The sequence below is a fragment of the Thalia democratica genome, chromosome 6, assembly GCF_965202585.1.
Source record: "Thalia democratica chromosome 6, ktThaDemo2.hap1.1, whole genome shotgun sequence".
In the NCBI taxonomy this organism is placed as follows: domain Eukaryota; kingdom Metazoa; phylum Chordata; class Thaliacea; order Salpida; family Salpidae; genus Thalia; species Thalia democratica.
In genome coordinates this window covers 66,219,081-66,276,035 of record NC_139170.1, presented here as the reverse complement: position 1 = coordinate 66,276,035, position 56,955 = coordinate 66,219,081, and the positions used below count along the sequence as shown (strand labels likewise).

At 24.2% G+C, this 56,955-nt stretch overlaps 1 protein-coding gene and 1 pseudogene across 1 annotated transcript; both read right to left on the bottom strand.

The window, feature by feature from the left end:
• Window positions 1-30,458: 30,458 nt before the first annotated feature.
• On the bottom strand, window positions 30,459-32,959 carry LOC145839369 (uncharacterized). Its single transcript, XM_082946947.1, has 3 exons — window positions 32,925-32,959; window positions 30,905-31,238; window positions 30,459-30,836 (listed from the first exon to the last, which is right to left on the bottom strand). The coding sequence occupies exons 1-3, from the start codon at window positions 32,957-32,959 to the stop codon at window positions 30,459-30,461; spliced, it is 747 nt and encodes a 248-aa protein (XP_082803073.1).
• A 14,187-nt stretch (window positions 32,960-47,146) lies between these two features.
• Window positions 47,147-54,167, bottom strand: LOC145839368 (uncharacterized; annotated as a pseudogene).
• Window positions 54,168-56,955: the final 2,788 nt, after the last annotated feature.

The following is a 56,955-nucleotide window of genomic DNA, read 5'->3' as shown; positions in this document are numbered from 1 at the left end:
ACTGACCATGTCAGTTCAGCTACTTATAATGACATTAATATAAATAATTATGACTAATAATAAGATAATTTAAAATTTTTTCTTAAAACTGATACTAAACTTAAATCATTACATGTTGTTTTAGGTTTCGAATTTAATTTGTTAGTAGTAATCTTAAAACTAATTATTTTCTAAAAGAAATGTTTCAGTTTGATAATCAAATTGAATTATACATGACCATAGCCTAAACAACCTGAAGGTATATAAACCTGAAGGTTTTACGGTAGTTTTGAAACTACCATTTATTGCAGATATGTGTGTGTTGAGAACAAAATTAAAGTCTTAAAAAAATCAACGTACAATGAAGAAATCTGAGAATTATATTTGTTTTGAAATCAGTAATAAAAGTGCAGTTAAAAGGCCTAATACCATAATTATATAAAAGTTGTATAGTATACAAGTAAAACTATTTCTATAAAATAATCTATATCGGACAAACTTCCAAATGATATAAAACTAGAATCAAATTTTTTTTACCCAAATGTGTGTTGTAATTTTAAAAGTAAAACCTCAAGTTAAGACAAATGCTACTAAAAAATGTTCAATAGCTGAAAAATAAACAGTTAATAAACATTAAGAGAAAAGTTTATAATACCTATATTCAAAATAATTGCATCTTGAAATATTTTTTTTGACCTTTTCAAGTTAGAAGTTTTTTAAAACTAAAAAAAAATATATATATTTAAACTTTTCTATTTTATTAAACTAACCATTTTGTTTCCTTTAACTTTATGTCGGTTTTATTTATTGATTACTTTAAATTTATACACATTTCATTTATCACTTAAATTACTTATTTATTCTTTTGTTTTTGAAGAAAAACTTTTAGATAGTTTTGTTTAGCTCATTACATAAATTACTGACGACAAGTAATAAAGTCTCGAAAAAAAAACTGTTACCTTACTTAAAGTCAGTTTTGTTGAAATTTCTATTTTTTTTATTTTGGAATATATTTATTAATTATGACTGAAAAAAAACTTTTGTTCTTTATCCAAACTTATATGTTTTGTGTATAAAGTTTGGCTAAAATTTAATAAACACTAACTATATTTCCTAACTAAAAGAGCTTAATGTTTTTTTTTTATACGTTTATACTGATTGGCTAATTATAACATTTTAATAAACACTATATTTACTTATTATAAAAAAACATTATCGTGGATATTTTAATCATTTAATAAATATTTTATTAAATATACTATAAAAGCAATCAAAAACCATTTTAAAACGTTTGATTAAAGGTATGAAAACATTTAGTAGAATTTTAATAAAAAATAGTTTAGTTAGAATATCTAAGCGTAGTTACCGAAAACAAAATTTATTGATCTACGCTAATAACTAACTTTTTTCTAAAACTAAGAAAAAAAAGTTATAAAAGAATAAAATTATAAATTGTATAAACATTTTGACTTAAGGAAAAAAGTTTTCTTGCTTTATTCAATTATAGCATTTCAATTCATTTTTTATTATTTAATTTTATAAGGTTTTATCGTTACAACATTCTAGCAAACTAAAAGAATTACTCTCTAAAATTAAATCGTAACTAGTGTTTTAAAAATACTTATATTTTAGTTTTATTTGTTTCTAAGATAAACTAAAGTCCTTAATAAATTTTAACTAATAATAATAGTATATAATTTTAAATAACTAAACGAACAATAAAAAATAAAACGAAATAAAACGTCACTAGTGTGTACGTACATTTACGTAGCTTTAAAATTATATATAAAGAAAAAAAAAATATATTAATTTATAATTTAATACGATAGATTATTTTTAGAATATGAAACTACGACATTGAACACATAAGATTTACACATAAATGTATCAATGTAAATATAAATATATATTTTTATACTCATTTATACATTACTTAACAAAAGTTTAAAGTTTTTTAATATTATTTAATTAGACGAAAAGCAAACCGCTTACATTCTAGATTTTAGACTTGTGATTGTTTTAAGATAGTCATAAACAATTGTTCTTTGAACTTTGCACTTCAGTATCGATTTCTGTTTTTTATTAACTCCTTATGATGAGTTCGTAAATGTCACACAAAAAGATTAACAAGTTTACAAAAATGTTTTATTAATTTTAAAAAACGAACATCAACACCAAAAAAAAGTACAATATATATAATTATTCTATTTAGGAGATTTTTAGCTTTGTAAATTTAAGTACTTCTATTCAACAAAAAATGTTAACAAAAAAGTATAAATAACAAAATTATAAAGTTTTTATATTTTTACATGGAATTGTTTAAATACAACTAGTTCATTAAACACTTAAAAAATAAACAAAGCTAGTGCAACGTAGGCTGATGCAAATCTGTAAACAGTAATATACAAAACAATACACTATAAACTGTATTTAAAGATTTTATAAAAAGCAAGCTATCTGCTAAGAACAACTAATTATAATTAGAATTGTATTCAGATATTGACTTAAGATAGTCATGAACAATACTTCTTTGTATTTTACACTTCAGTTCTGATTGTTGTTGTTTACTTAGTTCCTTATGATGAACACGTATATGACTATTTCGACTAGAGCAATCTGTAAACCATTTTCCACATTCTGCCCGACCGTAAGGCTTTTCTCCCAAGTGAATTCTAAAGTGAGTAACTAAATGTTCTTTTAGTGAGAATGTTTTCTTGCAAATATCACATTCGTGGTCTTTTAATTTTGTATGAGTCAACATATGACGTTTCAAATTACCTTTTAGTAAAAACTTCTTCTCACAAACTTCACACTGATGTTATTTTTTACCAGTATGAACTAACATGTGTGTTTTTACATGATCTTTTCTACTAAAGCTTTTGTCACAAACTTCATATTTGAAATTTTTATCTTTGGTGTGAGTAACCATGTGCCGTTTTAATACATGTTTATATGAAAATTCTTTCAAACAAACAAAACATTGGAATTCTTTCTTACCTTTATGTATCAACATATGAGTAGTTAAATGACCCTTTCGAATAAAACATTTGTCATAAACATCACACTGAAAACACATTTCTCCCGAATGAATTCTTTTGTGAACATTCAGACTGTATTTTGATGTAAAACTTTTGTTGCAAACATCACAAACAATACTTTTAAGATTATCCATGTTTAGAACAGACTTAATACCCAAAAACTGTGAATATATTTTAATAAAAATACAGTTTTAAAGCTTCAGTTCTTTTTTAAACGTCTTATTGTGCGTTCGGTGTATATTTAAATAAAAAAGTAATAAGTATTTTGGTAAGAAAATAAATAAGTTAAACAAAACATATAACTAAACTTAATTCATTATCGTAGTACTCATAATTTGTATGTATCAAAATAACTAAAGTTTACGATTAAAAGTTGTTAATTTTTTTTTTACATGAACTAAGTTTTATATATAATTTCCTAAATAAAACATAAAAAGGTATTTATAATTACCGTTTTTTTTCTTTTCATTATGAAGTAGCTAAATTAGAAAGTAACAAAATAGGGACTAATAAAAAATTTAAACAGTAATCCTTAGTTACATTAACGATAATAAAGAAGACAAATTCATAACCAACCATAAAAACTATTTAAATTATAAACTTTTTTTTTTAAATTTAAACCATCATAGAGAACAAATCAATCTTATAATAAATATTTAATCTATTTCTAACAATATTTATAATGGATTTATCAAACTGTGGAGTTTATTACTGTTAATTGAAGGACAAAAAAATCGCTTAAAACAAATTGTCCTGGGACCTGGTGTACGAAAAAACTCTTGGTTATCGAGTTATTCACCATATGGATACAGTTTAATGAATGTCCATAACATAATTTCATAAATTAGTCTTAATTACCTTGTTGTAACACATTTACTTTAATGTTAGATTAAGAAAGTTTTATTTTACAATGTATTTTATAATTTTAGCAAATTGTTTGTAAAATTGATATTTTTTATTATAAAAAACAAATTGTACAGTAATCTTCCTTTATTGTACCAACATATGTTTCTGTGTGTTAACGAATCAACACACTTCAACTTGGTTCTGAAAAAATACTTAATGTAATGAAAGAATAGAAGCATAGAATAAAGTAGGTGTATACATGTTTTCATTAAAATGAAATACTTTTTACTGATATTAGTTAATAATAGGTAAAATACTTAAAATTAAATCCGACTGTTATAAAACTGTATAATATTTGCAATTATTAAGTCTAAAATAACTAAAGTAAACTAAAATATAAACTAGTCATCTACCTGTACAATTTAGTTTAACTTTAACCTAAAACTTATGAGCATAAAAAACAGAATTAAGTTTAGAACTTATTCTCCAAAATTCAAAAACTAAAAGAAATCAAAGTTCTTCAAATTTGTTTTAAATAAGTAATACGACTGGTCCTGGACAAGAAGTATTCGTGGTGTGCGACTCCATAACCGATTTTTTTTTCTCACACCAGGTTCTAGGACCAAAAACTTTAATTTTTTTTTTGTTCAATAAATTCTAATGTTCTTCATAAGTTTTAACTGTTTTACTGTATTATTTTATACTTTCATTGATTCCAATTGTAAATTAATTTCAAAAAAAAAAGTATACAAATAAAATTGTATTTGTTGTGTACCATATAAATTTTAGACATACTTTGTTTGTAGAATAGCTAAATACATATTTCAGCATAATTTCCAAGCACCATTATGGACGAATGTTTAGTACGAATAAAAAATAATGATATTTACGCTTTATCTAAAAATCAAAAAGTATTTAAACTAAAAAAAATACAAATTGAGTGTATAGTTTTTGTAAGCTAGAAAAACTGACAACTTAATTTTTTAATAAAGGTTGAAATAGCTTAAACTTAGTAATAAAAAAGAGTTTTTGCTTAAAATAAGTTATTATTTTCTCTTAATCAATTAAGCGTTAGTAATTCGTTGATATTAATAATAACAGTAAACTTTGTTAAACTTTGAAAATATACTTTTAATAAAGTTTACCATTTCGATGAATGCTACTAGAAGTTGTATCAAGTAATTTGCTACAACTGGAGTTACTACATCTCAAAATTTAGTTTAACTTACATATTTAAAGTGTTAAATAATAATAATTTAGTTTTTTTAATTAAAAACAGTTTATTGAAACTATTTATGTTTACATGTTAATATAGCATTAAGTGAATGTACTCTTGTTTTATTGACACTACCAGTTTTTAAAATAGTTACGTATAAGAGTTCAGACTAGATATTAACCTGGACTAGGTTTGTCTTTTGACTAGTTTCCTGTGCGAGCCTTGAAAAAAATATAGTAAACGTTATAAAAGTATTGAATATTGTTACGTTTTTTGAATAAAGACTAAAAATTTTAAATATTCTTTTTAGGTTTTTGCTTTAATTAAACATTAGTTTATGTTTTTCTTTTTTGTTTTAGAAGGTTTTAATGGTAGATAAAAGTATATACTATAAAAAAAAATAATTATTCGGAAGCACACTTAATAAAGGGATCTTTTTTTTAAATTAGACAATTAAAGGTTTTTGAAAAACTATTTTTGAATGATTTCACACCTCCAAGGCATTTACTTAGCAAACTATTGACTGATTTGTATATTCTTTTTATTTTTCTTGCATTTAAAAAACCGTAGTTTTATAGTTTACTTTTTTTCATCAAGTGGTAAAATAATTGTTGTCGACTGCTATTCGTTTGTTTTCATAAATAAAATTTACTTTGGATATTTGGATTCTTTTTATGTTCTTGGTGATTTTAATATGCCAAATATAGATTGGAGGATTCCTAGCACAGATTTCAATAAACCCCATGAGTGTTTTCTTAATTTTTGTACAGACAATTGTTTAACCCAAGTAATTGAAAATCCAACCCATAAGAATGGTAACATTCTTGATCTCATAATTTGCAATCATTTTGGTCTAGATAGAATCATATCACACTCAACTAATTTTCCATTAACAAACACTTGTGACCATAACTTGCTTTCACTAAAAATTAAAATTGAAAATAAAATAGTACCTATTGCTAAAGAAGTCTCATATGACTATAAAAAAGCAGATTTTGAAAGCATCAATGATTTCCTGTCAAAAATTAATTGGACCTCATTATTTAAAAATTCAGAAAATCTCCAGCATTTCTACGATCAATTTATCAGCTCAATCCAAATCTCAATCAAACGTTTTGTTCCAATTTTTTCTAAAAATAACAAAAGTAAAAAATATCCATCTCATATTAAAAAGTTATTAAAAGAAAAAGCGAATCTATACAAAAAAAGTAAGACAAATAAATCACTTTTGATAAAATACAAAACCAAGTCTAAAGAATATCAATTAGCTGTTAAAAAATACAACTTAGAATATGAAAACAAATTCTGCAAAAACCCAAATTTAAAAAAGTTTTATAGCTACGTGAAATCTAAACTTAAGTTAAATAATTCCATACATCTCTTATATGATAATGATAAAAACAAAACAGTAACCTCAGATTTTGAAATAGCAACACTTTTTAACATAAATTTTCAAAAAGTTTTTAAAAAAGACGAGAGTTACCAGTCTTTTAAGCTACCCCAAAAGAATTGTAGTAAGATGCAAAATTTTTTCATAACCTATGAAGACATTATAAGTTCAATTAACCACTTAAAAGATAAAATCATAAGAACGCCAGAAAACATTCCACCCTATTATATCAAGCATGTTATCCAATCAATAATATTTCCACTTTCATTAATATTTAATTGCTCTCTAGAACTATCTGATGTTCCTAAACAATGGAAAACATCTTTTATTATTCCTGTGCACAAGAAAGGTAATATACACGATGCATTAAATTACAGACCAATATCTCTAACAAGTGGCTTTTCAAGAATTTATGAACATATTGTATCTGTAAAAATTCTTAATCACCTCTTTGATAACAAATTATTAACTAACAAACAGTTTGGTTTTGTTCCAAACCGCTCATCAACCATTCAACTGTTAACATGCTTACATTCTTGGTTAGTTCCTTATCTCAAAAATGAATTTACTAAAGTAGTTTATACGGATATTCAAAAAGCCTTTGATTCAGTATCACACAAAAGATTATTAAAAATTTTAAATCAGTATGGGCTACATGAAAGCTTAATTGATTGGTTTGATAACTTTTTAAATAATAGATCACAGAGAGTACTCATCAATAATACGCTTTCTGACTCTTTAACAATCTACAGTGGAGTACCACAAGGTGGTGTAGTTGGTCCCCTTCTCTTTTTAATTTATATTAATGATATTTGTTCAAACATTGATATTAAAAGTGAGTTAAGCTTATTTGCAGATGATGCCAAAATCTTTAGTCAGTCAAATACTTCATTACAACTATCTTTAGATAATATTTACATATGGTTAAAAACAAGAAAACTAAACTTAAATCCTAGCAAATGTAAAATTCTAACCATTAACAAAAAAGAATCTTCTCCAACTGACCTCTTAATCAATAACATTAAGTTACCAGAAATTAAAGTTTTTAAAGATTTAGGAATTTATATTTCCAAAGATTTGAAATGGAATGAACATATCAACTATTTATATAAGATTGCAAAAACTACATGTTATCAAATATTGAAAAGTTTTAAAACTAATTCTGCTTCAATTCTGACAAAACTATTTAAAACATACGTTCGCCCTAAACTTGAGTTTAGTACCCAAATTTGGTCACCCCATTTAAAAAAGGATATTAACAAAATTGAATCTGTGCAAAGGAGTTTTACCCGTCATATTTGTAATCGTTGCAACATATCTTACACGTCATATAATGATAGAATGATTAAATTTGGATTGAAATCACTGGAATATAGAAGATGGGAATTTGATTTATTAATTCTTTACAAAATTATCAATGGCAAATATAAAAGTTTTTTTAACCAGTTTTTTAATTTTTCCCAAAATAAATATCAACTAAGAGGAAATAATTTGAAAATAAAATGTAAACATGATTTTCAAAACAGTCAGTGGCAAGGCGCATTTTTTCACAGAGCAAAAGCTATGTGGAACAGACTACCTCAGGATATAGTATCTTGTGAGAGGGTAGAACAATTTCGTTTAAAGCTAAAAAGATTTGACTTAAATACGATAAATACCAGTAAAATTAACTAATTTTCCACTGTAACAAAAGGAAAAATATTCGTTTCCCTACGCCTCCCCCCTACAAACTATTAGTTTACTTATATATTTTGTACTTATGAATTATGTTTTATAAGCCATGATTTTAGACAAACTTCTTTACTGTGTGTACTAAGTAATATATAAATTTGAATTTTTTGAACTGAATTTTCAATTTAGTGTATTTGTTTATCATATTGTGTTTAACTTTGTGTTTCCATTTAAATTATGTTTGTATATATATATATGTGTATAATTTGTCTTAAAGTTTTGAATATAAGTTTATTTTCTTTTTCTCTTTTTGTGTGTCCTGTTTAAGTGGCTCAGGTTTTGACGCCTGAGTCCAACATTGCACAATAAACAATATAATAATAATAATAATAACTTGATTTTGCTGAGTAATTTTCAATTTAAACTTCATTCTCAAAATTTAGTGTAAGATTTTACATTGTCTATAATTAAAAGACTTAGGTTTTTATTTTTCTTATTCTATTTTATCTCGGTTTATATTCTGTTTTACTTTCATATTTACCTTTTGATTTAAACCTTTTAAGGTTTTCATGTGTCTAAAGTTGTAAGTGTAAACAACAAGTGTAAGTTCTATAGTGTAAACTATTATCAGTTTGTCACTCGAATTTAAATATTTATCTTTTATATCAAACTCTTAGAAAAACATTTAAGTAGTCAAGATTATAATTTGAACTGATAAATAATTTATCAATTAACTTGAAATAAAAAACAGCACTGAGTAGTTAGCTACAAATAATCAAACTAATTAATAAAGAGTTTCTTAACATATTTATATAAGTTAGTTACATTTTATTATGGTAAGTAATGAAGTTACCCATGTAACAAAATTTGACAATGGCACTAGTATTTATTTATTAAAGAATTTCCTTTGTTTTAACTTAAATTAGTCTCAATGTTGTAAAAAGTAAACATTATTAATAAATCTATTAGGCTTATTAATTTTAAACTGTAAAGTATTTTAAAAAAGGTTCTTAAATTAAGGACTTTGAGCTGAGGACTTTACAAACATTGATATAGTTAATCTTTGATAAGATTAGCCACATCAAAACATTTTAAACTAATAAATAACAAAAATTAAACAAAAAATGTGTAAAGTTTGTTTTTAATAATTTATTTTCTATCATTCATAGTTAAACTTAGTCGAAAAAAAAAAAATATGAAATAAAATTATATAAGTTTTATCTAAAATACATTACGATTAATGTTTCAAAGTTCAGTACCTTCAAGTAAAACGTTTAGACGAATTTATAAAACTAATTTCAAATATTTAAACTTTAACTACAGCAATTTTATGTAATCTAATTTTTAAATGGTTAAAAATTGTTTTAAGTTTTATGATGCATTTTACTTGACAGTGTTACTTTTCATGTTACTTTTAGCAAACTGCTAAAAGTAATAATAATTAGAGTTTTATTCAGATATATTCTTAAGGTTGCTATATAAACAATGCTTTTTTGTATTTTACACTTTAGTTCTGATTGTTGTTCTTTACTTAGTTCCTTATGATGAGTTCGTATATGCTGATTTCGACCAGAAAAAGCAGTAAACCATTTTCCACATTCTGCACAACCATAAGGTTTTTCTCCCAAATGTATTCTGAAGTGTCTTACTAAACTACTTTTAAAACTAAACTTTTTCGTGCATATATCACATTCGTAATCCTTAACATTTGTATGTGACAAAATATGACGTTTTAAATCGCCTTTTTTTAGAAACTTCTTATCACAAACTTTACATTGGAAATCTTTAATTCCAGTATGAATTTACATGTGTGTCTTTACATTACCTTTACTAGTGAAACTTTTGTCACATATATCACTTTTGAAAAGTTTATCTTTAGTGTGAGTAACTAATTGTTGTTTTAAGTTGTATTTTCGAGCAAAATTTTTATGACAAACATGACATTGAAATTCTTTTTTACCACTTTGTACAGACATGTGATTTGTTAAGCTACCTTTACTGATAAATCCATGGTCACAAACATCACATTTGTATGGTTTTTCTCCTGTATGTATTCTTTTGTGAACTCTCAAGTAGGATTTAGTTTTGAAAGTTTTCTTGCAAACCTCACAAGAAACACTTTAAAAAACCAAATTACTTTTTCTTCGACCAGAATCACCCATAGTTTAAATTTAAGTGCTGAAAGTTATAATTCTTAAACTTTTTTAAAAACACATTAATTTTACAAAAGTTAAACTGTTTTTTTACTTTTGTTCGTAGAAAAATTTAGCACTTATTTACCTTTTATTTAATGATTGTACTAAAATGAATATATTTGAAAATTTGACGTTTTAAAAATTTTGATTAAACCAAAGAATTAAAGTTTTACTTTAATCTTGATAAAAATGTTGGCTGTCACATACTAGATTGTATTTGGCAAACCGTAATTTATGTAGTATATTTTTAAATATGAAATAATAAACTAGACAGAAACCATTTTTTAATTGCTGAAAATTTTTCACTTTTAATTACTAAAGTTTAAACTAAAGTGCAAAATAGCTCAGACAGTTTATTTTTCTCCAACAAACGATAACTAAAAGTTGTTTTTTGTATATTGAGAGATAGTCGCGTTTAGTTAAGAAATTTATAAATTTTAGGTTAAGTTAGGGTAGAACAAAACACCACCTACAAAAGTTAAAAAAACATACTGCCTTAGTTAGTAACTTAAAAGATTTTGCTAAAACTTTATTCTCAAATAAAATAAATAAAGCCGAAAATTTTTTGTATATCATTATAAAACTAAAGATAATTAAATTATTCTAAAATTACTACAAATTAGTAAAAAGTAACCACCATGTGTCTTAGTTATTAACCTGTTTAACAGTTGGTTAAAAAACTTTATTAATTTTGTGCTTTATTTTCAAATAAGTTAAATGTATTCATCTTTCTAGCTAGGGACTTTTTTTTTAATTTTTGGTTATTTTTAGTTTTAAGATGATATACATAAATTTTTGGTTTATAGCAGAGCAACAAATTATTTAGACGTTGAAATTCGAATATTAGCTTTGCGGAAAATTGATTATTTAGGAAAAGAACTTATTTTTTATATTAAAGACAAGGCTGGTTTAGACAGGGCTGGTTTAGGCTGGTTTATAGTGCGACTCCTGTAAAATCTAAAAAAAATCAACGAAAACGATATTTAAACAGATATATTCACTTTTTTTAATAAATTTACTTGTACAGTCTTTACAAAATTTTAGATTTTATTTTGATGGCATTCAAAGTTTATAAGTATTAATAGCCTGTTTGTTAATGGAAATTTAAAGCAATGTATGCTTTACTCCTGAACTATACATTGTAGCTTTAATTCTTATTATTTAGTTGATATTAGTTGCTTTGTAATAAGAAAAAAAAACTTCATCTATAACAAACATTTATCTACATTTCTATAATTTAAAATTTAATTCTATTAAAACACATTTTAGCTCATATTTAAGTATACATTCTTTTAAATATTTGTTGTTTAGAATTTTCGCGGCTTTAAGTTTTTTGTTATTATTTTTGCATATATATATTTAAACATTATCTTAAAATTGACATAAAACTTGAATCAATTTATGTTATTTTAGCTTTCGCAATAAGTTTTTTGATATAAACACTAATCAGTTTTTATAGAAATATTTCAAATTTGATAGTAAAACTAAATTCTGCATAAAAGTAACCTAAACAAGCCTGAGTTATAAAGACCTGAAATTTTACCGATAGTTTTTAAACTACTAAATATTGGAGATATCATTATTTTAAAAAACAAAATAAAAGTATTATCAAAGTTAACGTAAAATAATGAACATCTGTGAATTATATTTGTTTAGAAACCAACAGTTTAAGTTTTAGAACGATAAAAAAAGTACAAAACATTTCGTTCTAGGACCTGGTGTACAAAAAACTCTTCCAGCTATCGATTTGTATACCAATAAGATGCATTTAATTGTCTTGTCAAGGATAATAAATATTTAGAGGGCAGTTAAAAGGTCCAATACCAGATTTAAACTAAAATTTTATAGATAAAATGTATATTGCTTCTGTGTAAGAAGCTAAATCGGACAAAGTTCTAGAGTCAAGACATTTAGGAACTAGGATTTATACTTAAATGTGTGTCAAGATTTTTAAATGAAATTTTCAAAACAGTTTCACAATTGATATTCTCAATAGCTGAACAATTAATAAATAATAAAATTGTGCAAACAATTATAACAAGAAAAAATTAAAGTTATTAATCTTTAATGTAATATTTTGATCATGTTAATTTAGAATTCATATCAACAAAAAAACAAGTTTTTAAATTTTTTTAATTCAAGTAAACTAACCTTAACGTTTGCCTTAATTGTATTTCAACTTTATTAAATGATCGCGTTATTTTATTATTTATCATAGTGATCACTTAATTATTTTCTTTTTTATTTGTTATCGAAGATATTTCAGTCAAGTAGTGAAAAACATTAATTTTCCACAATAAATTTCGAGATTGTTACTTTTTTATACCTAACTAAAAGTAACAATTGTTTAAAGTTTGTATTCTTAATCTAATATCAATTTATTAATAACAAATTGAATTATTTTTATTCTTGTTTCTAATAATATCGTTTTTCTATAAGTTTTATCTAGAAATTAATTAACACAAGCAATATTTCCTAACTTAGAGCTGAATGGTTTTTTTTAACATATGTATGTTTATTAGCTTATTATAACATTTCTCTAAAGACTTACTTCACTTATAACAAATAAATATTATCGTAGATATTTAAACCATTTAAAAAATATTTCATTAAAGTTCTATAAAAAGTAGTGCTACATTATTCTTAAACGCCTGACTAATTATAATAAATATGTTAAACAGAACTTTATCAAAAATTTTAATTGAAAGTGTTTAGATGTATAAACCGAAAAAAAAATACTAGATCTGTACTAATAGCTTACTTTGTTGTAAAACAAAGGAATTATATCATTATAAAAAAGTGTATACTTCTTAAACGTTTCGAGTTAAGAAAAATAGGTTACACAAAATAGGTTCTTTAATAATTATATATTTTATTAAGGTTACAATAACTTAGCAAATCAAGATAATAGTTAAAAAATTTTCTTTAAGTTTTAATAAAACTTGTTTCCGACTAAAAATAAACTTGTTTAAACCAACTGTTTTTATTAAACAACGTAATCCCACATAATTTCTCGAAAAACAAGTTAATTGAAAGCAAAAAATAGTTTAATATACGTTAAAATTATGATCTGTAGTTTCAAGTTGAATTAAAAAGTAAACAACAAAATTTTCAATTTATACTTTTTAGGGATTTTGAAATTAGTTTTTTTGTATTCAACTATGATATCCAACATATAAATTTTACATAAAGGTAAATCATTGAGAATAGAAGTATATTTTTTTTAAAAACAATTTACACATCTTTTAACAAATATTCAAAGTTTTCTAATATTATCTTTTCTTTAAAAAAAATGAATCCGCTTACATTTAAGATAATTATAATTGTGTTCGTCTATTGTCTTAAGGTAGTCATGAACAATACTCCTTTGTTTTTTGCATTAAGTTCTGATTGTTGTTCTTTACTTAGCTCCTTGTTAAAATTGCGTATATGCGTATTTCGAGCAGAACTAGCAGTTAACCATTTTCCAAATTCTGCACAGCCGTAAGATTTTTCTCCTCAATGATTTCTGAAGTGATCAACTAGTAATTCTTTCTGAGAAAACTTCTTGTTACAAAAATCACATTCATGATTTTTAAAATTTTTGTGAGTCAAAATATGACATTATAAATGATTTTTTTGGTAGAACTTCTTCTCATAAAATTCACATTGAAAATCTTTTTTACCTGTATGCACTAACATATGTGTCTTAATACTGCCTTTTTGAGTAAAACTTTTTTCACTTGTATCACATTGGAAAATTTTATCTTTACTGTGAGTAACTAAGTGCTTATTTAGGTTAAATTTCTTATAAAAATACTTTCCACAAACATCACACTGAAAATCTCTCTTACCAGTATGAACTAACATATGTTTTTTCACATAATTTTTTGAGCAAAACTTTTTTCACCGACTTCACATTTTCCGTGCAAAAAGTTTATCTTTAGTGTGAGTAACTAAGTGTTACTTTAGGTTAGATTTCTCAGAATAATACTTTCCACAAACATGACATTAAAACTCTTTTGTTCCACTATATACAAACATGTGTTTTGTTAAATTACTTTTGTGATTAAAACTTTTTTCACAAATTTCACATTTATATGGCTTTTAACCATTATGAATTGTTCTATCAACGTTTAGATACGATTTAGTTGTGAAGGTTTTCTTACATACATCACAAATAATACTTTTAACACTCATATGACTTTTGTTTGGACCAGAATCACCCATTGTTTAAAATTAAGTGCTAAAATTTATGTTTAATAGTGTGTAAAATAACATAGGTTGATGTCCTTAATTTAAATTAAAAAACGATTAATTGTTTAATGACAAGTTTAAATTAATATAATAGAATAAAAAAAAACTACTTCAGGTGAAAAATTTCATTTTAGTTTGCTGAACTTTACAATTTGAAATAAAAAACAATGTATTTTGTTAAAAGATGGTGCCAAATAAACAGTTATCTAATTTTAAAATAGAAACTAATTTACAATGTATAAAAACTTTTTTTGTAAAAACCTTTTTAATTTACTTGCTAAATTACCTGTTGAATAAAAGTTACGAGACTTGGTCAAAATCTAATAAAAAAGTTAAATATACAATAATATACAACAAAAGTTGTGCACATTAAATTTTATTTCAGATAAAATAAATATTTATTAAGTTTACTTTTTTGAAGTTAATTTAGTTTTAAATACTAAAAAAATATTTAATTGCAGAGATACAATTTAAATTTTAAAAATTACTTAAATTTTTTTTTTATAAGAGTAAAGCTGTTTTACTGGGAACGGGTCTAAATTGCACGAAGAAAAAACTGCTAGAGGTTACTCAGTTGCACGAGAGACTAAACTGCAGGAGAAAGAAATTTGCATGAAGCCATATTATCACGAAATACATTTTCGCACGGGAGTAGAAAAAATATAAAAAGAAAACTAAAAGATAGTTAAATAAAAAAATTTTAAGTAGAAAAAAAGTAACTGATTGGGGATAAGGGCTAGGGGTAACAGTAAAATTGAAAATAAAAATAATAAAAGGTAACAGTGATAGTAAAAAAGTTAAAATAAAGACTAAAATAAATTAAAATAACTACCGACCGAGGGTAAGGCTTAGGGGTAACAGTAATAGTAAAAAAAATATATTAATAATAAAAATTATACAATTAGTAAAAACAAAAAAAAATAAATTAACCCGTTTAAAAATGTCTCCGTGCAAAATTTTCTTCGTTCAAAAATGACCCTTTGTGCATAAGTATCTTCATAAAATTTTAACTTCGTTAAATTTTATTCCTTCGTGCAAAAGTGTTTTTAAGCAGAAGTATGTTCGTGCAATTTTGTTCCTAATAAAAATTTAACAGCTACCCGTTTTAGTAATAGTATTTTTATTCTAAAAAATTGTAGCACTTATTTACCTTCTATTTGATAGTTGTAGTAAGATACATATATTTAGAAACTTTACGTTTTTAAAGTTATAAAGTAATCAATATATAAAAAAATTGTTTTGTTCTGAATAAAAATTTTAAAATTAAATTCATAAATTTTTTTTTGTTAAAGTTTTTTGGATATCTGACGTTTAGAAACTATTGTTTGTTTCTTTAAGTAAATTTCTTTTCACAAACTTAACACCGATTTTTTTTACCGCTATAAACTAACATATGTGTTTGTTTTTAACTATTTTCAGTAAAGTTTTGTCACACAAATTACATTTCAATAACTTTTCATTAATTAACTAACTAAAAAAAATATTTCAGCAAAACTACTATCACAAACATAACACTGAAAATATTCTATACTAATATATTAAAGTAATAAATTAAAGTTTATAATCGTAAGTAATTAGATAACCCATATGACGAAATTTAACAAAACCATTTTTTTTTTGAAATAGCTTATTTAATGTTTTGCTAAAATTGGTCTCAGTATTGTAAAAAGTAAACATAATTAAGATTTTATTGCATTTAATAATTTTTCAAATTTAATTGCTTATTCTTAAAAAAAAAGATCTTTAAATTTTAACTAACTAAAACACAAAAAAAAAAACATTTATAAACAAAACAATTTATAAGACTGAATTTAAATATTGAGATTTTAACTATAGCATTGTAAATAAATTTAATACTGTAAATTTTGTTATAAATTCAGGTGTTTAGTTCTTTCTAATTTTTGCAATTTATTTAGTAACAAAGCGCATACAAAAAAGTTATTTAGAATTGTACTCAGAAATTTATTTAAGGTATTCATAAACAATACTTTTTTGTATTTTACACTTTAGTTCTGACTGCATTTTTTTACTAAGTTCCTTGTGATGATTACTTATATGATAATTTCGAGCAGAACAGGCTGTATACCATTTTCCACATTCTGCGCAACCATAAGGCTTTTCTCCTAGATGAATTCTAAAGTGCTTGACTAAATCTCCTTTCTGAGAAAACTTCTTCTTGCAAATATCGCATTCATGAGCTTTTTTTTTAGTATGAGTCAACATATGCTGTTTCAAATTACATTTTATTGTAAACTTCTTCTGACAGACTTCACACTCATGTTCTTTTATTCCAGTATGTACTAACATATGTTTGTTTACACTGCTTTTTTGTGCAAAACTTTTATCACACAAATAACGTTTGAAGTTCTTTTTATTTGTGTGAGTAACCATGTGCTGACTTAAGTTATTTTTACGAGCAAATTCTCTTAAACAAACAAAACATTTAAAGTCCTTCTTACCACTATGTACTAACATATGGGTTTTCAAATTACTTTTTTGAGTAAAACTTTTACCACAAGCATCACATTTGTAGGGCTTATTTTTTGTTTGAATTCTCATATGAAGGTTCAGATCTTGTTTACTTTTAAAAGTTATTTTGCAAACATCACAAACTATACGTTTTGCAAGCATAACACTTTTGTTTTTACCAGATTCATCCATAGCTATAAATAAATTAGCTGAAACTTTATTAACTTTACTAATATAAAAATTAAAATAAAAAAATTGAAAATAACTTATATTTAACTTTATTACTACGTATTGTTTTACTAAAGGCAGTAAATTACTGTAAATCATTTAATAAACAAAATATTTGCTTGGTTTAAAAGTTTTATTTAATGAACTTATTTATTTTTACTCGTGTTCAAATACTAAGCTTTGTGATTTTATTTTGAACGTAATATAGTTCATAAAGAAGTTTGTCTTACATTTTACATACTTTATTTTTACTAGTTTACTTACTTTCCCTGGAAAACACACGTAAATCATTTTGTAATACAATTTAGAAAATGTACAAATAAAAGTAATTAAGTCATTACAACCATGTTTTATTCTGCAATAGTATCGAATATTTAACATTATAAAAGATAGTTATTTATGATTGAAAAAAATAGCTTAGTGGGTATTTTAAAACATAAAATTATTCAAAAAAATATTTTGATATCAGTCAAACTTTCAATGAAATAAAATATACAAAGCATAATGTTTACACACCATTGTAAAAATTAAAATTTACTTTAGTGAAAAAAAATATGGTTTTTTATGTTATTTTTTTAACATTAATTTAATTGACGTTTTCTAACATTTTAAGCTTAAATAAAGGCGTAAAATAAAAATTAAAAATTACTACAAATATTCTAAACTACAAATATATTATTAACTTATTAATTAATAAAACTATTAAATTAAATATAATATTTTGATTAAAACATTACTTTCCTAATTGCTAATAAGATATTAATCACACATATTAGACTTATGTTACAGTTTAAATTAAGTAAAAAAAAAATTAATGGTTTCATGTAAACAAATTTTAACAATAAAATAGTTTAATCTACTTTTTACATAAAGCTGTTATAAAATTTCTTTAATAAAATTTTTCGCATTTACAGATACGTTATAAATCATACAAACAAAATTTCAAATTTTTTATATTTTTTTAATGTACTCAAAACCTTGGAATTCAAAAATCAATAGAAATTTTGTTTTTGTTGGTGAAGTGTTTACTATAAATGAAAAATATCTCAATAATTTGTTTCAAAGCAAAGTTTCCAGGTTTTAACCTAATTAAAGTCACACATACTTAAAATAAATACCTTGTGCATTCAGTATATAGTGTACATATTTAGAAAGTTTGGCAACTCTTATAATTAAGTCGATTAAAAAAGTAAAGTTAAATAAAGCTGTTCGTTTGTGCGTGTTGGTTTAGTTGTTATTCAATATATGAAATTTATTAAGTTTAAAGCGACGAAACATAAAAAATTGTTTATACTATGTTATTTGTTAGTGTAATTGTAAATGTCAACAATTTTATAGTCATCTTGCTTCAAACTGTAAAAAACTGTTCTTAATTTTTTTAAATAAAAAGTAAACATTTATCTATACGTCAAACACCATTAGTGTACGTTTTAACGTATCGCATTACCAATATTTACTAATCTAGTGTAAAAATAAATCTTATTAAAAGTTTCTTCTACTTATTGATATGTAATTTAAGTTTAGTTGATGCTGTTAAATTTACTTGTGCAAAGTCAATAAAATATGTATGTATCATAAGAGCATTATTACTAATATCATGTTTACTTTTCTTTAATTTTATTCTTTAACTAATATTCCAAGTTTCACTTGTTACATAAGGCAAAGTCTGATTTAAATAAAAGTGAGAAAGAGAATGAAGAGAATGAGAGAGCACTTTTCTTTTGTGACGCAAAGAGAATAAAAGAGAATGAGAGCGCATTTCTGTATGGAGCAACGATTCATTTTAATGTTTTAAGTCATGAGCTGACAGTCCAGACTGAGTTGTGTGTTGAACCGCCAGGAGCTGAAGAGACTGTTTACAAGAAAGACGTTTGAATATTGGTATTAAGTTATTTTAGAAAGTTTGAGTATATATAGTTATAATTGTACTTTTTAGATTTAAAGAATGTTATTTAAAGTAAGTTTAGTAATTCTCTTACTGTACATTTTTATAGCCCTTTTGATTTTACACAAATGATTTATTAAAAGCATTTTTTACAGTGGTTAAACATAAAGTATTTTTCACATAAGTAACATACTTTTATGGGTCTTGTATTTTTCAACACTTGGTTTTTCATTTAATATTAAGTAACTCTTAAAGTGTTATTTATTTTTTATAGTGGTTATTATACTGTATTTGAGTACACAAAACACATATTTAATAGTTCTTGTGACTTTTACAATTGGTTTTGTGTTCATTGAAGTTCGTTTAGTAGAGAAAACCACTCAATTGTTGTGCCTGGTTATTTATATCTAGTAATACTAAGTCTAGACTAAATTATTAAATCTGTCAAATTTTATTAGTAAAGTCACACTTAAATTAAGCCCCAAGCATGAATGTGCTAGGGTAAATAAACCTTTGGATGTTTGGTTACCAACCGCCACTGGTTTCATTTTTATTACTGGCTTACATCAATTTTCCACTATATTATTTATAGTAGTATTTATATCTAGCAATACTAAGTCTAGGGTGAAATAGTAAATATGTCAAATTCCAACAGTAAAGTCACACTTAAATTTACTTGTGCAAAGTCAATAAAATATGTATGTATCATAAAAGCATTATTACTAATATCATGTTAATTTTCTTTAATTTTATTCTTTAACTAATATTCCAAGTTTCACTTGTTACATAAGGCAAAGTCTGATTTAAATAAAAGTGAGAAAGAGAATGAAGAGAATGAGAGCGCACTTTTCTTTTGTGACGCAAAGAGAATAAAAGAGAATGAGAGCGCATTTCTGTATGGAGCAACGATTCATTTTAATGTTTTAAGTCATGAGCTGACAGTCCAGACTGAATGGTGTGTTGAACCGCCAGGAGCTGCAGAGACTGTTTACAAGAAAGACATTTAAATATTGGTATTTAGTTATTTTATTAAGTTTCAGTATATATAACTACAATTGTATTTTTTAGGTTTAAAGATTGTTATTTAAAGTAAGTTTAGTAATTCTTATACTGTACATTTTTATAGCTCTTTTGATTTTCAATAAGTTTTTTATTAAAAGCATTTAAACAGTTTTTAAATATAAAGCATTTCTTACATAAGAAACATACTTTTACAGGTCTTGTATTTTTCAACACTTGGTTTTTCATTTAATATTAAGTAACCCTTAAAGTATTATTGGTTTTTTATAGTGGTTAGTATACAGTATTTTAGTACACAGAACACATATTTAATAGTTCTTGTGACTTTTACAATTGGTTTTGTGTTCATTGAAGTTCGTTTAGTAGAGAAACCCACAAAATTGTTATGCCTGGTTATTTATATTTAGTAATACTAAGTCTAGAATAAAATAGTAAACATGTCAAATTCCAATAGTTAAGTGACACTTAAATTAAGCTCTAAACGTGAATGTTCTAGGGTAAATTAACCTTGGGATGTTGGGTCACCAAAGGATGTGGGGTAACAGTTTTCTTGCTTTATTTATAACGATTAGATTCATTGTTATTGATGCTTTAATAATTACTTAAGTTAATATAGTTACAATAAATCTCTAAAATTAGTTAAGAAATATTCTCTTAGATTAAAGTTGTAACTTTTTTTTCAAGCTTCTAATTTTTTACTTCTATAAATTACTAAAGTAAACTAAACTACTTATAAAACTTGTTTTTTTATTAAAATCATGTAAGCTTAAATAACTAAACTAACAAAATAAAAACTAAATTAAATTAAAATGCGTTATTTATGTTATAACTACTCCCGAAAAGTTTACGTAATATTGTAGTTGAATTCAATTTTAAAAAACAAAAATAATAATTTATAAATTTTATAGATCATCAAGATTTTTTTAAGAATGTATAACTAGGACATCGAACATATAAAATTATACATAAAATCAAATCTTTGTAGATAATTATACAGATATATTTTCTAAATACACATTTTTAGATCTATTTAAAAATGCTCAAAGTTTTCCAATATCATTTCATGAAATACACACCGCTACTATTTAGGATAAATAGAATTGTATTTGTCTATTGATTTAAGATAATCATAAACAATACTTTTTATTATTTAACACATCAATTCTTAGTTCCTTATGACAAGTACTTATATGCTCACATCGATTAGAACTTTGAGTAAACAATTTTCCACATTCTGCGCAACCATAAGGTTTTTCTCCCAAATATATTCTAAAATGTTTAACTAAACTTCATTTCTTAGAAAACTTTTTCTTGCAAATATCACATTGATGGGCTTGAACTTTAGTATGAATCAACATGTGATGTTTTAAACTACCTTTTTGTGCAAACTTATTTTCACAAACTTCACATTGAACATATTTTATTCCAGTATGAGCTAACATATGTGTCTTAACATTACTTTTTTGAGTAAAATATTTGTCACACATATCACATTTGTATGATTTTTCTTTTGTGTGACTTGTCAAATGTTTTGTCAAGTGAGCCTTCTGATAAAATTATTTTAAACAAACATGACATTGAAAATCTTTTTTACCACTATGTACTAACATATGTTGTACTACATTACCTTTTTGAGTAAAATTCTTATGACAAACATGACATTGAAAGTCTTTTTTACCACCGTGCACTAACATATGTCTTGTTAAATTACTCTTTTTAACAAAACGTTTCTCACAAACATTACATTGAAAGTCTTTTTTACCACTATGCACTAACATGTGCTTCGTTAAACTGCCTTTTTGAGTGAAATATTTCTCACAATTTTCACATTTATAAGGTTTTTCTCCTGTATGAACTCTTTTATGAATTGTCAATTGTGACTTAAACTTAAAAGTTTTCTTACAAACTTCACAATGAAAGCGAATTCTCATGACCTCCGCAAAATGAGTTTTATCTATTTCTATTGTGTAAACCAAAACTGTTAAATACTTATTTCAATATGTACCAATATGTATGAATATGAACGTTAATAAAAAATATGAAATATTTGTCGTTAATTTAGAAATATTCTTTATCATTAATATTAAATTTCAAACTGACCACTGTATGAAATTATATAAAAACTATAATAAAAATTTTGTGTTGCTCGATAGATATTTGGTATCATATTTAAGTTTAAAAAAATACTTTCTAACAATTTAATAATATGATTTTTAGAAAGTGTTTTATAAAAAACGAACAATTTTAGTTCTCATAAATTTTAAATTTTGCCAGATATTCGCATACGACTAGTTATATTTTATTTTTGAGTTAAAAGTAAATAGTATAATATACATTTTAGTTTTTATACTTTAGTTTAAGTTGATATTTGTAGTCTTAAGCCTTTTGAGCAAATTTATTTAACAAAAGTCTTGATCCAAAACTGTAGTTATCAGTTGACTTATTACGGTTGCAACAAAACCTGGAATAGTAAAAAGTTTGAATTTATAAACTTTTTAAAAAATTTAGGAAAAACATGTAATACAATAACAATGATCCTGAAAAAATTGTACAGGATCCAAGCTGATTGTTCACACTTATATTTATACAATTATTATAAATAAAATTTCAAACTATTGCTGCTTGAAAAATTAAAATTTAATGCATGTATGATTAAAACTAAAACTGTGACTTGAAAAAAACATTAGTTTACTTTGCCACTCTTCAAAGCAAAAAAGCCAGCCTTAGTGAGTAAAAAATAGCCTGATGTTTTAAAATAATAAAAATAATTAACTAAAAAAAAAAGCCTAAGTTTGACTGAGATTTAAAAAATCTTCAAACTGTAATGAATACGTGCATTATTCATTATTCAAAGTTGAGCTCGAAGAATATTTTGAGTTTGACACGCTTCATTGCACTAGCCAATGAGAATCATCTGACGTGTTTCAAACTATTTCTGATGCAACTAAATATCAGAAAATGACAGTCAGTGTATTTGTAAGCAGTTGGTGAGTTGGTGTGCGGCGAGAAGCAACAAGATATTTGAACTGATTTGTGAATTTTGATTGTTAGTATTGTTTTAAAGTGAATATTTCAACTGGTGTTTTATTGTTTGAACATTTAAGCCAGGTTTATATTTTAATAGTTTGTTAAACCTTTTAAAGTTTATTGTTTACTAAGAGTTTTATTAAATTTTTAGTTTATTGTTTTAAGTCTTTTGATAGATTAAAATAACTTCCAGTTTTTGTATATGCTTATATTTCTTGTTGTGTTTTATATAAAAGATTCATCACTCAAAACTGTCTTGTCTGATTTATATAAAGTAGCCTAAAGTAGCATTAAGTAGTATATAGTTATTATGTCCAACTATAATAAGATAAATGAGATGTATGAACAAAAAGGTCAGGTTGACTATCTGCCCACAGGAAGTCACCCTGACCCAACTGAGGCTTTAGATGTTGGGTCACCAACATCGTTAGCCCACAATGGCGTCCTCTTAAGTAGTGAAAACTACCAACCCTTTGACCAACAGTTAAATAAGTCAGAGTTTGAGAAAAATAAGATACAAACCACTTGTAATAAAATTGGGCCCTACAGAATTGAAAATGAAAGTAAGGTAAGCACCAATAGGCAGGAGCAGGCTTTAGATTATGAAAGTGCACTAGAAGTGGAAAACTTGGAGATAGAGAAACTCACAAAGCTAGTAGCCCAAGCTAAAATTTTAGAAAAGAAGGCCATCTTAAAAAAGGAATTAAATTCTATTTATAATAGATTACATGAAGGTCAAAACAAATTCCAAAGTAAGATAAGTTATAGTGACAGCAGTCCTGTATATACTTCTTCCAACACTGTAGGGGCCACACATAACATCAGTCTGAAACAAAGGACTTTAGAGAACTGCAAACTTTTTCCCCAGATTGAAGCCATAAGGGACCCTGTTATTGAGTTAAGATTTTTTGAGGATAGGTGTAGTACTTATGGCATCACTGATGATACAGAAAAGTTTGAAATTCTTCAAAGAATCTGGCCGCGTGCTGACATAATAGACTTTGTTGAAGCTTATGATGAGGACCGAACATACTACAATTTGTTTAAATTTTTAGAAGGCAAAGGCAGTAAGCTGCCTCGAATCTTAGGTGTGAGCCCATCATGGTCGGGACCAGTAAAATTTCAAAACTTGTTTCTGTCAGCCAAACAATGGGCAAGAGCAGCTGAGGAAGACAGAATTAAATATTTTATGTATGTACATGCCCCAGATAATCTGAAAAAGAAAATTAAAGAATGTTTTGGGCTTGGTTATAATGAGTTCTTAAGACGGGCTGAATCAATATGCAACATTGAAGAACAGAGAGTTGTAGAGCAAGCCAAACATGTTTCATATGAACCTCTCAAACCATACTATGGTAGGAACAGAAGCAAAAGACACAACAATGTAGGTTGGCAGGAAAACCAAAATCTGTTTCATAATAACCACAGTAGTAACAAGCCTAATCAAAATTACTGTAGGCTAGAAGGTACAAATAATGGCAGAGTCCACTATAACTACAAAACCCAAGACAATAACCATGATGTAAATGATTATCATCCAAACCATAATATTTCTAAAGTACATGGAAAAAATGATAGAACAGTAAAACACTGTAATTTTGCAACAACAAAAACTCCTTCAGTACATTCAACCAGAAAGGCACAAAGATTTAAACCAAAAACTCCTAGAAAAATTATAGCATATGGAGTTACAGGCCGAGTTGTGTGGTTTAATATTAAAAAGGGCTATGGATTTATTCATTGTGATAATAAGGACAGTGATGTTTTTGTTCATCACACTGAAATTAGTAAAATCAACCCTAACACGCTTATAAGGTCACTTGCACAAGGTGAGTTAGTTGAATTTAATGTTGTAATAAGTGAAAGAAATTTACCACAGGCTGTGAACGTAACAGGTCCTAATAACAAACCGGTTAAAGGTTCCAAATATGCTCAAAACAGGTGGCCAAACTATAATCAGAGTTTTAAAAGGCAACAGAGGCCTCAACAAAAATGTTATTTTGTCAGTGACTATTGTAAAGTTAAAAACCACCAGCAAAGAGAAGAGCAAAACTGTTATGAGATAAAACACAACCACCAATTAACCCACCAGGTTCAAACAACTGATGATAGACAATTTGCAAAAGAAAGTACCCATACTGATTCTCCAAATGACTTATTAAAAATTAGCTCTACAGGCTATCAACCTATTAACAATGAAAAAGAACAGTTTGAACCTCAGAGTGAAATTTTGAAATTAATTTCAGAAAAAGATGAATTAATTAAACAAGGTCTCAAAATAGAAGAACATGTTGAAAGTATTAAACTTAAAATTGACAAATTAAGAAATAAAGTTTTTGAAAGGCTAATGTAAAATAACATTATTCTAGGGTTTAGTTAGGCATGACAGTTGAGTGATGATTCTGTATGACTAAACAAATGTTTTTTTTTTTTTTTTTTTTTTTTTTTTTTGTGAAAAAATTTTGATTCTAATACCAATTGATACTATATTGCCAAAGATTTTTTTTTTGAGTTTAATATTTTGATTAAGAGTTGTTTATCTATTTATACTAAAAATAATATTTGGAATGGTAACCGTAAATTTATTGATATTTCATTTTATTTATTGTTCAAATACTATTATGTTGATACCATTTTTTTTTACCATGTTGTCTAAGATTTTTTTACTGAGTTAGTTATTCTGATAAAACTTATGTTTTTATATAATTTTTTTTTTATTATGTGAAAACCGAATACTTAATTTTTCTCTATCCTATTAATATTCTACTTCAAATTGATTTTTAAATTAGTTCATGACTATTTTTAATTTATTTGTTCTTTACACTGTTCCTTTTATTTTGTTTTTTTGCTGTTTACCAATTAGATTTAGGTGAACATCACCTTAGAATTCTTCTAGCAGGAGGCAAGCAGAGGATAGAGTGATAATCCTCTTCAAAAAAAAGGACTACAGAAGATAGTGTAATGAATACGTGCATTATTCATTATTCAAAGTTGAGCTCGAAGAATATTTTGAGTTTGACACGCTTCATTGCACTAGCCAATGAGAATCATCTGACGTGTTTCAAACTATTTCTGATGCAACTAAATATCAGAAAATGACAGTCAGTGTATTTGTAAGCAGTTGGTGAGTTGGTGTGCGGCGAGAAGCAACAAGATATTTGAACTGATTTGTGAATTTTGATTGTTAGTATTGTTTTAAAGTGAATATTTCAACTGGTGTTTTATTGTTTGAACATTTAAGCCAGGTTTATATTTTAATAGTTTGTTAAACCTTTTAAAGTTTATTGTTTACTAAAAGTTTTATTAAATTTTTAGTTTATTGTTTTAAGTCTTTTGATAGATTAAAATAACTTCCAGTTTTTGTATATGCTTATACTCTTGTTGTGTTTTATATAAAAGATTCATCACTCAAAACTGTCTTGTCTGATTTATATAAAGTAGCCTAAAGTAGCATTAAGTAGTATATAGTTATTATGTCCAACTATAATAAGATAAATGAGATGTATGAACAAAAAGGTCAGGTTGACTATCTGCCCACAGGAAGTCACCCTGACCCAACTGAGGCTTTAGATGTTGGGTCACCAACATCGTTAGCCCACAAAACTACCCTGATTTAGTTTGAGTGGGAATTTTTATTTGCTTATATTCTTAGATACTACTTTTATTAACAACATACAGTCTAAATAACTTTACCACCCCTAAGTCTAGTATATATTAAATAGGTAGTTTTAAAAAAGATCATCTGTGTGTTTTCTATGCAAAGCATAGAAATAAAACTAATTTGTCAAAAAATATAGTTTTAAAAATTAAAATGTATACCTAACAGAAACTATTTTAGTTTATGTCATATATATTGTTTTAAGTTTGTCTGTACACACTTACATATTCTATGTGGAAAAAATTATAGAAAGTTATACTAAAACAAACTTTAATCTAACTTAAGTAACTTAAGTTTAACAAATGTTGAAAATACTTTTCAGTACTTACTTTGTATAACAAATCTATAATATCAGAAAATTTCGTAGTTTTGTATTTTTTTTAATAAATTTATGGTTGTCGTAAGTATAGCCTAGTTTTAGCAAAGATAAAATTATGACTAATATTCTTTACAACATTTTTTCAATTTTTTAAATCTAAAATAAAAGCTTTTAAGAGAAAAGCAACTTAGTATGTTTCGTACTTAAAAATTAAAAATATATTTATATCAGTTATACAATTTATGTATAGTTTAACTTAAAATTTTAAGCGTTATATGACTACTTAATATAAACTATACAGTTATGTTTATGAGCTTGAAGTAATTAAGTTTTTGCTGAAAATATTTTTTTACCCAACATAGTTTATATAAGCATGGGTGTATGACTAAATAATAAATATAATTTTGTACACCAGGTACATATAAAAAACAGTTAGAGTATATCTTTAGTGGTCATTTAACTTACTTTTATAACGCTTGTTTAAGCTTTTAGTTCTGATTTGTGTAATATGATTACATGAACTTGTGCTAACGTAGTATAATCAAAACGGTAAGTTACAAACGGATAATTCAAGGTGGCCACTGGTTATTCAGAAAATTCTTCAAGGATTTCTGATTTTTTTCAAGTTTTTTAAAGTACACGATTTTAGACCTTTAGGAATAAAAAGCGTGTTATTTGGTAAAACAACATTGAAAAGTTACTGTAAAGCTACACTAAATGTGTTTTTTAATATAAAAAGTTTTGGTGGGGACAAAAAAGTTTTCTTTATATGATAGATGTTTCGTGTAAAAATAATTATTAATTATTATGTTAAAGTTATATTAAATTCCAAGGTTTCAAGGTTTTTTTTCAAAATTTCTTAAGCTCAAAAGTTTAACGTTTAGTGGTGTGAAGCCTTGCTAAAGTTATGTTATTAAAATAAAAACAAAAACTGTTCAAAACAAAGCTAAAAATTTTAGTTTATCATCATAAAAATAAAAATAACCGAATTACTATTTAACTACTATTAACTAGTAAATAGTAACCTTCATGTGTCTTGTTTATTAACTTGTATTATGATGTTGAAAAAACTTTAATAATTTTGTGTTATAAGTTTGGAATAAGATATAGACACTCGATTTTATTATTATTAATGTTATTAGTGACTTTTCTAATGAAGTTATGCGTATAGCACCGCGAAAAATTATTTAAAAGGAAAATTAAAAACCAAATATTAATTTTGCTAAAAATTAATCATTTAGGAAGAAATATGTTTATATTAAAGACAAGGCGTGATTAGGCTGGTTTCTAGTGAGATCCTTAAAAATGTGAAGCTATAAAAAAAGAAGCTTAAAATATTCACAAAACTTTGTTTAATCAGATATTCTCTTTTTTTACAGCAAATTCGTTTGTGCAATCTTTAACAAATTTTAACTTTATTTTGATGGCATTTAAGCTTCATTAAGAGAAAATTTTAAAGTAATCTCGTCAATAATACTTGGTGTCCAACTAGAGACCTAAATGATCCTTCGTTAACCAGATCCTAGAATCAAATATTTTAGCTCATTTTTTTCGTTCAATAAACTATATTAAAATGCAGCTTTAATCATATTACTTAGTTTAAAGCTTTACTCTATTTTTTTATTAAAGAATCGTCATCTATAACAAATTTTTGTTTAATTTTTGATAATAAAAACTAAGTTCTAATAAATTTCAAGCATATTTTCTAGAATATTTTTTTCTTAAAGTATTTGTTTTTTTTTAACTTTTGCGGACTTGATTCTTATATCAAAAAATGATAATGTCATTTAAATTACTTAAATACAAAATTAATATATTTAATTATATTCAATCATATTCTTAAAATTTTACTAAACTTAAATAATTTTATTTATTTTGGGTTTCTTAGATAATTTTTTAATATTAATAATTAAAGTAATGAGTTTTTTAAGAAATTTTTAAAACTTAATAATCAAATTAAATTCTGCATGATAATAACCTAAACAAGCTTAAGGTATACGGGCCTGAAAAATTTTCGATACTTTTTAAACTACTATTTATTAGAGATATACCCCTTTTTTAGACGAAATAAAAGTCTTACTAAAGTCAACGTATAATCTAACAAATTCGAGAATTATATTTGTTTCAAAACCAGTATCAAAAATAAAATTGGAAAATCTGACATGTATTTTGAAAAAAAGTTGAATAGTATACAAATTAAACAGTTTCTATAAAAAAGCTATGTCGAAGAAACTTCCGGATATTTTAAAACTATAATAAATTTTTTTTTACCCAAGGGTGTGATAAAATTTTGAGAACTAAAACCTAAATTGAAATCAAACGATACTGAAAAATCCTGAATAGCTTAACAACTAATAAATAATAAACATTAAGCAAACAAAAAATTAAACTAATAATAACATGTTATGTTTCAGTTATTATTTCGAACTTATAATCTGTTGTGCATTATATGGAAGTTTTAACTAAAAATAAATTAATTTGTACATACTAACATATTTTCTAAACTTAGAATGTTGAATGTTTTATTTTCAAATTTATAAATACTAACTAGCTAAATGACACTACTTAAATATAGTAAACCACTATTTGTCTAACTAAATAAAAACATTACATTTAAAAAACTATTAAATGTAGTATAAAAATTTTATGTTTCCGTTATCATTACTTTTACTTAAAATTGTAAGTACTTATATAATTTATATTTTAATAAAAGGTAGTGTGAAAAGTCACGCAACATCATAAACGCCTGATTAAAGATAAATAAAATTTTAAACTAAACATTTATCAAAAGAAAATTAGAGTTAAAGTTTTTGTATGTAGTTTCTTAGAAAAAAATAGACTATATTAAAACTTTTTATTTTCTAATATTAGAAAATGTTGTTCGTTATATAAAAAAATAAAACCGATATTCATTAAATTCGTAAATAGTGCTTTAAAAATATTGTATTTGACTAAAACTAAACAAACTTTGAAGCAAAATTTGTTTTATTATTTGATAAATATAAATTCAAATAAGTAAACAAACAACAAAATACTAAAGCAGAACAATTTTTTTATAAACTTTATAATTATTGTCTCTAGAGAGCTTACGTACCTTTAAAGATAATTTACAAAGTAAAAAGTTAAAATTAAATTAATAATTTATACAGATTTTAATTTTTTTTAAGAATATTCAACTACGACATCAAACATATAATGCTTTGATGCTTATTTATACATCATTTAACAAACATTAAACTTTTCTAACATTTATTGACTTTATAAAACAAAAACTGCTAAAATTAAGGATATTTAGAATTGTATTCGAATATTGTCTTAAGGTAGTCATAAACAATTGTTTTTTGGATTTTGCACTTCAATTCTGATTGTTGTTCTTTACTTAGTTCTTTATGATAAGTTCGTATGTGCAGATTTCGATTAGAACAATCAGTGAACCATTTTCCGCATTTCGCACAACCATAAGGTTTTTCTCCTAAATGTATTCTAAAGTGTCTTACTAAACTGCTTTTCTGACTGAATTTTTTCCTGCAAATATCACATTCATGGTCTTTTATACTGAAGTGAGTCATCATATGTTGTTTTAAATGACCTTTTTGAGAAAACTTCTTCTCACAAATTTCACACTGATGTTCCTTCATTCCAGTATGTGATTCTTTACACTAATTTTTTGAGTGAAACTTTTGTGACATGTATCGCATTTGAATGTTTTTTCTTTAGTATGAGTAACCATGTGCCGTTTTAATGCATCTTTACGTGCAAATTCTTTCAAACACATAAAGCACTGGAATTCTTTCTTACCACTATGTACCAACATGTGATTTGTTAAATTTCCTTTTCCATTAAAGTTCTTGTCACAACTAACACACTTGTATGGCTTTTCTCCTGTATGAACTCTTTTGTGAACAACTAAATTATATTTAGTTGTATAACTTTTATCACAAACATCACACTTGTAAAGTTTTTCTCCAGAATGAACTCTTTTGTGTCTAATTAAACTTGAGTAATATTTAAAGTTTTTCTTACAGACTTCACAAGTAATACTTTTAGTATTAAGGCTATTTCTTGTAGGTACATATCAAAGTATGTTAGTCAAAAGCTATATAACGTGAAAAATAAACTAAACAGAAAAATAAACAATTTTTATCAAGTTTTTTATCTATTTTTAAATAGCATATAAATTTTATATAGCACGAAATATAAATATAGTAAGCTTTTTAAGAAACTATATTTTACTATTTTTTCATAGTTCATAGATACTTTTTGATTATTATTATCTTATAATATTATTAAATTTTAAGGCAATTAGAAATATTTGGATTTGTAAGTGTAAAATAACTATACAATTTTTTTTAACTTGTTTCACTAACAGTTATAAATTTTTGAAAACTTTGCACAACACATTACTGAAACAGAAATCTATACACACTAGGCTTTAAAAGTATATTCATTAAAAAAGGAACAAGTTTTATTTTGTAATTAGTTTTTTTTTATAAATTCAATAAAATTTATCTTTTAAACTTGCTAAAGTTTTTTATAAAAAAACATTACAAATAAGTTTTGTGTAAGATATATTTCACAAGTTAGATTTAAGTTATATGGATTTAAAGTATGTATCACAATGAAAATATATATATTTAGGTTATCTAATCCTACTTATTAAAACAAAAACAAAAACATTTTTAAAATATAATATATTAATAATAATAATAAAAAAGTTACAACATTTTTCTGGGTTAAATACTTAAGAATATTAAAACTTTGTATAGAAATAAGTTATTTGATCAAAACTCATTCAATTTTGAAGTAAAGCATATATAAATAAAAAACACTGTACAAGTTAGTAATAAATATTATACAATAAGTTCTTCAAAGTTATTGTTGGAGTAAAACCAGTTTAGAACTTAAAAAGTACAATTATTTATTAAAATTCAAAAATTTTTAATTTTTCTTAGATATCATCAACTAATTACAGTTCGGATTTAAAAACTACAGGTTTCTACTTTTAGTTAGATATCATCAACTAATTACATTTAGAATTAAGTTTTCATGACACGACTTTTACTTTTTATATTAATTTTGAACAATAAAAATTAATTTAAGTATATTTTGTTACCTTAATTTTAGAACATTTTTACATACAAAAAAATGTTAAAGACAAGAGCAACATTATATTTTAGCTAATTAGTTCATAAAAAATAAGTTTTTTATGACTAAACAGCTAAAAACTTATTGTAATCAAAATACTAACATGTGATATAAAACAAATAAATTTAGAGTACAAAACCATCATTTTAACATTTGCTCTTTAAGCTATTCCGCAATTATAATTACAACTCGGTTTTAAATAAGTGAAAAAAAAATCATCAATTAAAAGTGGTTTCTGTCTAGTTTATTATCTCTTATTTAAAAAAAATTACCGTATAAATTACAGTTTATCATTGTTAGATACACGAAATATTTAAACTTGGATTAAACTAGTATTTGACAGCCAAAAAGTTCTCGAGATTGTAGAAAATCTATATATATTTGATTTGTTTTATCTTTTAAAGTGTAAAGTTTTTTGAATAGATTATATTTATTGCAACTATAAAATAGGAAGAGACTATGTGCTAAATTTTTAAGAACAAAAGTATATATGTTAAAAAAAGTTTTACTCTAGTAAACTATTAAGTTTACAAATAAATTTAAGAACTTTTATTGTATTTCTGCAAATAGATAGTCATTTTGGAATTTGAAAGTTAAATAACCTTAAAAATGAAAGTTTTTTCGTTAGTTGTTGCATCTTGAATAAAAACTACTGTACACAATTTTTAAAGCATTTCTTTGTTAATTTCATTTTCTATAACTAATTTTGACTAAGTCGGGTAATTTTTAGTTAAAAGGTTATCTAATAAGTAATAAAAAATATTCCGAAAACCCAGTCTTAAAACTTTATAAAATATGTTGTTATTTTAAAAATAATAAAACATTAATTTAGTATTATAACAAAAAAAACACCCTTTTTAGCTTCAACTTGTGAAGTTTAAAAACTTAGATAAAAATTTTTACAACAGTTAATTATTTTTCTATTAAATAGGTTTTGTTGATTTGAGTTATAATTAAACAATTAATTGTTTTCTAATCAAAATTAAGTAAATCAGCCTCTGTGTACACACTAATTAACATAGTTTTAGCACAAAAGTTTAAATAATTGGTGATTATGGTCAAAACAAAAGTGAAATGGTTGTTAAAGTGTTTCTTGTGATGTTTGCAAGAAGACTTTCAAAATTAAATTCTACCTGAAGTTTTGCAAAAGAATACATACAGGAGAAAAACCATACAAATGTGATAAATGCGACAAAAAATTTATAATTAAAGGAAAGTTAACAACTCATATGCAAGTAAATAGTGGTAAAAAAGATTTCCAATTTCATGTTTATCATAAGAGTTTTGCTCGAAAGTATAATTTAAACCAACATTCAGTTACTCACACTAAAGATAAACTTTTCAAATATGATTTGTGTGACAAACGTTTTACTCAAAAGGCAGTGTTAGTTCATATTGGTATAAAGGAACATCTTTGTGAAGTTTGTGATTAGATGCTTTCTCGGAAAAGTCATTTAAAACGATACATGTTGACTCACCCTAAAGTAAGAGACCAGTGAATACTAATAACAACTCATAGATAAATCGATAAACGGAATTTAGTTACTTTTTGAAAAAAGTAAGTTTATTAAAAAATACTTAAAAATAAAAATTTCTAGATAAATTATTATTAATCTTAATCCTCAAAAAACGAAAATTTATAAATAATTTTATTTATTATCAATAAAAAACAATTTTATCAACCAGCAAGAGCAAAAAAGTATTTAAAGCTTCTCGAATAAATAGAGATTTTTACAACTGTTTACCTATGTCTTTTATCTCGCTTAACCATAAATTAAAATTTAGTAAGAATTTCATCTGATCCTAAAAGTGTAAAATAGATTTTATTTATTTGTGCTTTTATTTGAGTATTATTTTTTTAATTGATACTTAGAAAATAAATTGAACAAAGTCAAAGGTAGTGGGTTTTAATATAAAAGCCATTTACTAAAATATACATTAGTGTTCATACTAATTATTATTAAATGTGTAAAAATTTTTAAATAAAGTACTACTAAAAAGTAGTTTAAAATTAAAACCCTTCAAAAAAATAAATACACTACTAAAACAATTTATCATAATCTAATAAATTGTAGTAACATTTTAAAAGTAAAATGTTTCTCATTATAAAAAATATATATATGTTGTTTTTGTGTAGGTGCAGCTTTAAACTTTACTAAGCCTGTCACAACTAAATATTTATTTCAATAATATATATAACATTATTTAGAAGTGCAGATTTCCGATATAAAATCTAACGTTTATTTTTTTAAATAAAACTGAATTTAAAACTATAAAGTCTTTTTTATTTGCTTTTTATCATTTAATTTTACACACTGCAAAAGTTATAAAAGTAAGAAGAAACTAATTAGGCTGTTTATAAAGTGATCATTAAATTAAATCCAAGCTTTAATTTAAATTGTACCATTTTGTAAAAAATTTAACGTTCAGTATAAGTTAAAGTAAAATACAAAAACTGTTATTTAACAAATATTAAAAATGACCACGTACTTTTATACAAAAATTTTAGCAATAATTTTATATTTAAAATTCCGATTATAAACTTTTTTGAGTAAGTTTTTATTCCGAAAAGAACTTTAAAAAAATCAAAGAAATTTAATACTTAATATTATATTAGTATATTTTTATGGATATTTAATGTATAATTTCAAATATTTTTATCTATTGCAAATTTCATATATTACTTTTAAAAGTTCTCTAATGCGAATTGAAGTTATTTATTTTATTAGCTGTTAAATTAATCTAGTTTGGTTTTATGATCATTATAGAAGAATTAATATTAATTCGGCTTTAGTTGTCAATATCACAAATTTTACATAAACTTTGTAGTATTTTTTTTTGTAATTATGAGAAAATGTATTAACAATTACTAGCATTATAAGTTTGTAGAATAGTTTATCACTAACTAATAAATTAAAAAAAAGAAAACTACTAAAAACTACAGTTTATAATTTTGGAAATCCATATAACATAATTTGACAAAGGCAAGTAGTGTTTAGTTTCAAATAAATTATTCATTGTTTTGGCCTAAATTGGTCTGAACGTTGTCAAAAGTAAATACTACTAATCATTTTATTAAACTTAAATTACTCGAAACTATAGAAATTTTTTTATGTTAAGAGTACTGAGGTTATGAAATTATTTACTCTTATAGATATCAAAATAGTTTAACATTGTAAGAAATAGCAACATCTAAAACTAAACAATAGATAAATAGACAAATAAGCAAAAAAGATAAATAAAAGTTGTTTTATAGTTTATTAATTTATTAAAAACTTTATAGTGAACAAATTATAAAACTATTATTACAATACATTACGATTAGTTTATCTAAAGCTTTGCAACTTTTAATAAAACATTGAAGACAGATTTATAAAACAAATGTTAAATATTAAAACACCAACTAGAAAATTTTAAAACTGTAAATTGTGTTAAAAATATTTACTTCTCTTAAAGAGTTGTTAAGTGCTTACAAGCTGTATTTTACTTAGTAACATACAAAATGCTAACAATATTAAGAGTTGTATTCAGATATTGTCTTAAGGTAGTCATGAACAATGGTTCTTTGTATTTTACATTTCAGTTCTGATTGCTTTTCTTTATTAAGTTCCATATGATGAGTATGTATATGATATCTTCGACCAGAAGCTTGAGTAAACCATTTTCCACATTCTGCACAGCCGTAAGGTTTTTCTCCTAAGTGAATTCTAAAGTGTCTGACTAAATTGCTTTTATGTGAAAAGTTCTTCTTGCAAATGTCATATTCATAAGACTTTTCTTTAGTGTGTGTCATGATGTGTTGTTTCAAATTACCTTTTAGAGAAAACTTCTTCTCACAAACTTCACACTTATGTTCTTTTATTCCAGTGTGAACTAATAAATGTGTTCTTAAATGACTTTTTGTAGTAAAACTTATGTCACATTTGAAAAGTTTATCTTTAGTGTGAATAACTAAATGTTGTGTTAAATTAGATTTTTGAGCAAAGTTCTTATGACAAACATGACATTGGAACTCTTTTTCACCACTATGCACCCACATGTGTCTTGTTAAGCTACCTTTATTATTAAATTGTTTGTCACAAATATCACATTTGTATGGTTTTTCTCCTGTATGTATTCTTTTGTGAACTTTCAGGTAGAATTTAGTTTTGAAAGTTTTCTTGCAAACATCAAAAAAGCAACTACTTTACTTTTGATTCGACCAGAATCACCCATAGTTTAAACTTAAAACTAAAAGTTATCTAAGTACTAAAAAATGTGAAAAAAACAGACACTGAAGTACTTAAGTTTATTAATAAAATTATTTATTCTTTAATTGTAATTTTCAATCCATAAAAACTATTTAATAAAAAAATATTTGCTTGATATGAAAAATTTCATCTAAGTTTGTTAAACTTAACAAATTGAACCTCAAACAGTGTATTTTTAATTTAAGATAGTACTAAATGAACATTTTATCTGTTTTTGAAATAGCAACTAATTTTACAATGCATTAAAACTGGGTTTTTGTATTACTTTTATACTACTTTTTAGATTACCTATTGACTAATAGTTATATGACTTGGTCAAAACTAATCATAGAAAATAAAATAAACAATAATATATGATAAGATTTGTGTAAATAAGACTTTATTATAGATGCAATTATTATTAATGAAGTTTAAATTTATAAGCGTTACTTTATTTTAAATTCTAAAATGAATATTCAATTGCAGAGAAACTATTATATTTCTAAAACTTATTTCAAAACTTTTTTTTTTAAAAAGTTAAAACTATTTAGGAATAGTACTTTTGTTCATAAAAAAATTTATCACTTGGTTATCTTATATTTACTAGTTTTACTACAGTACATATATTTAAAAAACTACTTTAAAAAAAATTAAAGTAAACAAAAATGATAAAATTTTCCTTTAATCTGGATAAAAATGCTTGCTTTCAATTCCTATTTTAATATTAATTTAAAAGTTTTTTTGTAACTTATACAGTTTTTTTTAAAGATGTTAGATAATAAATAATTTAGACAGAAAGCACTTCTTAATCGCTGACTATCTTTTTATTATTAGTACAATTTTAGTATGATTAAAAGTGCCAAATAGCTTAGAAAGCAAACATATCTCTCTATTTTCTTCGTTTAATATAAAGGTTAAATTTATTTACTTTGAGAGGTTGTTGATATTTAGTCAATATATAAGTAAACTTTTAGATAAAAAATTCATATACTGCAGAAGAAAATACAAGCTAATTATATATAAATAAACAAAATATCTTACTCAAGACATAAAAAAATACTAGGTAAACAATTCGAAAAAAGCTGAATTATTTAAAAATATTTAATATCAAATTAAGCTGCAATACTATTAGAAAACTTCGTAGTATTATTATTATTATTGGAGTTTATTGTGCAAAGATGGACTAGGGCATTAAAACCCGAGTCGCTTAAACGATACACACGAAAAAAGAAACAAACAAATTACATTCAATGAAAATTAAAATCTAAAAACAACACAGTAAAAAAAAAATTACAAACCAATAGTCCTGTACGATAAATAATAAACTTAGTATGCACATAGAACAAAACGTAATAAATTCTCATATAAAAATCTATGTATAGACTAGAAAAGATTACACAGCTACAAAAATCATATATAAAGACTTATAATCTGTAGGGGGAAGGCGTAAGGAAGAAAAACTGATCTTAGTGACACTAATATTTTTAAATGAATTTTTATTCGTTAATCACTGTATTTTACTTGTGTTTATATTATTTAAATCGATTTTTTTTTAGTTTTAATCGAAATTGTTTCACCCTTGCACATGAAACCACTTCCTGCGGTAACGTTATTTAAAACAGATCGTATATTAAAATCTTTAAATTACTGTTAATATAACTATTTACAGAAGACTTATTAATCTTATCAGAACTAGCAAATAGATTCAATTTTTTATAAAAGTTTAAAACGTCTGACTTACAATCTGTCCTATCAATCCCAGAGCCTCTGGGTGTCGAATCGAAAAAGATGATTCGTAGCTTCCACTATCTCATTGTTCTTTATCAAATATTTTATTTTGAGATTATTTTGTTCTGCTAAAACTTGTTTTCTTTTTAATTCTTTTCTTAGCTTCTTGAATTTTTTCAGTTGTTCAATGGTTCGATCTTGATTTATGTAAATTTTAACTTCAAGTTCATTTGTCACATACTTGAGATTTCTCAGTTTAATAAGTCTTTCTTTAGCTTTTTTGTCATTGAGTTTTACAATTATAGGTCTGATTTTTCCATCTTCAAATTTACCTATACGGTATAAGGATTTTAGTTCGTGTTTCTCGATTTTATTTTCACTTAAAACTTCTTGTAGGACTTTGAAATCTTTATTGCAGCCATCAAGTTGAGGAACACCTTTATTTTCAGGAATATTAAATACGATTATATTTAATCTTTTTTTCTCAATCTGCTTTTGTTCATTATCAGCTTCTATTTTACCTTTTACAACATCAAGTTTATTGTTTATGTCGGTAAGAACTTCAACTGGCTTGTTTTTGACAATATCAGCATAAGTTGCTTTAAAACTGTTAATTTTAGTATTGATTTTGGAATAAAAGTCTTTTGGTTTCATCGTTTACATTGCATCAACATATGTAGAAAACTTTGATTCAAATTTTTCAAATTTGGAAAAAAACTCTGTTTTGAATTCAAAAAAACTTCTTTGTAACTCTGTGACTTTTTCTTCTAAAGAAATAACTCTGTTACTAAACATCACATATTTGTCATAATTCTGAATTTCAACAATACTCTTTTCAATGCTTTTACTTTTTTCATTATACTCAGTTTTTATTCTACAAATATCAGACTGGAGTGAGTTGAATACATTGTCTTTTCTACATCCATACGCAATCAACTTTTCTTTCAACAGTTTTCCTATTTTGGAACATTCAATCAAAGCTTTGATTTCAGCTTCCATATACATTTACTTTATTACTTAAAACAACCTTATTCAAGTAGATTTTTTTTTGTTATTTTCTTTAATAAATTTATGGCTGTCGTAAGTTTAATGTATTTTTCAATAGTTATTCTGTTTTTGAATATGACCAAATATAACCAAATAACCTGCTTATATAACTCAAACTCTTTTATAAGTCAACTAGGGTGACAATGGTTTGTAAGAAATTTCTTCTAGGTTTTCTGAATTTCCTCTAGGTATTTAAAAGTACATTTTTTCTTACAACCTTCAAACTAATGATCTTTTAATCGCATATGATGTAGCATATGTATCTACAAAATACAGTTCCTTGCAAAACCTCTACACATAAATCACATTTGTATAGTTATTCTTTAGTTTGAGTATCTAAATGTCGCTTTAAATAACCTTTGTGCAAAGTATTTTCCCCACACATAACATTGAAAACCTTTTTTACCTCTTTGTACCAACGTATGTCTTGTTAGATTGCTTCTCTTTGAAAAACTTTTCTCACAATCTTCACATTTGTACGATTTTGTTTTAGTATAGTATGAGTTGTTTTATGGACATTCAACTTGTGGTTTATAATTAAAGGTTTTCTCGCAAATATCACACTTAAAACTTTTAGTAGTTTATTAATTTAACTTAATATAAAAGCAAAGATTCAAATAAATTAAGACTTAAAAATTTGAATAAAAAACGTCAAAGTTTACTTTAAATAACTTGATTAGTTAGACATGGTTTTGCCATAAAACTAGCAAATTTTTTCCGTTATTTTCAACAAATTCGACAAACATTTTAAAATAAAATGTTGTTTATCATATTAAAATAATATTAAATTCAATACTTTAATCGAACATTTATTAAACAAACGATTAGCAACATTATATAATTCCTTAATCTAATTAATTAAAAAAGTATCTGCTTTAGTTAACCATTATTTAAGTTTAACAGTAAATGTAGTTTAATAATTTTAAAGTGTTTTTTCCTTGTATGTCATAAAATTAACTTTCCTTAAAACCAAATCTAGTTTTTTAGTTGCAGAAGACGAAATTAGATAACTAAATTCAATATAAAAAAGGTTTGAACAGTTTGTAAAAGTTAATTATATTATATAGACTCATAAATTCTATAGCCTAAGTATTTGTATAAGAAATCTATCTATTTAACATTAAATTGTACACATATTTATAAATGTTTAAAATTTAAAATTTTATAATATATAAAGAGATTCTTTTACCTATTTAAATAGTTTTATCAAATCAAAAAGTTAAACAGAGAGCATAATATATTAGAGTAATATTATATATTATTCAAAATTATACATCAATAAAAGTATTTAATTATTTTAGATAAACTTGATTTCAATACTTCGAATTGTATTCAGATATTGTTTTAAGATAGTCATAAACAATACTTCTTTGTATATTACACTTCAGTTCTGATTGTTGCTCTTTACTTAACTTCTTATGATGAGTTTTAATATGCCTATTTCGATGAGAATTGTCGGTGTACCATTTTCCACATTCTGCACAACCATAAGGTTTTTCTCCTAAGTGAATTCTAAAGTGTCTGACTAAACTTCCTTTCTGAGAAAACTTCTTTTTACAAATATCACATTCATGTTCTTTCACATTAGTATGGGTCAACACATGACGTGTCAAATCGCCCTTCTGAGAAAACTTCTTCTTGCAGACTTCACAATGATGTTCCTTTAAACCAGAATGAACTAACATGTGTCTTTTTACATTACCTTTTGTAGTAAAAATTTTGTCACAAACATCACATTTAAATAGTTTATCCTTGGTGTGAGTAACAAAATGTTGTTTTAGATTATGTCTTCGAGCTAAATTCTTATGACAAACATGACATTGATATTTTTTATACCGCTGTGAACCAACATGTGATTTGTTAAGCTTCCTTTAATTATAAATTTTTTGTCACAAATATCACATTTGTGTTGTTTTTCATCTGTATGTATTCTTTTGTGATATTTCAGGTAGGATTTAGTTTTGAAAATCTTTTTGCAAACATCACAAGAAACACTTAAACAACCATTTGACTTATAACAGAGTTACCCATAGTTTTAACTTATGTGCTAAAAGTTATGTTCAATAGTGGAGGATTAATGTACTTAATTTTGATTATTAATTAATTAATTGTTTAATTAAAACTTTAAATCAATAAAAACTATTTTTTAAAAAACAATTGCTCGTTTTGTAAATTTTCATCTAAATTTGTTAAACTTAATAAATTGAAGCTAAAAAAGGTCAATTTTATTTTAAGATAGTACTCAATTAACGTATCATCTATTTTTGAAATAACAAAATATTTCAATGGATTAAGGCTGATTTAATGTAATATCTATTTCATATTACTTATTAGATTACCTGTTGACCAAAAAGTACATGGCTACTTCAAATTCGATTATAAAATATGTAATTTAAAACAAGCAATGATATATAAAAGTTAGTCGTATACATTTAATTTTACTTCAGATGCATTTGTATTAATAAAGTTTACACTTCTGAGCGTTATCCTATTCTAAAATACCAAACTTCTAATTTCAGAAAAACACTAATAATTCTCAAACTTACTTGAAAACATATTACTTTACAAAAGTAAAGCTGTTTTAACAATTAAAAATTTGTTCTTATGAAATTTTAGTATTTATTTACCTTCTATTTAATAGTTGTACTAAGATATATATGTTTAGAAACTTTTTGTTTTAAAATTCTTGAAATAGGCAACAAACAAAGTTTTCATTTAAATCTGAATAAAATTTGATTTTTAAAACTTAATTATTAAGTTTAGGTTTAAATTTTTTGTAAACTTGAATTAGGCAAACTAATGTTTGTTCAAGTTTTCTAAGGTATGAGATAATGAACTAGACAGAAAGCACTTCTTTCTGACAACTTCTTATTATGTTATTAAACTTAAGTGTGATTAAAATTGCCAAGTAGCTTGGAAAATAAACATATTTTAATTTTTCCTACAGCAAAAAATTTGTTTAAAAATTAAGTTTTTTTAACTTGATATTTTTTTTATCGTTTTTTCAATATCTAAGTATAACTTTAGTGCCAGGTAGCTTAGAAAGCATACAAACCTCTATTTTACTGTATTACAAATTGATTAAAATTAAAATTTAGAGACTGTTGTACTTTAGTCATAAATTAAGTAAAATTTTAATTTAATGATTCAGATAGGGCAGAAGAAAACATAAATACCTAAATAAACTTATCAAATTAGTCTATAATTTTAAGAATTTTGCAAGAAAAAGAAGTCGAAAAATAGCTAAATTCATTTAAATCCATTTAAGAACATATTAAGTTGCAATACTTTCAGAAAGTTTAGTAGTTATTTTATTTTTCCAATAAACTTATAGTTTTTTAAGAAGTTATTTATCTTTAATAGTTCACCTGAAATTAAAGATGAAATAATCTGTTTTTAGCAACATTACAAGTTTGACTGAAATTCTTATTAAATTACATTTTTACTGTCTTTCATGTAAAATAAAAGGTTTAGCAAGGACTAATCAGTATGTAAAAAACTAATCTTATATTAAAAATCGATTTTTTTTTAATAATAAATTATATATATACATTACGTTAAAATTATTTTGGTTATATTGATATGATGATTACTTACTATTAAAAACAGTTATTTATAATAAGCTTAAGAAGTTTAAGCTGTTGACATAAACATGTGTTGCATCTTTAGATGATGAAGACACTTTTTGTACACCAGATACTTATAAAAAACTGTTAGCGTGTTTATTTAGTAGCAATTAAATTTACTTTTATAACGCTTTTTTATAACTTTTACTTCTGTTTTGTGTAAAATGATTATACGAACTTTTGCTAACGTAGTTCAAAGAAAAAGGTAAACTATGAACGGATATAACCTTCATGTGTCTTAGTTACTAGGTGTTAACTAGTTTAACAGATGATTAAAAACTTGACTTATTTTGTGATACAATTTTGGAACAAGATAAAGACACTTGATTTTATTATTACTGATGTTCTAGCTAGGGATTTTTTAAAGATGTTTTGCTTACAGCAGAGCAATAAATTATTAAAACCGAATGCTCAAAGTTGAATATTATTTTTGCGGAAAATTGTTCGTTTAGGAAAATAAGCGATTATAATAAAGACAGGTCGTGTTTTGGCTGATTTCTGGTGCAACCCCTGAAAATGAGGATAAAAAAAACTTCAACGAAAACGCTGTTTAATCAGATATTTTCACTTTTTTTAATAAATTTTGCTTGAACGATTTTGATAAATATTAAACTTGATTTTACTAGCATAAAAAGTTTATAATTATCAATAGCCTGTTTATAAAATAAAACTTTAAGTAATCCATGTTAAATATCTGAACTATATAAAGCAACTTAATCTATTATTACTTTGTTCAAAAAGTTATTTTATTTTTCTATATTTAATAAACTTTATCTATAAAATACATTTATTTAACTTCTGATAATGAAAAAATGAGTTCTATTTAAATTCTAGCATTTTTTTAAGAATATTATTTTATTATCAACATTTGTTCTTTTCACTTTATGCGGCCTTGATTGTTATATAAAAAAAAACTGATCATGTATTTAATTTACTCAAATACAAAATTTATATTCATAAACATACTCAATCATTTTTTTAATTAGGCACTAAACTTAAACAACTTCATGTTAATTTAGCTTTGAAAGATAATTTGTCTGTATTAATACTAAAACTAGAAGGTTTTTCACAGTAATAATTCATATTCGATAGTAAAGCTAAATTGTATTTGATAATACTCTTAACAAACTTAGACATACGGACATATGAAATTAAGGAAGTTCTAAAAATAAAACTGAAGACATATCACGCGTGTTTAAGAAAATTGAGAACTTGTTTGAGAATAAAATAAAAGTCAACGTAAAATAAATCAAATCTTAGAATTATACTTTTTTCTAAACAAGTATCAAAAATAAAATTGAAAGATCTGATACCAAGTTTAAGCAAAAGTTGTGTGTAATAATTAAAACTGCTTAATTAATACTGCTTCTATAAAAGAAGCCGTATCGCACAAATTTTAAAATAATGTAAAACTAGAATCAACTTTTTTTACTTAAATATATGTTTTAAAATTTTTAGAAGAAACACCTAAAAATACGATAAAAGCAACGACAAACGCTACTAAAAGATCCTGAATAGCTGAAAATTATTTAATTAGTATTACTATAAGCAAATTAAAACCAATAAAAAGATTTTAAGTCATTAATCCTTGTTGTAATGATTTTTGATTATTCTAAGTTAGAAATTTTTAAAGTGAACTTTTTTTTTCTTAAATGTAATATTAATGTTTTTGTGATGAAAGCGATTTAGTTTCTTAAAAGTATAAGATATATTTTTTAATAATAATATTTCGGTATAGTTTAGGTTAAAAGTACCAGCGTTATAATGATACGATGATTACTTAGTATAACTGTACTGTTTTTTTTATATAAGCTTCTGAAACTTGAGCTATCAAAATTAATTTTCTAGCAAAAAACATTTTATATAAGTTTGTGTTGTATGATTTTACGACCTAAAAGTCTTTTTGTACACAAAGTATTTAAATTTTAGTAATTCTGTTTAGTCGTCATAAAGTTAACTGTTATAATAGTTTTTTAAACTTATACTTCTGTAATGTGTAGATATGTTATCTAAATTCAAGCTACTGTAGTTTAAAAATTAAAGCAAGTTCTTAATACGTTGTGTAAAACTCGATAACCGGTTTTTGTACACCAAGTCCTTACACCAAGTTTTATAATACTTTTCTTTTGCCGTTTTGTAAACAATGTATATATATAAATGAACATACTAAAAATCATACAATATATTTTAAGAAGTATATATTATTATGATAATGTTAAGTAAATCGGTATGTTCAGTAGGGGACTACAAATGCTGGAGAACAGTAATCAGCTTGAATATAGATATCTGGTAAGTAAGAACTTTAGGTGAAAGATACATTTTAACAACACTTAGTTAAGTTGACTTAAAAAACCTGTTTTGTGAAATACTTTATTTGAGTTATTTTTTAATCACTTATAGGGGTTAAAAAACTACGGATTATATTATTAAATTTTTTATTGTAGAATTTTACTGCGGATTTATGTAAAATTTAATACAAAAGTATAAAAGAAAATATATTATTAAAAAATTATTAGTTAATATATCAATGAATGCAGTAGTTAATAAAAGTAATAAGTTTCTTGTTATATCAATTATATTTAAGATTAAGTCATTTTACGAAATTAACTATAGTTATTATTTAGATTACACTAAAATAAATTTTAAATTATTCAAAGTAAATCAATTATTAGATATTATTAATAATTATTGATATACCCTTAAAAAATTATTACGAAACCTTAAAAACATTTAAACAAATACCAAATGTATAAAATTTATAAAAACATTATAATTTACAATAATATGATTGTCAAAGTTTTAATGCAATTGAAGAAGCCAAATAAAATGACTTCATGAAGTATTATAAACTTAAAAAGAAAATTTAGTGTTGGTATTGTTATGTAGTTTTATTACATTGTATTAATTCGAAATTTATTCCTGTTTTGAAACCTGTAACTAATAAATTGAATAGTAATAAAATGATGATCTTTTATTCATAACTCTAGTTAAAACTGAAAATTTAAGTTTGCGAAAATTTTTTGTTCACTACTATTGTTATATATATTCTATTTATTTACTTTTTGATTTGATATATGCTTTTTTGTTTTTTTTTTTTTTGTTTTTTTTAACGCAATTGTAATATATTTACTTTTTTTTGATAGAAAAAATTTATTTAGTGCGCTCAATATTTATCAAGATAATTACTCGATAACACCGATAACGTTTTTTATTTTATTGTTTTTCTGAAAGGATCATATAAACAACTAAAAAAAATTATTTAAATTATAATTCTAATTCTTTTTTAAACCAATGCAACCGAAAAAATGTGAACGAATTAAAACTAGAAGACAATAAAATTTGAGGAAAAGTTTAAATTTTATTTAACGTCTAATTTTTTACTGATTGGGTATATAGAAAAACTAAACTAAACTATTTATTTGTATATTTTAGAAACAAAAAATATATAAATTAGCAAAAACTATATAAAAGTAACAATTTTTAAGTTTTTTTATTTTATTTAACTATAATCGTTTCGTAAGTCAAGTCAACATTAAGTCATCAACCTAAACAATTTTAAATTTTAAATAGATTAATTGTTAAAATAAACATTTGTATTTAAATCAATTTAGTAAGTAGTTTAATATTGTTATATTAAATAGTTATTATACTTCAGATAGAACTTAAATTTTTAAGCTATATAAAAGTATATTAAATTAACAACTTTAAAATTTATAACAGTTTATTTAAGTTTTATATAAAAAATATTTCAATTAAGTTTTATGACCTTTAATTATAAAAAAACGATAAACAAAGTTAAAAATATAAAAATGCTATGTTTATATAGCTTTTAAAGCGGATTTGTTAAAATTCAAATAACTCAATCGAATATAAAAAAAACTAGAGTGTCATATGTCAGTGTAAGATAAAATATTGAATTGTTCATAATGCTTGGATAAACTTCGTTTGTTTAAAAAAATAACTGCTAACAACAGGTTTCCTTAGAATTGTATTCAGCTATTGTCTTAAGGTAGTCATGAACAATAGTTCTTTGTATTTTACATTTCAGTTCTGATTGTTTTTATTTACTAAGTTCCTTATGAAAAGAACGTACATGATTATTTCGAGTAGAACTTTGAGTAAACCATTTTCCACATTCTGCACAACCGTAAGGCTTTTTCAAATTCTAAAGTGATTAATTAAATGACTTTTAAGTTAGAATTTCTTCTTGCAAATATCACACTCATGAGGTTTTACTTGGCAATGAATCAACATATGAGGTTTCAAATGACTTTTTTGAGAAAACTTTCTCTTGCAAACTTCACACTGATGTTCTTTTATACCAGTATGAACTAACATGTGTGTCTTAACACATCCATTTCGCGTAAAACTTTTGTCACATATATCACATTTGAAAAGTTTATCTTTGGTGTGAGTAACTAAGTGACGTTTCGTATCACCTTTTCTAGCAAATTTCTAATGACAAACATGACATTGAAATTTTTTTTACCACTATGCACCAGCATGTGTTGTGCAAAACTACTTTAAACGATAAATCTTTCTTCACAAACATCACACTTGTATGGTTTTTCTCCTGTATGTATTCTTTTATGAATTTACAGGTAAGATTTAGTTTCGAAAGTCTTCTTGCAAACATCACAAGAAAAACTTTTAACAACCATATAACTTTTGTTTTGACCAGAATCACCCATTGTTTTAAAACTTAAGAGCTAAAAGTTATGTTTAGTAGAGTATATTATACAAACATTGGTATACTTAATTTCAATTAAAAAATAATTATTAGTTAAAAATAACTTTCAATCAATAACAGCTAGTTAAAAAAATTGCTCGTTGTGAAAATCATCATTTAAGTTTTAAAATTTTACAAATTTAATATAAAAACTGTGTATTTTATTATAAGATAGTACTAAATCAACATTTTATTTATTTTGGAAAAAACAACTAATTTTTATTGTATCAAGACTGGTTTTAAGGAATATTTTATGTATTAATTATTAGATTACTATTTGACTTAAAGGTACATGACTTGGTCAAAGTTAGTTATAAAGTTAAAAAAAAAGATTAAATTGAAAGTTATGTAGAATAACTTTTATTTCTGATGCAGCAACTATTTAAAAAGCTTACACTTGTAAGGTTATTTAATTTTCAAATTCTAAAATGAATACTTAATTGAAGAAAAACATTTATAATGCTTGAATTGATTTGAAAACTTTTTATATTTAATAGTAAATCAATTTTTTTTAAAATATACTTTTTTATCAATTATTTTAGCACTTAGTTATTTTCTATTTAATACTTGCACTAAGATTCTTGACATTTTAAAATGTTAAAGTGAACCAAATAAATTAGTTTAACTTTAATTTAAATAAAATGTTCGTTCTCAAATACTTATTCAATCATTTAATAAACATTTTATACTATGAAGTTTGCAAACTAATATTTGTAGAAATTTTTAAAGATGTGATTTAATAAACTGGACAGAAAGCACTTATTTATTGTAGACAACTTTTTTATTGTTACAACTTTTAAATAATTAAAACTGCCAAGTAGGTAAAAGAGCAAACAAATCTCATTTTTACTTTATTACAAAATTGATCAAAATTAATATTTATCAAACTTTTAGAGATTGTTGTCGTTTAGTAAAGACATTGAAAAATTTCAGGATTCAGGCATAATAAGGAGCATCTAAATATAACTACATAAACTAAATATAATAAGTAAATGCATAAAAAATTTAACTAAGAATATATGTCAAAAAACAACTGAACTATTTTAAAAACATTTAACAACATACTAAGTTGCATTTTATCAAAAAATTTCGAAGTTTTCTTATTATAAAATAAATTTACGTTTGTTATCAGTTAAATGTATCTTTCAATATTTATTCTTTTTCCCTAGTATGCTTTTAGCAACGTAAAAAAATCAAGTTATTAATAAATGATTGTTACTTTAGTTTTTACTCTTTCTTCTAAAAAGATCTTCAGAGCTTTTTAAGTGACAAGCTAAACTAAAAATCTTTGAACACAACTTTAATATTCGAGGTGTTACGAATTAAGCAATTTAAATAATACAGTTTTCAAACTTAAGTAACTTTAAAAGTATGACTCAAGTTCGTTTATGAATGAACTCTAATTTAATGTTTTTTTGAGGAAAGAAAATCAGTTTGTGTCGTACTTAAAGACAAAAGATCGTTTTTTAAAAACAATAAACTTTATATTAATTTATTTTAAAAATAGTAGCGTTATATTATACGATGATTACTCACTATAAACTACACAGTTATTTTTATAAGCTTGAGAAATTTATATTATAACTGTTAATAGTTATTGTTTTGATAGCTCACAAGCATTTGTTGTATGATTAGATCAGGGGTCGGCAGGCAGTTGGTGGTCGCGGGCCAAATTTCAAGTATACAAACTCTTCGCGGGCCGCAGTTTAGTTTTAGTAACATTTAAATAATCTTTTGGTTTTAGTTTAAAAAACAATGGAGAAGAGTTTTACTTCTATTCACCTTATCATTTTAAATGACTTTTAGCTATACATAGAATGCCTATTTAAATTAATATTAATTAGAATAGAATTTAGATCGACTAATATACTTAAGTGTGAATAAACTATGTACTTACATATGCACTTAATAAGTTAAACTTAATAATTTTGTAATTTTACTAACTACCTAACTCTCTAAAAAAACCTAACTTGAAAGACAATTTATACATTTGTTGTATTATCAACCCTTTTTTCATATTTCTAATAAAATATTTACTTCAAAAATTTTTTTGCGTGTTAATTAATTAACACTTATTAAAATATTTAGTAGTTAGTTAACTTGTTAGAATTAATACCTGTTGTTTGTATTCCAGAAAGCTAAAAAAAATCTTTAACATAATTAATTCTCGAATACTTTAATAAAATGTCTTATTAGTAATTAGTTTTTAACATGGTTGTCGCTTAAAAAGCAAAAAGGACTGAGTTGTATTAAACCAGCTTAAGTTTATTAAAAGTTGAAAAAGCTAATAAATAGTTTTTAATAAAGCTTAAATTCCTAGTTTAAATATCATCCTTATTAAAAAGTACACAAAGTGTAAGAAAACAAGAAAAAATTAAAATTAGTAAACTACACTACAGTCATAAAAACTATTCTGAGAGTTGGAAGATTTCTTTAAGATGTTTGAAATAAAAGTTTTATCCACACCTGAGTTTTCAAGTTTTTAAAATTGCTATTTTGTTAAAATAAAATTCACAACATAAAGAAATACGAAAGTTATTAACAGTAAATAAATTACATGCCAAAAAAAATATATAAGTCAGCTGGAATGGACAATTAAGTTTCTTAAACAATTTTAACAAAAGTATAAAACTTTATTGAGTCATCAGCGAAAAAAAAAAAATATTTCTTATTAAGTATTAAAGCAATTCTTTATCTGCAATAAGAGTATTGCATTTAAATATATTAATAGTAAAACATAAGACGAGCTACAAAAATAAAAAAACGTTAATTAGGAGTTATTGCGAGAAACGATAAAAAAACAAACCACCAAAGTCAGTTCAAACAAAGCACATGATTGTAACTACAGAATGATCAAAAAAAATTGTTAAGGCAAGTTAGAAAGTAGAAAGATTTATTACTTAAAATGAGATAATTTTTGAAAACTTTTTTAAAGAATTTATGTTAGCGGTAATAAAAAACTTTTTTTTTATTTCTTTAATGACAACAAGAAGTCGTGTTTAGGAAATGCAATAAGGTTATAAAGTCGCATAAATCAAATTAGGACTTTAATAAATCTTTTAACATGAAAGCACTGATAGAAAAACTATTGCTCATCTGAGAATTTTTATTAGGGATGTTTTTACTAACTTTGAAATTTTAGTAGAATTTCTCAATTTAGTTCCAACGCGATGCACAACAATCGTTGAAATTTTACAAGTAAATTTGCAATGCACCAATACAAAGTTTTTGGAAGTATAACTCCTTTTTTCTAGTATAAAGTTTAATTTAAGTTAAAAAAATGTTTTTAAAAACATTTCAATATTGAAAATTACTGTTAAGCTACTTAAATATATTTTTTTTAATAAAAAAAAATACTTATTTGGTAAAATTTTTGTGTCAAATCGAAATTTCATTACTTTTCATGTAAAAATTGTTTGAAATTCAAGGTTTTTTCAAAAATTCTTAAATTTAAGTTTTTTTCCAGAGTTTTTAAGCTTAATTTTTAAACTCAAAGCTTTTCCGGGATTCAAGTTTTTTGGCAACACTGTTTGATCACACTTAAATTAATTTAATATAACTTTTAATAATTTTTGTAAGGCATTTTTATTTCCAGTTTCTTTTTAAACTGTGTATTTTTTTTAGAATTGTTAAATAAATTCTTTAAAACACTTTTTTATGTTACTTATTCAGCCCAACTAAATTTAATACCCAGACTGTCAATAAAAGCTATGTTTATAAGGTTTTATAAAACAACAGTTTAATAACCGGTTCTTAAATTTGCAAAATGTTAATCATTTAATTCTGCAGAATAACTAATATTCAAAATGGAATTGAAATAAGGGTTTTGTGTTAATATGACAAAAAATCGACGCATTTTTATTTTAAACTTTAATTTTAGTAATACAAAAATGTTTTTATAAGTTTTTAGTTGATCAAATTTAAAATAATAGAATAATAATAAATTTATTATATATACAAAATTACAGTCTATATAGTTACCGTTAATTAAAAAATAACTTGATTAATATAAACTTTTGATCAGAGATATAACAACAAAATTTGTATTTTTATAGCTTTAAAGAAAGTTTTTTATATATTCAAGGAGCTCCATTATATAAAAAACAAATTAAAACGGAGTTTCAAAAATTAGTGTTTATATAATTAGTATGAATTGAAATTATACATAAAAAAAAGATTTTTTTAAATTTTACAGACAAACATAATTTTTTTAACAAACTTCTAAAATAATTAGAATTGTATTCAGAAATTGTTTTAAGATAGTCATGAACAATGGTTCTTTGAATTTTACATTTCAGTTTTGATTGCTTTTCTTTAAAGAGTTCCTTATGATAACTTCGTATATGATAATTACGACTAGAAACTTGATTTTACCATTTTCCACATTCTGCACAACCGTAAGGTTTCTCACCTAAGTGAATTCTAAAGTGATCAACTAAATGATTTTTACGAGAAAATTTCTTCTTGCAAATATCACATTCATGAGCTTTCAATTTTGTGTGAGTCAACATATGTTTTTTTAAATCACCTTTTCGAGAAAACTTATTTTTACAAACCTCACAATGATGTTCTTTAATTGCAGTATGAACTAACATATGTGTCTTAACATACCCTTTTCGAGTAAAACTTTTGTCACAAACTTCACATTTAATTTTTTTTTCTTTAGTATGAGTAACCATGTGCCGCTCTAAAACTTGTTTATATGCAAATTTTTTCAAACAAACAAAACATTGAAATTATTTTTTCCTATTATGTACTAACATGTGTCGTTTTAATTTAAATTTTGGTTTAAAACTTTTATCACAATCTTTACAGTTATGTAGTTTTTCTCCAGTATGAATTCTTATGTGAAACTTCAATTGTGACTTTTGTTTGAAAGTTTTCTTGCAAAATTCACACTTAAAACATTTAGGAATTTCAATGACTTTCTAACATGTGCTTTGTTCATTTTTAAAATGTTTAAGGCTAAACTGTTATAAACTTTGAAGTTGTTTCGTGTTAATTAATAAAATGTCATATTTTGTTGTTAATTAATGATAATATGTTGGTTAAATTTAAACTTAAAGCAATTTTTAATTATGATCATCTAAAATAGCATTAAAATACATCCACAAAACCTACATTTTAGTTAGTTATAGTAAATTTTACTATGAACAGATTTATTATTACATCTTTCCACAAAATTCTAGAAGTTCATTGATAACTTATAATAGAAAAATCTAATAAATTTTGATGTCATTGGTTTTAAATTTTACGTATAAATGTAATTTTGTTTGAATAGAGTATCTTTGTAATATGTTTTGTATTTAAATTCGATTCAGCTAAACTTTATCATAAATAAATATATCTTTTTTTGTAAAGTTTAATCACAAACTGATTACAAGATTGATGACGTCTGTAGTTCAAACATAATTATAACTAGGTTAATACTTACACACTCTATTAGTTTAATCATAACTTAAAATAATAGATGCTAAAAAAATGTTTTCTTATCTGATATTTAGAAAAATATAATGTTAAAACAAAAATTAATAAATCTGAGTGAAGGATATTTTTGAATTTATCTGGATAATTATTAACTTTGCTTAATATTAAATATATTTAATTCTAATAAAATACTTGATAATACTTATAAAAGTTAATTACTTGAAATCTACACTTTGATATGCAACTAGTAGAAAAATCTACTGAAAAGTACCAAATCCAAATTTTTTTTTGAAGTTATTTGCGCATTGAACAGTTTTAAAGTTGTTGCTAGGGATTTTGAACTAACTTCGTTTTTCAATCTTGTACTTTAGAAATTATAAAAATCACTGTTATTAGTTTTTAAAAATCCCTGGTAGTAATATTTCATTTATTGTTTTTAATTATACTGCCGGTTTACTTGTAATTCTTTTTTGGTTGCTTATGCTTTCATTAGTTTACGGCGCACAAATTATAATCTTAAAAGTAAACATCTTTCAAATAACTTCACACTGAATTTCATTTATACCAGTACGACTAACATATTCTACGATCATCAGACCACAAATCAAAAGACTTAAGCTTGTTATCTGATGATCGAATTAGTATAATCAACCCTTAGGTAAATTAATTAATTGTTTGTTAGCATAGTTTCAAGATTGCAATAACTTGAAATTCACGCAATTAAAAACGAATAAAAATTTAGCATGTCAGTATTACAGTTATATAAACTTATTCAATTAGTATTGTATCTCAGTGTAAACGTTTTTTTTTGTACAACAAGCATATTATATCATATATCAAACTCGATAAATATGGCATCAAGCTATATAAAAAATGGGTAGCTGTCAAAATTGCACGAGCGTACTAAATTGCACGAAGGGACAAAATTGCACGAGGGTACTTTTGAATGAGGGAATAAAATTGCACAAATACAATTTACAACAAGCAGCCAATTTTGCAAGGGTTATTTTTTTTGATTTTGTTTGTGTTATTATCCTTGTTACCCCTAACCTTAACCATTAGTCGGTAAATTTTTTGTTGTAATTTAGTTTTATTTTAGATTATAATTTTTTTTTATCACTGTAACCCCCAATCCTTAAACTCGGTCGGTCGCTTTATTTTCTTTTTAATTGATTTGCTTTTATTTATTCTTTTTATTGTAATAATTGTTATTACTTATTTTTTCGATTTATTTTTACTATCACTGTCACCCATAACCTTTATCCTCGGTTAGTAACTTCTTTTATTTTTCTATGATTTTTTTATTTTTGACCTTTTTACTCTCGTGCAAAAATGAAGTTCCTGAAAATTTGTAACTCGTGCAAAATTGACCCTTACTGCAATTTTTTTTGTGATATTTGGTGCAAATAGTTGTGCCCTCGTTCAATTTTGTATTCGTGCGTATTAGTTCCCTCGTGCAATTTAGTAACTTTGTGCAATTTCGTCTACATGCAATTTTGACCCGTTCCCCTAAAAAGTATATAAATTAAAATAAGTACGAAATATAAACGTAACAATTAAAATACATAAAAAAATCAATAAAATAAAATTTTTGAGTAAACATTGAATAAAATACAGTACTTAAGAAATTTATATTATAGCATATTTTTTTAGATAATAAATATTTTAAAACAAAACACAACATTATTAATTTTATTTTATAAAATATAGATGTTTAAACATTCATTAACACGACTTTAAGAATTAAACAACTAAGAAATACTTACTTGAATATATTACTTAATTTTAAATTTAATAAATATAATATTGGTTGGATCACAAAGCGGTTTCTCGCAGTTATGCCTGCACGATGAGTCCTAAAAAGGACGGAACCGGTCGTAGGATTGTCTCGGATACCGTTGTTGTTGGTCGTGCGGTGAAGTTCAATGTTTATTATCGATGGCATAAAACATTTCAACTTTGTTGATGATGGCCGAAATAAATACTGGCTAAAAAAAAAAACTAAATTTCAAAATTTTTTTGAAATAAAGTAACTAAAAAAAAACAAAGTCTAAGTATGTTTTTTAGATTAAAGCATTCTGAGTACATTATCTAATTTTAAAAAAGATTTTGAAAAAAGATGACTTAACTTCAAAATATTAAGTTAAACTAAAACATTTGTTTATTATCTGATTTCTATTTAGACAACTTAAAAGAAAAAACAAGCAACTATTTCATGGTTTTGAATACCTGCATTTTGCTTTTGTTCTATCAATATCGTAAAAAATGATAAATTTAATTTTGGATAAATACTATGTTAAAATTAATGTTTAAGGTTTTTTAATTCTGTCCAAGCTTGGAAAATTTAAAAATTAAATTATGTTGAAAAGTCATTACAGTTTTTTTGGTTGAGTTTTGCAAAATATGGATATTGGGACGTGGTAGCAGACAACTAACGAACATCAGACCGAGAATGTTACTTTGAAAAGATAACTTATATACATCAGTCCGAAATGTTACTCTAAAAGGACAATTAACAAACATCTTTCCGAAAATTTTTTCTGAAAAGACAACTTATATACATCAGTCCAAAATGTTACTCTAAAAAGATAACTAAAGACTGACTCTGAAAAAAAAAAAGCATTATACTTTAAAATAAATTCTCCAAATCGTGAAAAGTCATTTTTGCTTTTTTCAAAGACATCTCAATACTTTTTTGAACAAACTTTATTTAGCTATATGCCGTTTTTAGAGTTAAGTTTTTAGCTTGTATTTTATAAAAAAATTATTTAAACTTTTCTACAAGATAAGCTAATTTTTTTTAAATAACAGTTATTTAATAAAAAAACATACTCAGCATTCAACTTATAAGATTTTTGAAACTTCTTTATTAATAATTTTCAGTACAAAATATAGTTATAAAATATTTTATTTAAACAAAGTTATGTTTAAAAAATTCATTTTGATAACTGTTTTCTAATATATATTTTATTAATTATTTAGCTTTTTAAATCTTTTCGTTTACCTAACCGAGATTTGCTATTTTGTGTTAATTTGGCCCACCGGCTAGAAAAGTTTTCGCCCCTAGTTTGAACAAACCTAACCTGAATTAGTTTAATTATAACATTAAAAATTATACATCTTAAATGTTTTCTGTTCTGATAAATAGAAAATTATAATGTGAGAACACTCATTAACCAATTCAAATAAAGAATATTTTTAAGCTTATAATGTTCGTTGTTATATTTAAATACTTGATTTGTCTATAAACTTCGCCTAATATTTTGTATGTTTAATTCTGTTTGAGTACTTGATAATTGTTATTAAAGTTATTTACTTGGAATCAACATTTTAATTCTAAACCAAGTAGAAAAATCTACTGCAAAATAATCAATTCAAAAAAAAATTTTTTTTGGAGTTACTTGCAAGTTAAACAGTTTTAAAATTGTTTCTTGGGTTTTGAACTAACTTCATTTTTAAATCGTGTACTATAAAATTAGTGTAAAATCCCTGGTAGTAGGATTTTAACTCTTATTTCAATTAGTTTAAATTATACTGCCGGGTTACTTGTAACTCAAGTTACAATTTATAAAAAAAGAACTTGTTCACTTTGTTTTTAATTGCAACAACATAACGTATAAAACCTTAGTACTTGGAAATTGTCTTAAGTTAGTCATAGACAATACTTTTTTTAAAATTTTACACTTCAGTTAATTTACCATAAAAATAAAATTGTTATAGTTTTTTTTATAACATGTTGTTGAAGTAAAGCACATTAAGTAAAAGTAAAGGCTTTTTTTGAACATTTTTTTAATCAAAATAAAGTAATCAAGTCACTCTTCTGCAAACTAAGAAATATTTATCTTAA

What these genes read in the sequence shown, in the direction of transcription:
- LOC145839369 (XM_082946947.1), bottom strand. Translation starts at nt 32,959, where the DNA reads ATGCAACAACTAACGAAAAAACTTTCATTTTTAAG. An exon ending in AAAAAACTTTCATTTTTAAG is followed by an intron (nt 31,239 to 32,924) that starts GTTATTTAACTT and finishes TGTACCTACAAG; the next exon opens with AAATAGCCTTAATACTAAAA. An exon ending in ATGCATTAAAACGGCACATG is followed by an intron (nt 30,837 to 30,904) that starts GTTACTCATACT and finishes TCAAAAAATTAG; the next exon opens with TGTAAAGAATCACATACTGG.